Source organism: Equus asinus, chromosome 8, assembly GCF_041296235.1.
Source record: "Equus asinus isolate D_3611 breed Donkey chromosome 8, EquAss-T2T_v2, whole genome shotgun sequence".
Classification (NCBI taxonomy): domain Eukaryota; kingdom Metazoa; phylum Chordata; class Mammalia; order Perissodactyla; family Equidae; genus Equus; species Equus asinus.
Window position 1 is genome coordinate 60,819,019 of NC_091797.1, and position 61,620 is coordinate 60,880,638.

At 39.9% G+C, this 61,620-nt stretch overlaps 1 protein-coding gene across 1 annotated transcript; it reads left to right on the forward strand.

The window, feature by feature from the left end:
* Positions 1-38,191: 38,191 nt before the first annotated feature.
* On the forward strand, positions 38,192-58,127 carry EEF1E1 (eukaryotic translation elongation factor 1 epsilon 1). The gene is made up of 4 exons (XM_014842669.3): positions 38,192-38,419; positions 42,013-42,213; positions 48,362-48,457; positions 56,879-58,127. Exons 1-4 carry the CDS (start codon positions 38,333-38,335, stop codon positions 57,017-57,019), a joined length of 525 nt encoding a protein of 174 aa, XP_014698155.1. The 5' UTR covers positions 38,192-38,332; the 3' UTR covers positions 57,020-58,127.
* The last annotated feature ends 3,493 nt before the right edge of the window (positions 58,128-61,620 follow it).

A 61,620-nucleotide genomic window follows, 5' to 3' on the forward strand; every position in this document is an offset into this window, starting at 1 on the left:
AAGAAAAGTGTTACCTGTAAAGGAAACATTTCAATTATTTTTGCAACCCAAGCTCTTGTTTATTCTTTACTCAAAATGTAATATTTTATTGTTAGCGTGTGTTAGAATCTTAGTTTCCTTAAATTGCAAGCTTAGAGAGGCAGGGCTGTGTATATTTAATTCCATTTTCATGGCATTCCTAGTGCTGCTTCACACACACAGCACCTAATGGTAGAGAAAACAAGGATAATGAGGGTAAAGATGATGTCGATTAACATGATGATGATGATGCTGACGACAATGATGATGACAAGGCTCACAGTGATTAGTGATAAATTCATCCTCTTCAATAATTCCTGCATCAGATATAAGCCACTTTTCTATGGCTTTCAAATTTATTTCCTCCTCAGTGACATCGTCTCACCAAAAGGCTTTTACCCACTCTTCAGGATGGTTTGGTGGGATGAAAGAAAATGAGAAGCTTTCCATAACGAAGAACTTTTGCTTTATCACAGGGAAATCAGCAGTAAAACATGTCAAGTGGGGACAAAGGAGAAATCGCAGGAGAAAAATAAATCATAACAAGCTTCAGATGACCTCCTCTGAGTAGGAGGACTATTAAAATAGAACAGAAAAATAAATGCAAGAAAGTTAAGTTTTGCCAATAAATGTTTGAAACGAGCATATCTAAGGAGATGCTGGAGGCAAAGATGCCATCTGATAACAGTACTTGCTCTGAGAATGGAGGGCTGGGCCACCTCTTCCCATCAGGCGGGCCAGAGCTGATGAGCCGTGACAGGTAACTCTGAACAATTGCTCTAATCACCCCAGTGAGCCCTCTACCTTGTCCTATCAAAGGAGTGATGCCTTAGCCAGCTTCAGAGGCCAGACACCCCTAAACCTGACATCTCTAACAAAGATGCACTTATTGTAATGGAAGCATTATTTGATGTTGTTCATCGGAAGAAGAGATGGGAGAGAGTTCAATAGAGACTTCAAAGTTGGCTGAAGATAAGGGCCTCATTAAATGGCTCTGGAGTTTGTATCTGCAGGTTGACTTGATGTGATGACCGGTCAGCGGAGACTGATAATAGCGAGGAAGGCAAAAATATGTCACCCAGAATTGGGTTGTGGATTCAGCTCTTCCGGAGAGTAAGGGATAATTAGGGTACTGTGTCATCAAAACTTTTCTTGTCAACTAAGGAACACACTCTCTCTGAATAAGAAACTGTCAAATCTACTTAAAGCAACAGCGACTTCTTTCCAGCCCGTACCTTCTCACTGGAGATGCCGACTCACTTTAGAGGGCTAACGGGTGAGATGCTTCACCTGAGTCTTGGTTTCTCATGCATTTGTTTGTTTTGCTACAAAATAAAACATAAATGATAAAACTTCTGAACCCTTGAGGAAATTGAGTGACTAAGACTCTCCCTAATACTCAAGCATTTTTGCCTCACTTGCTCAGATAATTTTTACAGAAGCCAAAATAACTTATTCTGAGTCTGAGCAACAAATAACCCTAACTGTCCACCCAATGGCAAGACATTCTCATGGGAGAAAAGCATTGCATAAAAATCTCTGTAATGTGCTAGAGACTATTGGAGCTCATGGAGCTTAATCTAAGTAATCCTTTCAGTGTAAAACATCACCCAGCCAGTCACCAATGTGCAGACCTTTCTGTATTACAGAACTTAGCACATTTTATTAGAGAGAATTATTTTTGTCTGTTTCCCCACATGAGCTGGAGCTCCCAGAGGGCTGAACCAGTACGCTCGCCTTTTAATCCCGAGTGCTATCCTAGCACCTGGCAGCTAGTAGGTGCTGAATAAATGTGGCACAATTCTTCTTTAAAGCCTGAATTAATTACTTTGGTTAGCACAAGACCACATGGTCATTTTAAGTAAAGTTGTGTTTCTGAACTAATTTTCATGTTATGTTGATATCATTCCTTTCCTCGTTTTTCCTCTGTTTCTTCTCCTTTCCATTTTCCATCCTTCATTCTATCTCATTCACTACAAAACTAATGTAAGACTTTCCTTAAAGAAAGAGTATGTCAGTGAAAAAAGTGAAAGGCAATGGATATTTATTGAGTGACTACTATGTGTTTGATAGGATGGTAATTTTTTTTGTACAGTATCTCATTCAACCCTCACAAAAATACTGAGAGGCAATCAATATTATCTCAATTGAGGAACTGGGGCTCAAAAAAGTAGGGAATTTGCCCTTTTTCTATTCTAACTCCAAATTGCATAAGTTTTTCCCTGTACCAAACTGCAAGGAAAAAAAAATAGGAAATTTGCTGCCTGGAGTAAGATAGACATATTCTAAAAGAGGCTCAAGTCTCAGTGGATTCTTTTACTGTTCAAGTAGTAGAATTGGCCAAACTTTCTGTACCTCTCTTCTAAGGAAACTAAACTTTGAATTAACCAAAGCTCTTTATATCTGCCTTAAGCCTTATGGCCTATATAAATGTGGAAGCTCAAGGAGACTGCTAGATAAAAGAATGTTCTGGAAAATATATATATACACACACACAGGGGCTCTGTCCTTCTCTACAGGAAACTTATAAAGATTTTATTTGGTTTTATAGAGGGAAGAAGGGAAAAATGATGAAGGAAAGGGGGCCGTCCATCTGCAAATTAGTTAACATAGCACTTTTAATTGTAGAAATGAATTGTATTAGTGCATAATCCTAAAATTTTGTTAAAGCTGCTTTGACAAGTGTAACACAGTACAAAAGTGGGTACTGTTTCAATAATGGAGAAAAACAAGTCATTTTCAAAAGGAAACATGATGGAACATTTGGAGCTTGCGTGGGAGAATTCGGAGACCTCTAACATCACGCCACCTCTCGCAGGCACTCTGCGCTCACTGAGGCCAGCGGGACAAGACTGCTCCCCAGATGAATGCAGCCAGGCCTCAAATCCCATTGGAGCATTTGTTTGACAATCTGACAGTTATGTCAAGAAAAAGTTGTTAAAAAACGTAAACTTGAGCGCAGTAATTGCATTTTCTCTTCAGCACAGAAAGACTTCCTGAAGGCTCCCGACAGCGGAAGACACAAATTGTCACACATCTTTGTGCTTCTACATAAAGCAAAGCCTCTTCCTGGGGATTTTACTCCAATTAGAGCCGAGCATCTCTGACTCTGATGCTACAGAACAAGAAGTCATAAAGTCGTTAGTCGCTCCAACCAGGATTCCAATGAATTGATTGCAAGACACTTGCCTTTCGAAGATAGCAGTTGGCTTTACTGATCTATGGATGAGAACTCTAGACAAATTCCATCAATATTAAAAAGATATTAATGTGTCTTCTGTACACACATTGAACGGCTAAAGCAGAGCGAGGTAGGCAAGGATCTGGAAAGTTAGAACCTTCACTTATAATTCTTATGCCATGACCACATAGGTATTTTTTTTTACTCTATAAGTCAAATATTCATGAACTGCCTCGAATAGTTTGGGGATGAAAAATAAATAGATATATAAACAAATAATCTAAAAATTTGAAAAATGAAAACCAAGATCTCTAGGAGAAAACACACTTCTTTGTGATCTGGAAAAGATGATTCCTTCTGGACCGTGTTTCCATTTCATAAACTTAAGTGTCGACTTTCCTCTAAAAAACCTAAGGAAACCATCCAATCTCCCTTATAAATCTACATAACTATGTGTGACGTGCGGCAGTAAACTTCATTCCTCTAATTTCCTATTTTACTTTTAGCGACTAGTGACATTTGCTGAAAAGACGACTAAGCTTCCTCCTCAGCTTAAGACTCATCTCAAAAGAGATCCCAAATCCTCTTTTCTGATTCTATCAGCAACAAAAGTTTTGCCCTTTTTTATGCTGCCTTTACTATTTCTCTGATCCAAGCGCCCGTTGTGCAGACTTTGCTTTATAAACTTAGAAACTGCTGCTTACCTAGGAACTAGACCACGCCAGAGGATCCGAGCCCTGCCTTCAGCTGCTGCTTCCTTCAAAAACTATCCCATTAGCCTTCCTGAGACGTCCATTCACAACACATGGACACATGGGAAGGAATGAAAGAGCACAGAATAAGGATGAAGCATCTTATAATCACTACCGAGAACCTACTCATGTAAGATAGTAAAGAATAACATGCAGAAAATTTTAACAGGCATCCAAGGCACACTGATACAATTAGATACCAGAATCTAAATGTGACACCTCCTTAAATAGGACAAAATATCGACACGTACTATCCAAAAAGAAAAGGATGCATTTCGTTTGCTTGAGTTTTGCACTTGCACTGAAATCTCTGTTTACGATTGTTGTTATCTGAGCAAGCATAAACTGGATTCAGATGTCCCGCCTGCATATTGCAGAGAACTTGTACACAGATCAGCTCAAGCTGATAAGCTGATAAGCACCTGCCCAGGTGCTAAATTCACGTCAATCCATTTATTACAAAGTAACAAGTTAATGCATCTTTATGGAGAATTCTTCCAACATGGAAGTGGGAGAAGAGAGATGGATGGGGTGCCAGGGGCCAAATGCAAGAAGAGATCTGAGAGGGAAGTTCCCTGGACCAGATCTCAGTCTGGAGAAAGTCATCTCTCCTTTTTCTCCTTGGCTTCCTCATCATCCTTGGTTTTCTTATCACAGCATACCTAAAAACCTGGGGAGCATTGATTTTCACCCAGAAGTCACCAGTGCCAGCAAAACCAAATTAATTATTGCCTTCAGGTTTTCCATTCCTGTAGGAAATTGAGATATTTTAAAATCCCATGTTTGGTATGGTACTATTTTATGATGGCATCAAAGAGAATGGGGGCTCAAGAGCAATACATGTTCAAGTTAAAAACAATAAGGAAAACTATAATTGTTTTTATTATAATTGTTTTCATTGTTGTTACATTACCGTGTATTAAATTTGACCCTGCTTTATCAATGGGCAACTTATCAACTGAACATCTCTGACCAAATTATTATGTGTGGACATTATCAATGTGTGAATATTAATTAAACAACACTTTTAAGAAATACTTATCATCCTTAACAGAAAATTCCTTCATTGTGATCAATTCATGTGATATATTTAGAATTATACAAAGGATGACATTTACCTAGTACCCGCTATTTCTCAGAACAAGCAATTTCAAGTTATAAATGAAGAACTTGAGGTCAGGGGAGAGATAAGTACATTGCACAAGATCACACCAAAGCATGTGGAATTGTTATGTTCAACTACAAAGTCTATGCATGTTCCACGTTTTTCCAAAAGTTTGTAACAGCAGTTTCTGTCTTCAAGGCATGGAGGAAGAAAAAAAAAAGGTTTTCTAAAAACAAAGTTTTGATTTTAGGAATCAAAAGCTTAGCTCTTCTGTTGATAGCTGTGTGACACCTTGGACAAGAGATTTACCCATTTTGAGCCCAGCGTTTCCTTGGTGCTAAGGTGAAGGAATGATACTGACGTCAAAGGAAGTGCTGAAGGTCTGGGAAACATTAAAAGCATCTGCCATTTAACTCTTCCTTTCCCTACAGGAGTCGAGAGGAAAGAGAGACTTCCTCAGATAGAACGGAGGTGGACCATGAGCTATCTGGTAATGGCTTCTTCCATCCCACTGTGCCGCTTGCTCAGCCTGTTGGAAACGGTTGGTGTTTCCACAGGAAGAGCAGTTCTTGGTTCCCTGCTCCCCTCTCTCCTCCCTCTTCAGCTGCAAGATCAACAAAGATGGGCTATTTCTCCCCACCACTGATCTTCACTGAAGTAGAGCAACGGCAGAACTCGCTGCACGTCCCTAGAATTAGAACTACAAAAGAAGCCCTTGTCCAGGCGTCGCTAAGTCTTCCAGAGCCAGAGCTGCTGTGGGTCACAGCGGACTTCTGTTCCATGAGTAACAGAATGCAGGACCAGAGAGAGAACACATGCACGAGGGCACAGGAGAGCACAGCAAATTTAATACTGATGTCTTGATTGATTAAACTTCAGTTGACAATAAGTGATTTTATTTGGTCATTATTCTCTGTTGAGAACATACTTTCCCAAATTAGGCTGACCTAGTGACAAAAACATGGTTGCCCAGCTGTTATTAACCAAGCCTGAGCTGCAACAAATATATGTCATTGTTCTTCAGGACAGCAGGCACTGCCCGTTGGCTAGAATCCTGTCTGCTGATGTTAATAGCAAAGAAAGAGAGAGAGATTCTTTTAAACTTAAAAAGAAAGTCATACTTATGTTTAAATCAAGAAATCACAATTTTGTTCTCTAAACAAAATGAATCCTCAGACATGAGAATAAGAAGGAATATAAATGAAATTTGATTTTTATATCTTTTGTTTTCAGAGTTTTTGTTTGTTTGTTTTTGGTTAGGAAGAGTCACCCTGAGCTAACATCTGTTGTCAATCTTCCTTGTTCTTTGCTTGAGAAGGATTAGCCCTGAGCTAACATCTGTGAAATTCTTCCTCTACTTTATATGTGGGTCACCAGCACAGCATGGCTGATGAATGGTATAGGTCCAAGCCCAGGATCCCAACCCGTGAACCTGGGCCACCAAAGTGGAGCATACCAAACTTTAGCCGCTAAGCCATGGGGCTGGCCCTCAGGGGTTTTTTGGTTTTGTTTTGGGGGGGGGGGGTTTAATGAGGAAGATTGTCCCTGAGCTAACATCTGTGCCAATCTTCCTCTATTTTGCATGTGGGTCACCACCACAGCATGTCATGATAAGCGGTGCATGAGTCCACGCCCAGCACCCGAACCCACCAACCCTGGGCCGCCAAAGTGGAGCATGCGAATTTAACCACTATGCCACAGGGCTGGCTCCTCAGGGGTTTTGTTTTAATGCAAGTCATAGTCCAACACAGAGACATCACCATGCCATCTAACATAAATAAAAACTAGAAGCAACACAAAGAAATTCAGTATAAAATATAACTCTCTGGAGTTAGCATCAGGGCCTTTTTTATTAAGAATTAAGGAGCAGATTTTCCCTGAAAATGTATTTGAGTTTGAGAGATGTTTGATAAATAATGTATTTATTTGTAAAAGAAAATAAACAGAACAATGACAACAAGAAAATGTCCTCATAAATAGAACCAACCTTCCTGAAAAGCAAAGTGAGTGATTGTCACCGTGATGATTTAAGTTTTCCTACAAGGCCTCTGGGAGAGGAGGAGGGTGGGAGTGGTGGAGACCAAGTTTTTAATTTAATGATTATGACCTGAAATCCATTGTGTAAAAACTACTTATTTACCTCAAAGCACTGATCCCACTTAAAAGCAAAGTATTTAGGAAGGATTATGCTTTTTAAACTTTTGTCAGTCATTTACCACTTAATATAAGTTATCTCCAAAACACAACTTTTGAAAGCACAAACGTGTTGTAAAAACAAGGCAGGTAGAAAGATGGAGTAGGGACTCAGTGGCACTAGGTCCTTCGAAGGTGATGTCTGGAACTCTAACAAAGAGAGAAATTTACCCAAAATGATGTCTGACCTCCTGAAGGCCACCTTCTATTGTGTCACATTTTTACCAAGGCCCAACCCAAAAGTTGAAAGAACTAAATAAGTTCCAAGTAATGTTAGTGAGAGGTGTCTAAAGTCCACTTAATGGTGTCCAGTTATTTCTCTTAAATATGGCTTAAACAAATGATGAAAATACTCACACCTTTCCCGACACACTGCACAGTACTTTTTATTAGTTGGCCAGAGGAAGCAGAAGGAACCGAGAAAGGTCCCCCTGGATAGGTGGGGAGAAACTGGATCAGTACTCCATCAAATGTTACCTTCTGAAGGAGGGTATCATCTCTGTCTTCTTCAATACTACATTGCCAGCACAAAGCCCAGCCTTGGGGACAAGGTCTTTGGTGACCGTTGTTAAATGACTGACCGTATGAATAAATATCATATGACCATCATTACATTCCTGTGACATCTGCAGGGAAGGTATCATTTGGCCAGTGAGGAAACTGAGGCTGAGAGAAGTTATGGGATTTCCCTGAAGTCACACACGACAAAAATACAGGTGCTCCTGGTGCCTCTTAGAAACCAGTTCTGTCCAACTGGGTGCCTCTCTCAACAGACTGAATGTTTGTATTCTCCCAAAATTCGTATGTTGCAGCTCTAACCCCCAGGGTAATGTATTCAGAGGTGAGGCCTTTAGGATATAATTAGGTTTAGATGAGGTCGTGAGGGTGGAGCTCCCATGGCGGATGGAATTAACGACCAAAACACTCTCTCTCTCTCTGTCTCTCTCTCTCTCTCTCTCTCTCTGCCATGTGAGGATACAGCAAGTAGGCAGCCTTTTGCAAGCCAAGAAGAGGGCCCTCCTTACCAGGAATCAAATCTGCAGGCATCTTGATCTAGACTTCCCAGCCTCCAGATCTGTCTGGAATGTCTGAACTGAACAGAAGTGTCTGTTGTTCATGCCACCCACTCTGTGCTGCCTCATTGTGGCAGCCTGAGCTGACTACGACAGCCTCCAGGCTGATCTGGAATTTGCTTGAGTCGCGTATCGCCACCTGATATAGCACCATATTTCACAGAATCCAAAACACTATCTCTGGTGACATGCACCAGCATTTTATGTGTACCACTGAGAGAAAAACTACCTCCAATTCCGCTAGGACAAGGCTTCCTTATCACATAGAAAATCATTTTATGCTCATTACAATAGCTTTTTTAGACCTAATTAGGCACAAATTTTATCAGTTATCCCCCTTGCACATACATTTTTTAAAAGTGAAATAAATCGGTTAAGATATTCCTAAAACTTTTTCACAGAGTCCAACTCTTTTGAATCATTCTTGACCAGAGCCATCTTGTGTTTATGTTTTGCCATGCAATGTCATATTCAGTACCTTGAAATCACTGGCCACACAGCATTTCTTAAAATAAACCCATAAGAGACCTGAAACCCACCAGAGAGGGTTCCTGCCCAGCTTTGCATCATGTGGAGTGGGCCTATTCAGACACCATCTTCCAGGAGGCTGCTACTCTGCACTGATTTGTCCCTGCCCCACCTCCCACCCCATGACCGTTTGTTCACAGAGGTTGAAAGAGTGATACACATTGTCCCAAGAATTTTCTTCCAAGCTCTTGACACCCATTGTGAGGTCTTTGATGTCACACATTTCAGACAATGACCACTACAGATCAACAGTGACTATAAGATGCATATAAGATGTTAAAAAAAGCTAGATGCATTTGGAATCAATGAAATGCAGTTTTATGGATTTGCTATTTGCTCCGCTGGAACATGAGAGCAGAGATTTTGCCTATTTGTTTACGCCTCTCTCCAGCCCTAGGACAGTCCTGGCATGCTCAGTGTTCAATAAACATTTATGGAAGTCGTGATTGAACTAATTCATTCATAAATTCCATTAAGTTACCAGTTTAGGAGATGTTTTCTTCTTTTCAGTTAAAATTTGTTCTTTTTGTTGAAAAGCAGTATTTATCGAGTCATCTTTTAAGAGAGAAATAAAGAAAAGATAAATAACCCATTGTTAAGAGTTGTACCTAACTGATTTTTCTTCCTTTTATTCATCTATACTATCTAAATTTTCCAACATGACATTATTATGTTATTAATTTTGCAATAAAAGTGTAATATCTGCACATTATTTTAATCCATGTTGCTTTAGTTTTATGTAGCAAAGGGCTAAAGAAATCTGTACTGCATGGTAAAAGCACCATCTCAATTCAATTATTTTTGTGTTAACTCTATTTTCAATAATTTAACTTTTAGAGCATCTGGGTATAGAGCTTCTTAAAAGTGCGTATCTGCAGCCTGAGGATAAACAGAAGGAGGCCAAGTGAAGGTACTTTTGGATCAGTCAGAATCTCTGCATGAACCCAGGCGTGGGGCCGCCTCCTGTGGGCTTCAGGGAGGCGCCCTGGGGAAGTCCTCTCTGATCTCATGGTTCTGAAGAGGAGAACTGCAGTCTATCTGTGAGTCAATACCAGGCTACTAAAAGGCATAGAGCAGCTCAGGAAACTGGGGGACATATATCAGTCAAATAATCAGCATCCCAGACTGGTCCACTTCAACCTAGATCCAAGACTGGGGTGGAAGGGGTGTTATCAACTGAATTGCCCGCCCCCTTCAGTTCATATGTTGAAGCCCTAACCCCAGCACCTCAGAATGTGACTGCATTTGGAGATAGGGCTTTTAAAGAGGTGATTGGATTAAAACACAGCCCCTAGGGTGGGTCCTGTCCAATCGGACTAGCGTCCTTATAAGAAGAGGAAATTTGGACATAACAAGAGAGACACCAGGGATGCACACTGCACAGAGGGAGGGCCATGTGAGGACACAGGGAGAAGAGAACCATCTACCAGCTGAAGAGAAAAGCATCAGAAGGAACCAACCCTGCCAACATCTTGATCTTGGACTTCTAGCCTCCAGAACTGTGAGAAAATACATTTCTGTTGCTTAAGCTGCCCAGTCTGTGGTATTTTCTTATGGCAGCCCTAGCAGACTAATGCAGGTTTTGCTAATGCAGTTAGTGACTCTGAGTTAGCATAACTCTTCTTTTAACACACCTTTAACTCAGAAATGTTTATCTATCCCCTGTGGCCTCTGAGAGCTTGTACATGATTTATGGTGAGGATAGGAAGTGGGGGCATAAATGCCTTCCACCTACAGAGAATTCCAAAACTCTTATTCACTCTACTCTCAACCTTCCCCCACAGCAAACCTCCATGATTAGCTAAAACTTTGTGACCAAGAGACTGATTTGAAATCCCAAGTCCAGCTCTGTGATGGCCCAAATAGACCAAAGACAGAAACAGAAAAGGATACAGGAAATAAGAAGTCTAGAAAATACACCACCCGGTTGATCAGCCCCTTTATAGATAGATCTAAACTAGTTGTACCTAACAGGATGGAAACGAAAGCTTACAGGGTGGGAAAAAGAAACCGATGGACTATTAGCCTGACACTCTCATTATCTCGGCCCCCCTCTCCTTAATAGTATGGGTTTGATTGCCCTCTTGCCTACAGGTAATTCTCCATCAAAATTGCAGGTTCTCAATTTTATAAACTACACAGGCAGGGGAGAAAGGAGGTCGGGCAGAGGCTGGCACGCTGTGGAAGGGAGGTGATGTTTCCCAGGGCTGTGAGGAAGCCAATCTAGTCTCTGTCAACCAAGGGCCTTGGAGGATGCCTTCATTCACGGTCCCATAGTGACATCAGCTGGTCGGTTCCCAAACAACAGCCTAGCTAGGTAGGAAACGGCTCAGGAAAATGTTTAAAAGTCAACTATAGCCAAAAATCACTGGGTGAATGCGATTTTTCCAACACCTGCACATAAGCTAGATTTTCAAAGTGTCTTTTATAATGATTCTTCCAAATATGTAAATTTCATAGCTGGTAGTAAGTACAAATTTAGAGGTAAGCTTTTACAAGTGGGAATTTAAAACCTTCCAGCGGCAACAATTACAATAATAAGGCCAGATAAAGTACATGAATTTTATAGATCATGAATGGATTCAATTTTAAAATAGAGGGTGGAAACCGAGCACAGTGTGAGATGGATTCTCAGACAATATTAAGACATAAAGTGCCTCCTTTTAGAGAGTAACACGGACGAGCCAGTTAGCCCAGACCCAGTGTGAAATGCAAAAAAAGGGACAATTCAGGGATGTGGTGATGGGAAAATACAGCCGTCTGTCTTAGTTAGACCTCTATTGTTGGGTTCCCAGATGAAGGCCTTCTGGAGGGAATTTTGGCATGGTCCTGAGTTTCTTAACCCTATGGTTTGCACTTTTTTTTAATAGTGCGGGAGATTCTGTGGTTGAAGCAGAACAAGAATGCAGCAGTAGAGGGTTGAAAGGAGGATGGAAGAAAAATCTAGAGCCTGTAATTCACAGCGGGGAGAAGATGGGAGATTAAGAAATATCCTTGGGATCCACAGAGTACAGTTTGAAAATAACTATCTAAAACCTAATAGTGTTCTGAGGGGAAGAAATCAGATGACTAAGTATTAGATGAGATAATCTAAGTGCTCAGGAAATGATTTATTTTTTAATTCAAGGTAAACTCATTTAAGGTAAAGAAAATATATTGGTAAAGAAAAAATAAGGAGATTGATTAAAACTGAAAAAGCCCTAAAAATTTAGACATTGGGATGTTGCAGTATCGTAAAAACACAACCAATTATTCAATTGTTTGAGTTGATTTTCTCACGTACTGAGTAGCTAAGCTCTTATTTGTAACTACTGCCTACAATCACGGAGATTTCTTGCTTAATATCCATATCAGCCACAGGGTCAGGAGTTGTTCTGTTCTATGTGCCATCTTCATTCAGATTCAGGCCGAGGTGCCCCCTGTCTGGGGCACAGCAATCTTGTAGCAGAGAAAAGAGATAAAGTCAAGCCACTGAATGGCTCTTCAAGCTTCTGTTCACATTTCATTGACCAAAATAGGTCAAATGTCCGCCCCTAACATCAGTGGGACAGAGAAGTATAATCCTCACATAGGGAGACACTGCAGGCCACATGGCTACAGACAGGGACGTATAACGCTCTTACAGAGAGGGCAGAAAACAACTAGCAACAATAATACAACCTACCATTCCACTAAATGCCCAATGTCTATCACAATACCTTGTACAAAGTAGATGCTCAAGAAATGCTTTGACTTAGTAGGTGAATGACTTAATGTTGACCAGGACCTCACACTAAATGTGGATCGATTCATCTTTTCTAGTGCAGAGTTTTATCCCTTGGAGTGTTACATAGTAACTTCCCCTTTTCTACCATAATTGTCCTATTAGGAATGATCTCTCAAACATAATGTTGAGCAAAAGAAACCAGATGTCAAAAAGCACTTACTAACAGATGAATGGATAAAGAAATTGTGGTGCATCCATACAATGGAATACCACTCAGCAGTAAAAACGAATGACCTATTGATATCCACAACAACATGGATGAGTCTCAAAATAATTATGGGGGCGGGGGTGAGAGACTAAAAAAAGAGTACGTTCTGTATAATTCCATTTATATAAAATTCCAGAAAATGCAAACTAATCTGTGGTGACAGAAAGTGCTGGCCTGGGGAGAGGCAGGGTAGAAGTGGGAGAGGGTGGATAGGAAACTTGGGGGATGATAGATATGTTCATTATCTTGATTGTGGTGATGGTTTCATGGGTGTATTCATATGTCAAAATCCATCAAATTGTATACTGCAAATATATGCCACTTATTGTAAGTCAAATATGCCTCAGTAAAGCTTTAAACATGCTCTTAAGAGAGTACTGACCATATGATTATATTTATATGACATTAGACAACAGGCGAAACTAATCCATGGCGGTCACTCTCGGGACACGTCGTGACGGGAAGGATCGCAGAGGGGTGCAGAAGATGCTGCTACTCCATCTGGATGCAAGTTAGAGCGACACAGGTGTGTTCTATTGGGGAAAGTTCACTGAGCTGGATGTTTTGGACTGGTGCACTTTTCTGGAGTCAAGTTATGCTGCAATAAAAAGTTTATAAATGTGTTATTTTTAAAAACAAATACAACCATCTTAAAAATATCAAAGAAAGGCATCCTGATCGATAATTTATTTATTTATGACAGAAAAATGATAGTTGTGTGATTGCAGTCCTTTATCATCTACTTTTGGAATTCGAGGGTGGTGAGTGGATTTTTCCTGCAAGTCTCCATGATTGAGGACACACCACAGGGACAAGTAGGCTGTAGACATGGGAATAAGGAGTCACCAGGACTGGTGGAAGGATGCATCAACATGCTGACCATGGCGCCAGCATCTCTCCCCCAACATGTGCAAATGCTGACGCCTCTGCTCTCTTGTGTGTCCCTAATTTTAGTTACTGTTACCTGCACTCTCTCCTTAGGCAGTGGCACAGGGAGAAGCCACATATATACACAAATGGTGCGCACACACACACAAAACAACTCAAAAAGCAAGCGAGCTGTGTCACACTCCCACAGAGTGAATAATACCGTTGCAGACAGCTGAGCTAAGATAGGAAATGAAAATTCCTAGACATTTTTATGAACTCATCATTTTCACTATTTAATATATTTAAAAAAGGAAACCTTATTCCCACCAATTGATTACTTTAATGAATAAATATAATGTACAGTCAATGGTTTGATGTTCGAGGTGGATTAGGTTTCCCTTGCTGGCAAGAATGGTCTTAAATAAAAGTGAATTGCAGATTTATTATTTTCAGTAAGCCCCATACCCCCCAAAAAAGACAGAAAGTCAGTCTGAATTTCAAATGACTTTGATCTTTGTGTCTACTTTCTTTACCTGGTCTCCTCTCACGCGTAAAACTTTAAGATTCCCCACTAGGCTCCATCTAATAAAAGAAAAATGAAAATAACCATAACCACATGATTATCATTTAAAATATGAAAAAGGCAAAAATAAAGAACTGAAAATCCAATTTCGCATCAAATATCCACTCCTTCCCAGGTGCTGTGCGATAGACTACATAGATCAATAAAAACTAGAGCTTGGTACCTGGAAGTGAGTGCTGCCCTAGCAAAGCCCTAGACCATAGGCTAGTTTTCAGGACCAAGTGGCTGCTAGAAGTCCTGAGGGCCTTCAAGAGACTGTTAGCAGGGCTGGCCTGGTGGCGCAGCAGTGAAATTTGCACGTTCCACTTCTCCGCGGCCCGGGGTTCGCCGATTCAGATCCCGGGTGAGGACATGGCACCACTTGGCACGCCATGCTGTAGTAGGCGTCCCACGTATAAAGTAGAGGAAGATGGGCACGGATGTTAGCTCAGGGCCAGTCTTCCTCACCAAAAAAAGAGGAGGATTGGCAGCAGATGCCAGTTCAGAGCTAATCTTCCTCTTCAAAAAAAAGAAGAGACTGTTAGCAGAATCTTGATGACGGCCCCAAGGAGGCTTTTAGTGAGAGCTCAAAAGAAAAGGAAGAAGATGTTACAGGAAGCTAGAGGAAAGGGGACCCTTGTGATGTTGAGGCAGAAACTTCAATAACTGTTGCTGGGGGAACACGGAAATAGAAAATATACTTCTGAAAGGATAATCCATCTAAGATTTCCAGACGGAGTACTGAGGTGTCGCCTCCTCTCTGTTACTTACAGTATAATGTGAGTAGAGAAATAAAGGAACCTAAAGAAACTAAAGAACTGCTCAATATAAAGGAACCAGGACTTGCAAGTTTCAAAAACAAAACTCTCTCTCCTTCCCAGCCTTTCCAGATAGGAAACAATGCTAAGATTAAGAAATACCTTCTGGACAAGATCAAATCCAAGGCCTGATCAGGAAAACATGATCTAAAGACAAAGCCACGGGTGTCACTAAAAAACCTTTGTAAGATCTCAGAAGGCAATACCTCTTTCAAATAGAAAAAGTCTCTCTAAGGGTCTTAGAGTCACTGTCCCTCAGTTGTCTTACAGGGAATCTAAGCCGAAGAAGGGTTTCTTCAAGAGATTACAGGTGTTGCCTTTGTCTAATAGAATGGATTACAAATCAGTTCACAAAAAAAACTACGGATTTTTTAAGAGAATTATATTAAGTTGAATTGAGAGGGATATACAGTACAAAATAAAATGATGTCTTTGAATGCTAAATTTTCTATGGTTAAAAAGTAGACTGAGAAATTACTCAGCTTCAAACAAGAGCCACATTGTATGGAAAAAGAAGGCTATTTCAGAGGATGAAGCCAAGAGCCGCAGTGACTCATTCCCAGGCATTAGGACTGACCCTAATCATGGAACTGTCACCACGTGCCCAGTTGGATCTCAGTGTTGTTATGAACCTGTATCTGCTGTGTGCCCTCACTGTTTTTGAACAGGAGTGTCTATAACGGTTATTCCATCCTTGTATGTTGGGCCAGTGAGGTCCAGATGACTCATCTCTGTAGTTCACAGGTCTTTCAGTCAAAAGGAACAGTTCTCAAGGGGTTCTTCCAGAGGAATAGTGTTCAAAAAGTCTCATCCTCACCTGGACCAGATTTAAATGATGAGATACTGGACGTTGAGTTGGAGCCTGGCTTCACAGCGGGATGAGGCTTTGGGGCAGGACAGTTTCCGTGTGGGAGGGACTTGCATTATTGTGGGAAGGGAGACTCTAGCAGATTGCATTTTCCAAAAATCGCTGCAATAATAGTTTTAGTCCCACATGCTCTTCCAGAACCTTGCAACTACTCTTCAGGAGGTAGAGTCCATTTTCTCTGCCCTTGAATCAGGGGATCCTTGATCAATAAAATGTGATGGAAGTGATACGATGAGGCTTCTGAGGCTTGGTAATTTTAGAAGTAAATTTTTCAAAACGTCATTGATCTGTAGGAAAGCTGCAACTCTCTTCTCATCCATAAAGCTTTGAGATTCCCCACTAGTCTCCACCGGAAAAGAGAATAAATTAAAACACCCATAGTAACTTATGACTGTCACTTGAAATGTGAGAAAGACAAAAAAAGAAATAAAGTGCAATTCAGAACTGGATATACACCATTTATCTGGCACTGTCATAAGACTGAGTGTGCACAGAAAAATAAGAAGCAATCTCTATTCTCATGTAGTTCACTGACAGAGGGGACAGAATACAATGTAACAATATATTATATTATAATATAAAATATATTATATTATAACACAATGTAAGAAGCCAATAATATAATATATATAATATAATAAGCCAATAATATAACACAATGTAAGAAGAGCTATAAAAGATGGCTGCATACAATGCTCCAGGTATGAAATGGGACAGCAAATAATACTTTTTTGGAGGAGACAAAAATAGTTTCGTAAACATTGTATTTGCGTTAAGTGTTGAAGGATGAATAGGAATATTCCAGGCAGGCAAAAGTCATTCAAATAAAGGCCCTGAAATAATTAGGTCTAGGTTTCACTATGTGTATGACAGAAAAACACACACACAAACAAAGATAACCGGCTTAACAAAACAAAATTTTCTTTCTCTGTCACAGAGAGGCATCTGGAGCTGGTACGGCAACTCTATAATCATCAGTGAGTCAGGCTGCTTCTATCTTGTTTATCTACCATCTTCCATATATGGCTTCCTTCTCATGGTCCAAGCTGGCTGTCCCAACACAAGCCATCATATGTGCATTCCAGCTGGCAGAAGAAGGGAGTTCAGAGAAAGGAAAGCTCTTTCATATGACACTTTAGCTTACATCCTGCTAACACAACTTGGCCTCACCTAGACACACAAGAGACTGGGAATGCAGACTTTATTCTGGACAATCATGAGTCCATGTGAGAATCAAAGGTTCTATTACTAAGAAAGAAGTGGAGAACAAATATTGGAAGAGAATAAGAGTCTCTGCCACGATCGTGGAGAAATTAAAGGATGTGGCCCATGGAAGGAGCTGGGAGAAAATCAGCATCTTAAGAACTAGAGAGTATAGTGGTGGGAAAGTGAAAAAGGAAGTTGAAGATAGGTGAGCACCACTCGATGCTGAGCCCCTGGCCAAGCTAGGGAATTTTAGAATGGTTCTGTAAACATTGAGTCACGTGGAAATGTTTAAGCAGACAAATGACATGATTACAGCATTGTTTTAAGAAGGTAACCCTGGCGTCCATGAGGTGATGGCTCTCAAAGTGAAAGAGAAAGAATACAGGTAGTCCAGCTTTGGTAGATATTCATCACATGTGGCCAACTACCATCTCTGAACACCTTCCTCACATTTTGGTAATTTCTTTACTTATGAGTTCTACCTTCTCAAGGTAGAAGCCGGAAACTCTCAACCCTAGACTCCCTTGGAGCCATATGACCTGGATTCCACTTGTCAGCTACATAAGACTTGGGTTCAGAAGCAAGCATCATGAGGAGGCAGCTGTGCTGGGCACTCAGTCTTCTGGCAAGTACAGCAGTAGAGTCTGGATCTTCCGGGAGCAGAGGTGATGGAGCTTCAGCATCTGGTCCTGAGCATCATAGAAGCCAAGTGGCATGCAGTGGAATTGCCAAACTGAATTCAGCTTTGACAAATAATCCTGGCCGATAGAATAGTTTCCTGATAAAAAGGATAGACTCAGCTGGCATGTGCTTTTTCTTTTTGCCCTTCTTCTTAGCTGGATTGCAGATGCAATGGAGATACAGCAGCCATCTTTCAACCATGAAGACAAGAGCAACATGTCGGAACGGCAGAGCAGGGAAACAGAGAGAGCCTGGGCTTTTGAAGGCATAGTGGAGTGGCCGTGGACTTCTGTGGACTGCCCACCGACAGACTTCTCCTTACGTGAGAAACTGAAACCCCTTAGCGAAGCCAGCGTGCTCAGATTTCTAATGTAATCGCGGAACATAATCCTCAATGACAGACCAAGCTGCCGTAATCCATGCCTGAACCACAAGGGTGGCTTTCAAATTCACTTCCCCACTGCCACTCATTCTGCCCTACTATAGTTTCTTCACATGGCTGCCAAAGTGATCCTTAAAAGTGTGGATTGGGGGCCGGTCCCGTGGCTGAGTGGTTAAAGCTCTGCATGCTCCACTTCAGCGGCTGGATTCGCAGGTTCAGATACCAGGCATGGACCTGCTCCGCTTGTAAGATGTGCTGTGGAGGCATCCCACGTACAAAATAGAGGAAGACTGGCACGAACGTTAGCTCAGGGCTAATCTTCCTCAAGCAAAAAAAAAAAAAATGGAAGATTGGCACGAACGTTAGCTCAGGGCTAATCTTCCTCACCAAAAAGAAAAAATTGTGGATCAAACCACATCACTCTGCTTAAATCTTCTAAAGCTCCCCAGTGTATATGAGATAAAACCCAGAGGCCCTGTCATGGCCTGTAGCACCCTGGTCCTTATGTCCCACTCCGACGTCATCTCCTATCTCTCTCCTCTCTATTCACTAACTTCAGTTCAACCTCCATGCAATCCAGACCTATTACACTTCACGATATTACACTTGCTGTGCCCTAGAAACCTTCTCAGAGCTGGCTCTTTCATGTCATTCAGATCCCATTGTGAATGTCACCTTAGAGAGGCCTTTCCTGAGCCCGCTTCCTAAGACAAATCCCTATTTTAGTTTCTTAACAGCACTTATCACTATTGAAATCATTTAAACTATTTATTGTTTGCTCGTTTTTGCCTCCATCCAGAGGATGCTCCACATGGACCAGCTCACTCTTTCAAGAGCGAAATTGAATGAAAACATTAGTTTGCTTGATTTCAGAGACCCAATTCATGGATAAAGCAGTATAATGGATAATCAAGGTGTAGAGTTATATGTTACTGAAGAATGAAATCACTCTTTTTTAACTACTCCTTCCCCCCGACAGTGTAGGGCTGAGAATACACTTTACCTCAGAAACACAAGTCATTTCAAAGCTTGTCATTCATTTGGGGCTGTACAGAAGTGGATCATAAAGAGATGTTTGCTGGGTAGTGAGCCTTTTGAAAAAGTTTCTGCAGGACTGGGGGAGCTACAATTCGGATGCAGGGGGAGGGGTGTAAAAAATGGGCCAACACTTCTCTACATAATAAACAGAACTACACTGGGGTGTTAACAAGGCAGTCAGGAAAATATTGGTCTTCTTTATGGGTTTAAATCAGGTGTCACAAATTCAATTGCCTACGAGGGCCGGGTGAGAAAGAGAAATGGGCAGGGAACAAGGTGATAAACAGTAACTACTTCACTGCCTTAGTTTTCAGGGATACTGAGAGAGGATGAGGTCTGTGTGGGACCGCAGAGAGCACGCCGTCCCTTCAGAGGGAACGGGAGCCGCTCAACCCTAGACACTTGTCCCTAAGCCGGAGAGAAGGCTGAGTGCTGCCAGATTTTCCTCTTCTTCAAGGAAAGCCAAAAATCTGGGTTTTTATGTAAAATCTCCTGGTTTCAAGTATTGTCAACTAATTCAAAATTTTTTGACTCTATGGGTCAACATCCTGCTGGATAAACAAAACACATCTGTAGACTGAGGCAGATGTGCTGGCGGCAAGTTTGTGACCCTTTACTTTCAGGTATACAACTTAAACCAAGAATTAAAGTTTTACCCTAAAAATGGGTAAGTGTATTTGCCTTAATAATGACTCATTGAACAGAATGGAGAATAAAGAGGTACAGAGACCACACTGGTGTGTATTGGACTTGCATGTCCGTATCTTCCTTGAACTACTGCGTGGAATTAGCAATGCAAGGCCCAGATTTACTGTCCTCCCGGAGCTCTTCCCCCTGGAACAGAGTTCCGGATGAAAGAGCTCAGACGTGGGGACACACAGTGGTTGGAAGAGAGGGACAATCTCAGTGAGTATAGGATAGGATTTTCTGGAAGATCTACGGACAGCAACATCATGGAAATTAGAAAAAAAGGGGCACCTTTGCAAAATTGTAAAAATCTGTGGACAGAAGTAATGAGGTCAGAATCTGGGAATGCCCACGAGTGTATCCTGGGTATCCTCCTCCAGAAGTGTGCAGAGTAACTTCTGTATAGGGACCAGCCTTGAACCAGAGGGACAGGCACATTTGGAACATAACTTTAGACTTCTTCCCTTTGTTGTAACTCCCTGCAGATGCTTTGAGCGTTCAGCAAAATCAGGTGGTATTTGAGAAAACAAGGGATGAGAGCAGAAAAGGATGGAGCCCGCCCCTCTTCACCCCTCCACAGGCACGTCGAGAGGGAGCAATATTTATCAAGGAATTGTATCCAGCAGAGAAATGAGCAGTTGTCCACAGCAAAGCTGGGAGCGGAGATGAAGAGGACCGTGGCCAAGAGGACAGCTCAGGAGGGACACAAATCAAAATCTGCTCTTTCAATTTATAGGAAGAAAATGGACCTTCAACACAGAAAAGCTTATGCTGCCTATAAAACGGAATTGTGGGGACTTCAGAGATCATGCAATCCAGCAGTTTCTAAATTCATTTTTAGCAGTAGCACCTCTCTTCAAAAGAAATTTTATAATTGTTGAAACTGGGTGATCGGTAATGGAGATTCATTATATTAGTCTCTCCACTTGTGTCTATGTTTGAAGTTTTCCATAATAAATATGTTTTTTCTTTTCTTTCTTTCTTTCTTTTTTTTTTTTTGTTGAGGAAGATTTGCCCTGAGCTAACATCTGTGGCAATCTTCGTCTATTTCGCATGTGGGATGCTGCCACAGCATGACTTGATGAGCACTATGTAGGTCCATGCCCAGGATCTGAACTCACAAACCCTGGGCCTCTGAAGTGGAGTGCATGAACTTAACGACTATGCCACCGGGCCTGCTCCCATAACAAATACTTTTAAAGAAATATTGCACTGAAATTTAACATATGAAATAATTTGAATGCATGCAGTTTAAATACTGCCAAATTATTCTTCCAATATTCTGCATACTTGCTTAGAATCACTTCCAAGGAATTCTTGGCAGGTGATCTGCCATTGCTTAAATACTTATAATGACAAGGAGCACACTAATTTTGAGTCGGAGTTGGATGGCTCTGCTTGGGAGAAGATAATGTTGATAGCAATCCAAAACATGACTTCTTATAACTTCAAAGGAGAATCAGACAATTTTTCCACCAAGAAATTATATTTATTGTTTTTATTTTATTCAGTGCATTTTCAAATAATCCCAAATAACTGGCAAAGTTTGGTATTCAGTATCACACTAACATATGCTACAAAGTCTGCTAGAAAGATGCTAAGAGCTATGTTTCCGTCCTCTGGGTTAAAAAGATGTGAGCCAAGTATTTAAGTAAAATTAAGATACCTACAGGCAAAACCTGACAAAGTGTTGCACTTGGTGCTACATAATAGATTGAGGTTTTTTTTTAATATCATGGCACTCTCCATCTTCACCCACCTGTCAGCTCCACATCATTTGTTATTAATTTAACACCAGAGAGCCCGGACAGCTGCAGGCGAGCAAGAACACACAAACCAGGAGCAAAGACAGCAGAACCTCCTGGGAGATTCTTGTTCACAAACTTTAAGGAAATTTGAAAAATGCCCCTCAATGTAGAGGATGCTTGATATGAAATCAAATAAAATATAGAAACACAAGATTCAGTTGCCTAATTTAAATGCAGAAACCGAGAATAAGTTATGGACAGCAGGTCATCTGTGGAATTCCAAGCAGCACTGTGGGAACACATACCTCTCTTCCTGATTTTCTTCAGCATCTCCTCCCTTCATTCCCTGGGCCCATTCCCAGCATCAACTGATTCTAAGACAGGACAGCTATGTGCACCTCAGCAGGACGAGTTGGAGGAAAAATTGTGTCAAGTTTGCACACGGATTTTTACAGTAGCGCTCCCTCCCAAAGAATCCCGTATGACCTTCCACTGAAGAATGATGTAAGACATGCCTGTCTTGTATTAGCCAAAGTCCAGTCTCGGGGGAGTGGTCTTCACCCCAATACATGTCCAAATGCCACCCTGCTCTCAAAAATGTTTTAAAGCAAAGTGACACTTTAGTGTCGACTACACGAAAAAATATCCCCCCCCCATTAAATTTCCTAATCAAATCCCATCTACGTAGGTCAGTATGCATATAGATCCATTTCTGTTGAAAGCCAGGGATAAAATCTAAAGGTTGGCACTGACCATATTGTGACAGCAACTGACTAAATGCTCACCAAACCTCTTTCCTTTCCTTCCAGTATCAATCAGGATTCTTGCAGGAAACAGAAACCAACTCTGATGATTCAAAACACTCTAATGAAAGGACTATTTACAGAGGCATGGAAAGAATTAAGAAAATCAATGAAAGATATTGCTGTACCCAGGGACTAGCAAGAAGAGAAAGCTACTACTACCCCTCACTTACCAACTGCTCTCAGATAACACAGCCTGTCTTGTGGTCACCCCACGTATACGAGATGGACTCCTTCTCAACTATCAGGTTGGATGTCTCCACTGATGACACTTCATGCACCAGGAGAGTTTTAAAAAAAGTGTATCACTCACAAACAAAGGACTTCAAGGAAGAGAAGGGTAGATGCAAGCCTGTCTGTAAAGGCAAGAGCAAAGGGCGCAGAGTGGGTTTGGCCTTCATCATGCCTGGGGGCTGAGGCTGGAGAAGGGTTCCCATGCCCAGGCTAGGGCTGCAAGGTTCAAACTTCCCACTGGTGTCAAGAACTCAAAAGGTGGATGGGTCTTCCTGACATGAAGTACCAGATGTGTGGTGGTGGGGTGGGGGACTGAGAGCCTAAATGCTGTCAATCATCAAACATCAGAAACACAGTCAGACTCTATTACGAAGCCAAATGCAAGAAGGGAGAAGGGTATAAAAACTCCAGACTCTAGCCCTACAATCTCCTGCCTGTGCCTCCCACACTGATCCTATTTGGAAACCAGAGGGTAGGAGATTCTGGGTGATGTCATCCACAGGGTGATGTCAGTCTTCTGGGGCTCAGAGCAGGGCCAAAGAGCATGGAGAATGGAAGCCAGGCGCAAGTGCAGAACAACCAGCAGACAGACAGATGACATTACCCAGCCTCCCTTTGGTCAGGCGGCGTCGCAACTGAGTTCTAGTCAACGGCATGTAGACAGAAGTGATGTGCCACATTTTGAGACCTAGCCCAAAATATTTGGCATAGCCCTCAACGCTCTCCCTTCTTCCATCTACAGTTCAGACTAGAAGGGTCCAGAGGAGGACTTTGAGGCCTTTAAGGATATTGGAGCCACTAGACAACATGAGCCTGGGTCCCCAAATGACTGTGTCTATCAGAGACCCACAAGGAACAGCGACCTGAGTGAGAAATCAGTCTTCATGTGCTAAGCTTCTGAGGCTGTAGAATTACTTGCTATGTAGACCACTGCAACCAATGCACGCATGAATGTTGTTGGGAAAGAAAAAGTCTAAAATGAGCTGAAGTTTACGAAAGATGCTAAGAATAATTTTTTTAAGCCATTAAAAAGAGTATTAGCAGGGGCCAGCCCTGTGGCTGAGTGGTTAAGTTCACTGCGCTGCTTTGGCTGCCCAGGATTTCGCCAGTTCGGATTCTGGGCGTGGACACGGCACTGCTCATCAGGCCATGCTGAGGTGGCATCCCACAGAGCACAACCAGAGGCACTCGCAACTAAAATGTACAACTATGTACTGGGGGGCTTTGGAGAGAAGAAGAAGGAAAAAAAAAAAAAGATTGGCAACAGGTGTTAGCTCAGGTGCCAATCTTTAAAAAAACAAAAAAAAGAGTATTAGCAGAGAAAGACCATGGAATAATGGGCTACCTACTTTGGACCAAAGTTATCAAAACTTTGCTTCACAAGCTCCGCCCCTATACTCTCTGGCAGCCTTATGGAAGGTGTGCTGTGCTGTATGGAAGAAAAGGGAGGGCAATAGAGTCGGGGTAGGAGCCCAACAGTATCTGCCATAGATGAGACAGGCGGGGCCCTTCGACCCCAGCGTGTAGCTTGCTCATCCTTCTGCGTGTGTACAGCTTGGAACACTCGCTATAAAGCCCATCCTCTTTCTCCAACGCTATTCTGTCTCCCTAATATTTCACTCCTACAATTGCTATTCATTTACTCTTCATTCACTCATTCTAGAAACATTTATCAAACGGCAACTCTGTGCCAGTCACCTCTTAAGTGACTTAGAGTCTACCTGGAAGAATCCTAGATGTGAAGGAATAAGCGCAATGAAGGGTGGCCAGTGCTTTGTTGGAAGTAGGTATGCGATTCAGTGGGACCCAAAAGGGGAGTGGCCAGGGCTACCTGGGCTGGAGGCAGGGGGAAGAATGGATTAGAAAAGTCTTCAGAGAGAAGGTGCCCCTGGGCAGAGTCTGAAGGAAGCAGTACGTGAGCATGAGTCCCTCCAACAGCCTGTACTCCTCCCGAACAGAAAGGATTCACCTACCCAGGGGTCGGATCTGTAAGCGTGTGCTGGCCACAGGCTAACTCTTCACTGTAAGGGAAGCACGGAGGACCCGCCTCGCCTTTGGGCCTTCCTTCACAGAGGTTGGGGATATAGTCCGCTCCTAAAACTCCTGTGATTATCTGCCATCCATAACCCTCAGACTGTGGTTACAGCTGTGCCAACAGCATTTCCCTTACACGTCCTCAGCTCAGCAACAGTCTTGGTGCCAGCAGCCGCTGCTGGCGGGCAAGCCACCACTGCGCAGCTGTGACCCCTGGATGGTTCTCAGGCCAAGCTCTACCCAGGCTCTGATGAACTGGTGTCCCCAAGAGGAACCTGGAGCTTCCAACTGAGTTGCCACTGAGTCCTGGGGTTATGAGGCTGCAGGGAGCACAGCAGGTAGGACTGAGTCCAACCTGGGAGAGATGGGACTATTTCATTCTTCTAAGGTATTCACTATCTGGAATGCTCTGAAAACTCAGCTCCTCGCCCTTCTTTGAGCTCCATTTCCTCATCTTTAAAATGGGGTGGTAATAGTATTTGCTTCAAAAGTCAAGAGGATCCATGAGTTAAATCAAGTAAAGAGCTTAGAACAGAGTCCGGCAGAGCAATGATAGACAAATGTTTAATAGTCCAATGATGAGGATGAGGATGAAGGTGACGATGGTGATGAGATGATAAACAGCCACTTCCTGAGCCCAAAGATGGTTCAGGAGATCAATGAATGAGTGATTGGGGGACTAGGGAATGAAATCATTTTTCTTTTAGTCAACTGGCTGCCAACTCCTGATTTGTTGTTTTCCAAATCATTTTCATTTGCACTGGCCTACCCACCAGATATAGGTTTTCTGCTTTCAGATTTTAATATATACTTAAAGGCAGAATTCTACAATATCCTATAATATGCATGTTAGCTATTTTGACCCATTTGCCTGGGTTTCAATATCATTCTGCATCTTTGCATGTTCATTTATTCATTCAAGAAGTGAATTTATCGAGTTCCCACTCTGTTCCAAGCCTCATGCAGGTGCTCATGACTCAGTAATAAACAGGACACAGTGAGCTTGCCAGTGGGGGCCAGAGAGACAAGAAGACAGTTTCAATACAGCGGGGTACTCGTCATGCAGGGAGCATTCCCAAGGCTGCCGTGAGAGCTCAGGGTTTCAGGCCTAAGAGAGAGCTAGGGTGGGAGGGTGGGGGCATTCCTGGTGTGGAGAACCACAGATGCAAAGGTCTGAAGGTCAGAGAGCATCTGGGGATTTCTGGGAGCCTGAGGAGACAGGCAGGACTGGAGCATAGAGCACCAGGCAGGAAGTGTCAGAAAGTGAATTTGAAGAAGTCAACAGAGGTCAGGTTATAACAGACCTTAGTTGTGGGCTGAGGAGTCTGGACTAAATTCTAAGTCCTATGAGAAACCACGGACACACTTTCACCAGGGGAGTGACAAAATAGATGGCAGTTTAAAGAGATCTCTAGAGTAGCAGGGTGCAGGACAGACGGGAACAGGGGAAAGTGGACATCGGGACCAAGGTAGGAGGTGGCTGAAGAATTTCAGACAGCTGACGATGGTGCTCGTGCTAAGGCATGAATCATGAGGACAGGAGAAGTGGACATAAAGGGCAGCTTTCAAGGGGGTGACAGTGGCCAGAAGGCAGTATCGCCCAAAAATTATATCTAGTGTAAAGAGTTTTAGCCAATCTTCCCATGCTGGGGTGGCAGGAGAAGGAAGATTGCTCTGTCGTGGGGCTTGAGTATACCCTCTGCTGTCTGCATGTGGGACACGAAGGAGAGGGAAGAGTCAAGGATGGCACCCGGACTTGTCATTTGGGCAAATGTTTGCATGTCATTCAGTGAGACGGGGACTAGGAGAAAGGGGGCAGATCAGGGGAAAAGGCACAGCAAGTTCAGGTCAGACATGTTGAGTTTGAGGTGCCCAAGAGACTTTGGAGTAAAGACTTCTTAATGCAGCTCACAAGGCCCCTTCTGATCCAGCATCTGCTAACCTGTCCAGCCCCACTGCTCACCTATTCAACCTGAGCAGTTCCTGCAAAGAATCCTGTTCTCCTGACTTTACAGCCTCTGCAAATGTCATTCCTCCCAAGAGGAACTCTCCAACACCATTCCGTCTCACCTCCCACCCACAAACGCCTTTCATCCTTCAAGTCTCTGCTTGGACATCATGACCTCCTGGGAACCATCCCTGACGTCCCCCCCTCCAGATTCAGCGATCCTCTGTGTTTTCTTATTCTACTTCCTGATCATTGCCTGTCACACCATTCTAATTGTCCGTTTTCAAGTCTCTTCCCTCAAGACACCCTGAGCTTGTTGGGACGTTGTTCATCAGTGTGTCCCTGGTGCTTAGTCCAGTTCCGGGAGCATGGTGATGGCTTAACGAACACAAGGGATAAATGCAGGACACACATAGATGTGAGAGGAATCTGGGCAAAGAAATAAGAGCACGTGTCGCACCTGCAACACCTTATTTCCCACGGGGTTGATGTCACTTCGAGATGGGTTTAAACCCGAAACATATTCTCAAACACAAAGTTAAGCTCTCCTAAAACTGAATATTGCCAGATAAGCACTGCTAAGAGCAATCGGATACAGTTAACAGGTTCTGGCATATGCGGCTCATTTTAACAGATGCCAGTATGACATACAGAAAGCTGTCAGGCATGCTCCAGAAAGGAAAGACAGCCAGTTCGTGTTCCCCTTGCCAAATTAATTTCATTTGATGTTTAATTTGTATCCTAAGGTACTGTGGACTTAGAACTTGATTATGATAGCAGCAGACTACAGAAGTGTTCCATTTGACAAAAATCAAATCAAGTTATTTTTATTATGAGTAAGGCTGTCTTGATATGGATATCTCCAAATTAAAATGCAGATCTAAAAAATACATTTATTGATTATTTTAAATAAAATACAATTTTTCTCCTCTTTCATATGCTTCATATTGAGTGAAGTAGAGTATGCGTCAACTCACCATAAAAACAGGGACAGGAGACAGAAGGAAGTTAGAACCGTGTGGGCCCGAGAACCAGACAGCTGAGTTGGAATTCCAGATCTTCCATCCACTAAAGGGGTCTCAACACTGGCTGCTCATTAAGATCACCTGCGGATTTTTTTTTAACACCAATGCCTAGTCCCACCCCAGACAAAATAAATCAGAATCTCTAGGAGTATGGTATGACGTCTGCATTTTTAAAAACCTACAGCTAATTCATGCATAGATCGATTAGCTACGTGAATTTGGGCAAGTAATTTAATATCCCTAGTGTGTAAAATGTACTACAGGAAACACCTGCCACTGTCATTGTTGAACATCAACTTTTTTCTTATTTAACAGTTTTTATTGTTTTTGTTAGAATTAGGCTTGAAAAAAGATCCATACATTGCAACTGATTGATATAGCCCTATAATACTTCAAAGCTGTGGGTTCTACCTCTCTCTGTCTTTTCTTTTTTCTTTGCAAGTTATTTATTGAAACAATCAGATCTTTTGTCCTATAAAGTTTTTTGTGATCCAGAATTTGCTGATTGCCTCTCCATGGTGTCACTTAACGTGTTCCTTTCTCCTGCTATTATTTCCTGTAAATTGGTTGTTAGATCAAAAGCCTTGATCACATTCAGATTCAACTGGCAATTCTAGTTCATATGTGATGATGTGTACCTCTCTCAGAAGCACACCATGTCTGATGGTCTCTGTGTGATCTGAATAGTTATTGATAATCATTGTTCTGGTCTATTATTACATTGGGGGATGCAAAACAAGGATATTCTGTTGTTTTCTCTTCGTTTGTTAGCTGGAGCACTTCTATAAAAAGAAACTTTATCCCCCTCATCAGGATTTGGTTTCCCTGAGATACGGTACTATAGGATAATGTTTTTTCGTTTTGGGGTTTTTTTTTTCCTTTTTTTTATTGAGTTAATGATAGGTTACAATCTTGTGAACTTTCAGTTGTACATTAATGTTTGTCAGTCCTGTTGTAGGTGCACCACTTCACCCTTTGTGCCCACCCCCCACCCCACCTTTCCCCTGGTAGCCACTAATCTGTTCTCTTAGTCCACATTTTTAAATTCCTCATATGAGTGGAGTCATACACAGATTACCCTTCTCTAACTGGCTTATTTCACTTAACATAATTCCCTCAAGGTCCATCCATGTTATAGCAAATGGAATGATTTTGTTCTGTTTTTCAGCTGAGTAGTATTCCATTGTATATATGTACCACATCTTCTTTATCCATTCGTCTGTTGATGGGCACTTAGGTTGCTTCCATGTCTTGGCTATTGTAAATAATGCTGCAATGAACATTGGGGTGCATAGGACTTTTGGAATTGCTGACTTCAAGCTCTTTGGATAGATACCCAGTAGTGTAATGGCTGGATCGTATGGTAGTTCTATTTTTAATTTTTTGAGGAATCTCCATACTGTTTTCCGTAGTGGCTGCACCAATTTGCATTCCCACCAGCAGTGTATGAGGGTTCCTTTTTCTCCACAACCTCTCCCACATTTGTTACTATTAGTTTTAGATATTTTTGTCATTCTAATGGGTGTCAGGTGATATCTTAGTGTAGTTTTGATTTGCATTTCACTGATGATCAGTGATGATGAGCATCTTTTCATGTGCCTATTGGCCATCCGTATATCTTCTTTGGAGAAATGTCTGTTCATGTCTCCAGCAGGATAATGTTTTTTAACTGTGTCTTTATCTGTCCCCATTATTTATCACTTTTCAAAACGATGAATTGGCTCTTTAGAATCCTCCCAAGGTGATCAGTGAGAGTTCTTTTTTATTTTGTTCTTGTTTTCATTTTTTAGTATCATTATGAGCTCATAGATTTAAGCAAAAAGTGTTTTAATCCATTGCAATTATTTTTATTGACACTCAAATGGTCCTATCCTATTCTTTGACACTCCTTATTACTCTTTGATAAATTCTTTGCTTTCTGCTATGACTAGATGATCTAGATTTATCTTGCAAATTTCCTATCTCAGATCTGGAATCAACCAATTCTCCAAGGAGCCCTCATTGCTGGTATTTGTAACCAGAATCTGGATACTAGGAGCTCTCAGTATGATGAAGTAGTCCTTGTTTCTAAGCTGTTTAAGTGAACAGAGCTGGATAGGAAATACTTTTTATTTTCTTTAAGATAAAATGATCATGGGTTCATACTGATATTTCAGTTCAAATTCAGAACTGAGGAGTTTAGATTTAACCTCATCTCTCTTACATCCGCTTTTCTTTTCTGCCATACCCAAACTCCCAAGTTCCAGCAACGCCACATAATTACTCCTTTGCGTTGCCCCACAGTATCCATGCCTTAGCACAGAGTACATAGTACGCATGCCTTACAATAACAATACCAACGGTGACACTGCTGATATGCTAACTGAACCAAAAATATACGCTTTTTCATGAATTTTCATCCTTAGAATAAATCTCACTAAGAATGTACAAAGTATTGTTATAAAGTCACTTAAAAGAGTTCTACACTATGCGATCATGTCACCAACTTGAGGTACAGTGTGTTTTCTTTTAATTTCAGTTTTTTAAGGATTTCTTTTTTAATTTAATTTTTTATAATTATGTCAAAAGATCCATCTGGTTCCAAAGTCAAAGCTATAAGAAAAAGTACAGTTGCAAAAGTCTAGTTTCTCTTTCTGTCCTCTCCACACCATCTCCTCCATCATAGGCAATCTTTTTTTAAAGTTTTTGGTTTATAATTCCGTTCTTAAAATAAAAGCAAAAATGGCATAGATTTGTACCACCCCCAACTTACTAGACGAATGATAACATGCCATAAACATCTTTCCTCCTTGCCTTTTCCCTTAATAATATATCCTGGAGATCACTTTATACCACGATATAGAGATCTTCCTCAGTCCTCTTCAGAGATGCATAGTACTCCATAGAACTTTGGGGATGTACCAAGCTTTCTTCAACCAGTCCCCTTTAAAGACATTTGGGTGTTTACAGTTTTTGCTATCATAAATGGGATAGCATTCAACAGCCTTGTTCGTACATCTTTTTTTTTTTTTGCCAGTATTCTATGGAACCGATTCTCAGAAGTGGGATTTCTGGGCCAAAGGGTAAACATGTATGTAATTTTGCCAGACATCACTCAATTCCCCTCATAGGGATTGTACCCTTTTGCTCTCACTTGAAATGTGTGAGAGCAGCTGATTCTCCACAGCAGCCTACCATAGAGCATCTCGTCGCACCTTGGAAAGTTGCCATCTGATAGATTAAGAAACGGTGTCCATGTGATTCTAATTTGCATTCCTCTTATCGTGAGTACATTTGAGTACCTTTTTGTAGCTTTAAGGGACATTTGTATAAATTTTCTGTGAAATGTCTATCCATGTTTCTAGCTATTTTTCCTTATAGATAGTATGATCTTTTCTCTCTTTTTAGAAGTTTTTATTACATTAAAGATGTTAAACATTTATAATAGTATAAGTTGCAAATGTTTCCCAGTTTTTCATCTGTTATTTTTATGTTGTGTATGACTTTTTTTGCCACTCAAAAGTCCCTTTATTGTTATGGTGTCAAACGTACGGATCATCTCCCTTAGCGCATGTGGATTTGGAGTAATGACTAGGAATGCTGCCTCCTTTCCTAGGGTACAGAGGAACTTACCTAGAGTACTTGTGCTCGTTGTCCTTGTACTTGTAAGCTTTTACTTTTTATATTTAAATCTCTAATGAGTTTGGAATTTATCTGTGTGTACGATGGAAGCTATTGAACACCATTTATTAAAAAGTTCATCTTTTCCCACATTAATTTGAGATGCTGCCTTTATTGTATATTAACAAATACAACCAGGTCTGTATCTGGATTTTCTATTCTGTTTCATTGATCTGTCTATTCACATGTCAACACCACCATGTTTTGATTATAGAGGATTTATTGTGTTTTATTTTCTTAAATGGCTCTCCCAGCCCTCACCCTCCATTCCTCCTTTTTTTTTTTAAGAGGAAGATTGGCCCTGATCTAACATCTGTTACCAATCCTCCTCTTTTTTTTTCTCCCCAAAGCCCCGATACATAGTTGTATATCCTATTTGTAAGTCACTCTAGTTCTTCTATGTGGGATGCCACCACAGCATGGCCTGACGAGCTGTGCCAGGTCTGTGGCCAGGGTCCAAACTGGTGAACCCCAGGCCACTGAAGCGGAGCACATGAACATAACCACCCAGCCACAGGGCCAGCCCCCCATTGCTCTTTTTTTAACCCACAGAGTTTTTAGGGCATTTCTTGCTCATCTGTTCTTCCAAATGAACTTTTTACTGTATCCAGCTCCAGATTTAAAAAAAAAAAAAAACCAACTACCTGTTGTTTTTTTATTGGAATTTACTAATTTATAAATTAGATAAGATTGATATCCATATGGCATGTCTGTTCATTTGTTCAAATATACTTTTCAGCCTTGTGTTTTTATATTGTTATTCACATAACTAACACTTCTTATTATGTTTACATCTAGATTTCTTAATATTTAATACAAAAGATATTTTTAATTATAAGTTCTAATTATTGATTTTTGAATGTTCATATTATAATCTGCTACTTCAATAAATTCTCTTATTGTTTGTAGTTTTTCCACTGATTCTCTTGAGTTTTTAAGAGATAAATCGTATTATCTACAAACAGAAATAGTTGATCTCTTATTTCCATTCATATGCTCTAATTACTTTCTCTTATCTCAGTGCATTGGCTAAAACCCTCTAACACAATGTTATAAAATAGTGGGGATACTGAGCATTCTTGCCTTGTTCCTAACTTTACAAGAAAGCCTCTAATGTCTTCCCAATAAATAAAAAATAAACTGCTACCTTTGGAACTTCAGGGCACACACAACACATGCATATATTAATTGCTATTTTATTGAATGTTATTGATGTGAATGAATATTAAATAATATCAAACTTTTATGAGCCTGTAGAGATGATCATATGATTTTTCTTCTTATCTGTATTAATATGATGGATTATATTCATTGATTTCCTAATGTTGGACCACCCTAGCATTCTTTTTTTTTTGATGAGGAAGAGTGTTCCTGAGCTAACACCTGTGCCAATCTTCCTCTATTTTGTATGTGGGATGCCACCACAGCATGGCTTGATAAGCGGTGTGTAGGTCCACACCCAGCATCCAAACCTGCGAACCCCAAGCCACCGAAGGAGAGCCTGTAAACTTAACCACTGTGCCACTGGACCAGCCCCGACCTAGCATTCTTGGAATAAATACTACTTATTCATGATGCATTATTATTGGTTTTTTGTTTTTTTAGTAAGATTAGCCCTGAGATAACATCTGCCACCAATCCTCCTCTTTTTGCTGAGGAAGACTGGCCCTGAGCTAACATCCGTGCCCATCTTCCTCTACTTTATATGTGGGACGCCTACCACAGCATAGCTTGCCACGCGGTGCCATGTCTGCACCCGGGATCTCAACCAGCGAACCCCAGGCCGACGAAGCAGAACATGCGCACTTAACAGCTGCACCACTGGGCGGCCACATGCAGCATTTTTTAATGTGCTGATGGATTCTATTTGCTAATATTTTATTTTTGACTTTTACCTTTATATTTATAACTGAGATTGTTCTGTAGTTTTCTTGTTTGGAGAAATCTTTGACAGGTTTGGGGACCAATGTTTTACTCCCTTTGTAAAATGAATTGCCAAGTTTTTCTTCTTCGTCTATGCTCTGGGATAGCTTTACCACCATTGGGATGATCTGATCTTTCAGTCTGATAGACTCACCTGTGAACACACGTGGACGTGGTATTTTTACGTGGGGAAGCTCTTTTACTCCTTCCTCTATCTCTTCTGTAGTAATTATCAGTCTATTTAGAATTTCTGTCCCGCTGGTGTCAATTTTACATTGCACTTTTCTAGAAAATGATTCTGAAAATTTTTTCCACAAAATGTCACCTAAGTTTACACATTTATTCTCATAGACTTGTACAAAATAAATCTCAAGATTTTTAAATTTTTCTGTTATGAGGGTTATTTCCCCCTTGTCACTTGAAATTTTGTATTTGTGCTTTCTCCCTTTTCTATTCGCTGTAGTAGCTAGTAGTTTGTTAATTTTGCTGTTTTTCAACTTTTGTAATTTGACTTTATGTATAAGTTCTACTCTTCTGTTGTTGTTGTTTTCTTACACATTTCTTTTATCTTTATTACTTCTTTCCTTCTGCTCTCTTTTGGCTTATTTTTAAATTCTTTATCTAGATTTAAATTTTATTTATTTTTTATTAATATAAATATTTTATAGTGTAGATTTTCCTCTTCTAACTGTATCTCAAAAATTCAAGATATTCTGCGGTTTCACCCTGTTTCCTCTTTCACCTAAGAGTTGTTTATTAGAATGTTTTCTGGTTTTAAAAAAAGCCTTTTAAAATTTTTATTTTATTATTAGTTTCTGATTTTATTGTATTGTGGTCAAAGAATCATGTTTTTGTTATTTTTATTCTTTAGGATGTATTTACGCTTTAAATGTATTTTCTTTGTGACTCAAGATATGATCAGTTTTCATAAATGTTCATGTACACTTGAAACGAAGGCATGGTACGCAGACAGCGGCCCCCAAATATATCAGGTCCTAATCCCCAGAACCTGGAAACATTGCTTTATAAGGAAAAAGGGTCTTGAAAGATATGATTGAGTTAAGGGTTTGTGGATGGGGAGACTACCCTGGGTTATCCAATTGGACCCTAAATGCAATTACAAGTGTCTTTGCAAGAGAGAGGCGGAGGGACATTTGACACACACAAAGGAGAAGTCTGTGAAAAGACGGAACAGAAATAGATTTGAAGATGCTGGCCCTGAAGATCGGAACAACGCCGTCCTGCTGACACCTTGATCTTGGTCCAATGAAACTGATTTTCGACTTGTAGCCTCCAGAATGCAAGAGTATAAATTCTGTTATTTTAAGCCACCAAGATTGCATGAATTTGTCATAGCAGCCGTAGGAAACTAACACAGAAGGTGTTTTCTCTATTTATCAGGTTTGAGAGATTTGTATATGGTATATGTTCTGTATTATTGATTATCTCGTCTCGATTTTTTATATTATTCCTGATTTTTCGTCCCCTTTCTCTGTCTCAGATTGAGAGAGATATATTAAAGGCTCTTATTATTACTGGGTTTCTATTTCTCCTAGCATCTCCTGTTGTATCCGCTTTAGTGAAAATTTTGTCATGTTATTGGATACATAATATTAATCACTATTTTATCTTTATTTCGTACTGTAGCCTTTAGCATTATAAAGTACCCTTCCTATTGTTTTAGGTGTGCTCTTGTAAACAATATAATGTGAATTTTGCTTTATTGGCCAATTCAAAAAAATCCTTTTCTTTTTAAAGGTGAGTTAAGCCTATATATATTTATTAATATAATCTAGATAGTTGTCTCAGTTTTGTAATACTGATTTATGCTATAGAAACTACACACACTCATACAGACAGACACACAGTCATCCACTTACGTGGTCTGTTTTATTTGCTAGCCTTCTCTCTTTCTTTTGGCATTTAGGAAAATTGGTGTTTTTGTTTCAAGGTTTCCTTTAGAATAATACCTTTATATGATAACCTTAATCCCCTCTTCTTTTGGATACTGCCTATCAGTTACCTATTACCAACAATATTGGAATTAGCTAGTAATCTTTTCTTTCTCTTTCCCTCCTGCTCTTTCAGCATCTAATTTGAAATAATAGTTTTTTTCTTCTAATTAATATCTAGGACAATCAGCAAGCTGTTCTCATTTCCATATGCTCTTCATCTTATCTCCACATTTTTTGATAGTTATGTCAATGGTCAGAGTTTTTGATAGTTACACATTTTTGGTAGTTATGTTGTTTCTATAATGCAGAGCAGATAAGCATTGCATAATGAGTGCCTCCTTTATTTGAATCATTTTGTCACGGTACAAGAGATAAATATGTAATCAATGGCCCTTGAATATAGAAGTCAAACTCAATTTCTGGGATTACCTTACAGCCAGGACACAAGCAAGTTCTGCCAGTCACACATTTTGATTCAGAAGTGAGCAACGTTAGGAAGCACACTGTGTATGGAGCCGCCATTTGTGCTGCAATAGCTGGTAGCCCAGGGCATCCAATTTCCAAAGGCAACAGTGGGAGAGGAGCAGTTTCCCAATGATTTTAAGGTCATGCTCCTGATGCAGAAGCGGCATTGGTGCTCATGGCAGTAGCAGCTGCAGTAAAATCTAATTTCTGGTGTTTGTACTTTGTAGCCATCACATCAGTGGGCAATTCTCCAGCTTGGTTTTGGAACCCTAGCTTTGAGATCGTTTCTCCAGCCTTCTTGACGTTATTGTGAACTTCCTAAAAGCGTTTAATATATCTCTCCTCTGCTTAAATTAATCAGAGTAGATATTGTTGTTTGCATCCATAAGCACTGACTAATACCTAAAGGCCACACATCTCCCATTATTGTTGTGAAAATTGAATGATATAATGTATGCTAAACCACCTAACACACAAGAGTGCTTAGCAAGTCTTTGTTTCCTTCTGGCTTCAAGGAGGAGGGAAATAAAGGATACAGAGGCAGCCACGCTAGATCATGCTGAAGTTTCTGAAATAGATTACACTCATTAAAGATACATTCAGTTCCCTTTGTCTAAGTACTGAATGCTAAAACCTCAAATGCTTCTTGGAATCTTTTTAGTCTATTAAACAAAGAGAGCAAAAGTAATAAGCTTTACATGCAGGACTGGCTATGCAAGTCATGAAGCTTGGTATTAAGAGTAGAGAGTATGACAGGGACACCTAGACCCCTTTCTCTGTGGCCACCCCTAAATTCTGTTCAAAACAAGCAAGCCACTATATTTATATGCCACAGTTGGCCACAACAAAAGGTTCTTTCAGCCAACAATACAAAATTGTACAAGTAGTGCAGTTACAATTACAAAATTACATCAATAGTACAAAAATACATGTTCACTTTAAGGCAAAAAGTGAAATATATGTTCACCTTAAATATCGAAAGATGGAATGTCGATGTCAAAAGGAACCAGAGAGAATATCTAATCCGAGCCCATTCGCTTATACTTGGGGAAACTGAGTCCCAATGGGGTTAACTGCCTACCTAGAGTAACACAACTAATTAGTGCTGAACAGAGACTAGAGCCTCTGGCTCCTGAAATCCAGTTTAAATCTGCCTCTTTTTATATGGCATCACCTCCCTTCCTTTTCATCTGAGAAGTGCTGCAGTGGTCAACCAATTTTCTTCCCCAGTCCTGAACATCCACCTCAAAAGTAAGAATATCAGAGAAGAAAAGGAAATTCAAGGTTAAAAACCTTCAGGACTTGAAAGGAAGAAGGAAGCTTATAACTACATTAAAACAAACAAACTTTCTTTTTAACTGCATAATCTATCTGCAATAATTCAAATCAAACTGCATGAATTAAAAAGTGATATTCCACCCATTTATCCAATGGTACTCTCCCAAAGTTATCACTTTCATCATTTGGGTGAATATCCATTCTCAGTTTAGTCATTTATCTCAGGCCTTATTTTAAATCTACCACTCACTGGAATTAGATAAACGTGAATTTTTTTAAAAAATGTTTTATTTCAAGCAAAAAGTGTGCCTAAACACTGAAAATAGACATGTGAATTCTCTCAGAGAACTGGCCTTTTTGGAAGTAGGGAAAGAGTCATTCAGTTCTCTATAAGGAAAATAAACCAATAACTAATGCACAATAATCCACTTATACGGGAATTTCCTTTGTATTTTATTTATGTTGATTTGGATAAATTCTCTTTCCCTTACATTTACTTCTGCTGCCAGTGTTAACTCATTAAGTATTGAGGGGTAGAGAACGCATCAACAGTGACAGCATATCCCACTAAACTTCTATATTTCTGATTTAGTGATTAACTACCTTGCAGAATTTCTTTGCCATTTCTCTCAGACTAATACACGTTTTGGTTATTCATGCTTCAATATGGAGAGAAAATCAGCCATTAATAGTTTTAGTGATCTTTATTTGCAATACGAGAAAGATGAAGTACTGATATGCTCCATGCATAATCTTTAAATCCATAATTCTACTGCTACTATTGAACTGCAGATTGGGAGAAGAAAAATTAGTTTTTCCAATTCACCATTACAACACAATTAAAATCCCCATGAATAATGCTATATGTTAGAAATTCCAATAAATTGTGAACTCTTTGCTACTCAATTCAATTGTTCTAATTCACAGAGTCTTCAGTCAAACGAAAGTAAATTTCGGTTCCATTTATGTATAAAAAGTCTCTTAGCACGTCAAATGAGTTAACTAGTTAACCCTAGCAGCCAGGCCAAGAGCCTGCGGTTTAGAAGTTGGCAGATCCTGTGTACTGCAACAACCAAAGCCCATCTCTGAGGTAGGTCCTCCAGAGCTCCAAAAGGTGAGAATCTCTCACGACCTGTCCCACACCCCTCCGTCGGTCCCGCCCCTTTCCTTAGCCCCGCCTCCTGCGCGCAGACACGCGCCTTCCACGCCCCCCTTCGTTCAGCCAATAGCCGGTGACACTTGTAGGAGGGGGCGTTCCCTCCCCGCCAATGCCGGAGATCCTTGCTGTCCAGGTCCCGCCCCTGCCAGGAGCTCTCCCGGAAGATGGCGGCGGCCGCAGAGTTGACGCTGCTGGAGAAGTCCCTGGGGCTGAGTAAAGGGAACAAATACAGCGCTCAGGGCGAGCGCCAGGTGAGAAACGGAGGTGGAGGTGGACGGGAGTGGGGCCTGCTGAGCCCGGGTGCACCGGGCGGCCGGCACAGGCGGGCGGAGCGAGGATGCGGCTCCCGGGCTTTCCACGTGTCCGCGCCCCGGCTGGGCTGGAGCCTCTCTGTCTGCTCTTGCAGCCCTGGCTCTCGGAGGGAGGAAGGGAACCCGCTCCAGTGGGCTCGGGCTGAGCTTTTCTTCCTGGGAGATTATCATCATCCCATTCTGAGAAAGCGAGGAGGATCCTCAAAGAGCCCTTAGATAGACCAGCCTGGAGGCCCCGCGTTTGCGCTCAGTGACAGCGTTTACTGTGACAGGACCTTTCATTCAGCATGACGCGACTACCGCAGAGCTAACTGGGTGCCAAGTAGAACTGTGCTAGGCCTGGGGTTAAGGCGGACACGCTCCCTCCCCTCACTCAGAAAGTGTGCTTTGCAGCTGGGTGCACAAACATTGCGACTATTTTAATTACAATACTGAAAAGTGCTACATTGAAGTGAAGACGGCTGAGAGAGCCCATCATGGTATTGGCTCAGTCTGGGAGATTCAGGGAAGGCTTTTCTGAGGTCTTGTGATAGCAAGTTCATTGTGCAACGTGCAGAGAATGAGAGGGGAAGTTACACGGTATGAAATTGACTGCTGAGGTATAAGGACACAGATTTCTTAGGGCATTGAAGGACATTTGTGTTTTATAAAGATCAATGTTTGCCTCAGTGGGAATGTATTAGAGGAGAATGATTGTAGGAAGACGACTTGGGATATACACATTTTTTGCCCCTTTGAAGTTTTTTCTGGATGATGTTTTCGTTCTTTCTTTTTCTGTTTTTCATTCTAGTCCGTGTTCAAATCATGTCCCTAAAGCACTATTATTATCATTTTTACAGTAAGTAAAACTGGAATGTAGAAAGGATACATGACGTGCCTGGGATCAGCAGAGTGGGCATTAGTGCCCAATGGGCCTGGTTTTGCTTTTTCCTCTGGCCTCATGCTGCTTCCTTCTCTTCAGCCACTACTCCCTAGTTTGGTTTCTGTTTCTTAAGGCGCATTGCCAAGAGGTGAGTCTTGCCTTCAGGGAGCTTGTTATCTAGTATGAGAAACAGTCCTCTGCAACTAATTTAAAGCAGAACAAAATATTTACAAAATGGGGGGAAAGATTGTGGAGCACTGTGGAGGAGAAAGTTAATTCAGACTGTAAGAATGGGTTTGTACGCTTCATGGAAGAGCTGGTGTTTAATTGTGTAAGACCAACAAATTATGAAAGACTGGGAAGTTTGAGGCAACTAGGAGAGCATATAATGAGTGGTGCAATGCAACATAAACCCAGAATTACAAATTGAGGCCCAATTTTGAGGGCTTTGGAGTTCAGAGTGTCATTTCTTATTTTATTTTAATTACAATTTTTTTTTTTTAGTGGAGGACAGCTATTGAAATTTTCTGTTTGTGTATTTGCGGAAAGGGATGAGGATGTGTGATAAGATTCAGTCATTTTTTGGAAGACAGCTGACAGCAGTAGTCCAGCAATAAGGCATCCTCTAATGTTACCAATAATAATTAAAAATGGAAAAAAATCCAGAGATTCAGCTCTAGGAGAATGGTTCATTAAATTATGGTACATCAGCACATTGGAATATTGCTTAAACAGCCATTGAAAGTGATCACTTTGAAGGCATGGAAGCTTAAGATGAGTATGAAAATAGTATATGTCCCATGATTTCAACTGCATAAGACTCGTATACTTTAGGTTGTGTAGAGGAAAGAGAATGGACTTTGGGCAAGTTACACTTTATTCAAACCCTGACTGTGCCATTACAAACTTGGTGACCTTGGTTCTTTATCTGTAATATGAGGGTGAGATTACTAACCTATCTTAACAGATACAATGATTAGATGAGAAAGTAACTGGGAATTTTTTGAGTAACTGTGGTGGGGTGGATAATTTATCTTCATAAATAATTCTCTTTAGAATTGTCATTTTCCCCTCACACTCAGCAACTGCGAGTTTTCTTTCCTTCTTTCTTCTTTTTTTTTTTTTTTAATATAACATGCATTCAGAAAAGCACACAGAGCTCAATGAGTTACCATGAAGTGAACACACTCAGGTAACCACACAGCTGAGGACAGAACATCACCAGCACCCTCAGAGTTCCATATTCTTTTCTTTTCATGCGTTTTTCTAAAGGAAATTATTGGTGATCTTGGAGGTAGTGGTTTCATTTGAGTGTGAAGGCAGAAGTGAGACTCCGAGGAGCTCTGTAGTGAATGGGAAGCAGCAGGTGCGGTGGAAAGCCCAGACTACCTGTCGGTACTTCCTTCAGCTTCTGGAGGGAACGTTTCAGTCCTCATGGGTAAAATGTTATCTCTCCATATACCTCACAGAGCGCTGTTGACCTCAATGTGCTTGTGAAAGTGCGCTGCGAAGTGTAAATCATTATACCAGATACTGTTTATGGCTGAAAGAGCGGCAGCTCCAGAAAGTGCTCTCTTCTGGTTTGCTTAGGTTGTTTAGATTGTACGCCTGTTATTTATAATTGGTCTGCCCTTTGGATGATACTTTCCATTTTCTTTTGAATGTCTCATAATGCTTCGCTTAGTTGTACATCAAGAACATTTCAGTTAATTAGCAATTTCTTATAACCTCACCCTTTGTATTGCTGTTACAATAGGGGCTATAGGATTAAAAAGTAGGATTAGGGGCCAGGCCGGTGGCACAGCAGTTGGGTTCGCATGTTCTGCTTTGGCAGCCCAGGATTTGCCGGTTGGGATCCCCGGGTGTGGGTCTGGCACCGCTTGTTGGGCCATGCTGTAGTAGGCGTCCCACATGTGTGGTGGAGGAGGATGGGCGCGGATGTTAGCTCTGAGCCGGTCTTCCTCAGTGGCAGATGTTAGCTCAGGGCTGATCTTCCTCAAAAAAGTAGGATTAGTTTTCAGATGATTACCTGAAGCCTAGACTTTATTATCGGTAGTCTCTATTACATTTTGGAACGTTTTCAAAATATGAATTATTGGCCGACATTTAGAGTGACCTCACTGTAAATGACTCCAAAACTGATGAATATGCAATCCATGGCAACCAAGCCACTGTCACAGTCAGCACTAGTTAATGAGATAGCTAATTATGTTAGACCACATATTGCTAAAGCCAGCCTAGATCCCATTTGGTGGTTCTGACTATATCACCATGAACCCAGTGTTACTATAATTGTTTCTTTTTTTTGTTATTACAGAAGTCAGGTTTATTTAAGTATGTTCACCTTACTAAAACAGGATATGGATAATCCTGATTGAAATTAATGCAGTATTATTAGGATTTCCATTTTCTCTTTTTGTACATACATAGTTATAAATTATATAGGAACATTATACTGATTTTTGCAATGTTGTTACCAGTTTCATCATCAAGCATCTGTTAGCAAATGTAAATTATATAACTGCTATTTTTCTGATTTCCATTTGTACGTAATTTAGTATCGTGAGAGTATTTGAAAAAACACTTGAGGGGTTTCACAGTTTCTTAAAACTTACAGTCGTGATGGTATGTTTTTAAAATTTATCTGAAGCACTTTTTTTTTCTTTTTAAGATTCCCGTTCTTCAAACAAACAATGGCCCAAGTCTCACAGGACTGACTACCATAGCGGCTCATCTAGTCAAGCAAGCCAACAAAGAATATTTGCTTGGGAGCACGGCAGAAGAAAAGGCAATAGTTCAACAGTGGTTAGAGTACAGGGTCACTCGAGTAGACGGGCACTCCAGCAAGGATGACATCCACGCTCTGTTGAAGGTATCCGGACTTCACTTTATAGGCTGAAATGCGTGAATATTAACAGCAGGAATCTCTCTCCCCTGAGATTGAATAGCTGAAGCTATTGGCCGTCTTTCCTTGTTTCCTTCTGCCTCGGGGTAGTTTGTACCTGTTACTACCTTTGCCTGGAATAGACTCTGCCAGCCCTCTCCCTTCAGATCTCAGCTCAGGTACCCCTTCCTCAGAAACGTGCTTGACTGTCTCTCTCTCAAACAGATGCTGTTCCTGGTGCTATATTCTTTTCCTTCATAACACAGCACCCTATGCTTTCCTTTATAACGCTCATCATTGTCAATAATTATAGCTTTGTATGATTTTTTTTTTATGTGATGGCTTAATATTTTTCCCCCCACTCTGCACCCTGATTCCCTAAGCAATAAAGTACTTCCTCAAAGGCAAGGGGAAGTCAGAATCTTTGGAGGTTGTAGTTTGAAAAAAACTAGTTGATCTGACTTACTGCTTTAGGATTTGTATTTTCTTTCCAAAGAAGTCCAATTAGAATAAAAGAATCTACTGATATAAAATACAAACCAGATATGGCTCCAGAGTCACCAAGAATGAAAAACATTCCAAATGAAATTATTTCTGTTAATTATTTATATAAAAATAAAACGGGTTTTTTTGTTTTTGTTTTTTAGGCTTAGAATTTGAAGGAACCTTAGAGATCATCCAGACAACCACTTATCATTGCAGGAATCCCTCTGTTTCCTAATTTTATTCCCATTATCATATAAATTGGTAATATAAGTTGTTCAAGAAGATCTTATAGTACGGAAAGTTTTTCATTTGTCCCTGGGGGGAGAATGGTTTAAACTGTATTCCTGGTGATACCATCAAGAGAACTGGTAGAGAATAGATTTCAGGCCTTGTTGCTTTATAGGTCTGTCATGATCAACTATTCATCCTTAATGTTCATGTTCACCCTTCCCTCTGCCCCCTGCCGTGCTCGGCAGCATTACCAGAGGGAGCAAGCATGTCTTCCCTCTAAGGGAATGTGAGATTTCAGGCAAATAAAAAGTAAATATAACTATCTCTTATCATTTTCCAAAAGAAAGGATAGTAATAAAGTACTTAATTCTGAAATATATGGACAGAATTTCATAGAATTGGGTTTCGAGGTTCGAAAGTTGTATTCACAGATATGGTATTAGGAGCATAGAAGGAATTCCACCAGACCGTTGCATTTGGGATATGTAAATATTACCTGAAATTTCAATCAGGAGAATCTGACTGGAGATAGTGACATTTTTGAAATGTACAGGGCACTGGGTGATTGGGATTGTGGTCCTTGCTGTGTTGCCACAGTTTGCTCATCTGTGCCTACAACGATGTGCCAGGTACATGTAGTTCCAGGGGGTGAATCAGTGGCCGTCAGACACAGTCGCTGCCCTGAGAGAACTCGGACTGTGGGGGAGACAAACGTGTGGGTAATGGCCTGTAGAGGGATTGTTGGCTACGTAAGCCCACAGGAGAAAGGGCGCTTTGCTGTTTTGCTTTACTTATTGCTATTTCATGGTAGTGTTTTTATTTCAAAGGCATAAATATTTATTATGGAAATTTAGCAAATAGAAATAAGCAAATAAGAGAATTTCAAACAGTGGTCCCACTATCAAGAGAGAACCGTTAGTAACACTTATGTTCAATCATCAAATATTTATTGAACTCCTTTTGTATTTTTTCCATGCTTTTTCTTTTCATATACACGTGTTTGTGTTTTATTTTAAAAAGGAGCAGCTATTGGACACTGTAACTTGTTTTTTTGTTCACTGACAATGTGTTGTGAACATCTTTCCATGTCCATAGATAGTTATTTACACTGTCTTTCTGATAACCTGCTAGTACTCCATCATATAGTTATATCAGAATTGAAATAGTCTATCCTCATATAGTTACTAGCTTGTTGCTAAATATTTTAACACATTCCCATTTGTTTTCTTGGGCTAAATTCCTACAGGGGAAATTGCTGGGCCAAAGCTGTATACATTTTTACGGCTGTTTTGCTCATTTGCCCTCCAGAAAAGTATATTGTTATAGTTCGGTGGTATATAAGAGTGGCTTCTTCCACTAAACCCCTGTTCACATGTATATGACCCTTTTTCTCCCTCACTACCCCAATTTCATTACCAAAAGAAACCAACAGGTGATTTCTTTGTTCACTTGGTGTTTTTTTCCTTAAAATTATTAATGCTGTGGCATTTTTTTCATAATGCTTATGAGCATTTTTATTATTTAAAAAAATTTGCTTATATTTATTCTTTGCCCATTTTTATACTGGGCTATTTCTCTTTTTATTGGTTATTTTTAAAATTCCTGCTGTTAGGATATTATGAAAGAGTTTAATTCCTATTGTCTAAGGGTCCATTTCAGTGCTAAAAACCACGATTCTAAGTTCAAATGGCTCATAATTAAGGTAATATGTAATTTCAAAAAGCAGGCATTGCGAAACACTAACATTTATTGAGTCTAGATGGAGTATATATAGTTGTTTATTATCCTACTTTTTCAATATTATTAGAAAGTTTAATAATAGACAAGAGGAAAAAGAAAAATCAGGTGGAACTCTATAAGCAAAAATATTTTTAAAAGTTTGGCAATGGCATCAGAAAGACTTGTGGGAAAAAAAGAGGAAATGAGCATCAGACATCAGGTTTGTTCTGTGAATATTTTGAACGTGTGAAATTCTGTTTTGGTAGGAAAAATGTGATTTATATCACTAATCAGAAACATATTACATAATCAATTTTTTTAAACTCCATTTTCTTAGAGTCTTTATAACTAAAGACTATAACCTTAAAAAGTCTTTATGACTAAGACATAGATATGGATTCTATTTTAAGAACATTGTTAAATGTTAAGCAGTGTTAAATTATTGTTTCAGACCTTTTTTAAAAATGCTTCTTAAAATTAATGAAGATATATTTATTGTATTCTTATGCTTTGTCAGAGTTGTTTCATTTGAAGACATTTGGAGAGAAACCATCTCTAATTTAACAGATTACTATAGAATTTAAGCGGTAGCCCATACAGACCAACATATTTTATCCTCTCTACCCAAATTTTACTTTGGTTCTTCTGCATTTTTCTCCTCATTTGTGTCCACATTCCTTTATGTCCTCATCTGTACCACTCCAGCAATTTCATATTCATATACTGTTTTGAAAATTACTATCTTTAAACGAAGACATGGGCAAACTCCAAGAGATTAAATACAATTTAGCAAGTATTTACTAATTACTGAACCACTATGTACCAGGCATTTGAGATGTGATTTGAGAATTAAAACAAAATGCTTTCTCTACAGCTTGACTTTTTCTAGAATAAATGCTATTGACCAGTGGCCAATAACTAGTCTTTAGACTAGTTTAGTCTAAATAATAATAATAACTAGTCTTTAGAGCAGCCTGTGAGAAAATCTGATATTAGTTCATGTAACCTATTTATAAACTTTTTTCTGAAGGTTATATGACTCTTTTGTCTCATTTAATTTGAATGTAATTTAACATAAATTCCTGTGCTGTTAAATTACATGTTAATTTTGAGAGAGACCAAAAGTATTCATATAATACTTTTAACCTAGATTTTTTTGTTTTCTCCAGAAACTAATTGACTTATTCATGCTGATCTGTCAAACAATACTTCTAATTTAGATTAAGACCTTTTAAGATTTTTATTTCATTTTTTAACATGTACTTTAACATTTTTTTTCCTTCAAGAGTGCCTTTTGGCTAGTTATGGAGCTCAGTGCTTACTGGTGTTTTTTTGGTAATGATTTTAAATGAATTCTTTTTTGCATATACTTAAATTAACATGCCTTTTAAAAATTGATGCTCATTGTCTGGAGAACAAATGACAGAGAACTTTCTGCAGCTTTTTTTTTCTTCTTCTCCCCAAAGCCCTCCAGTACATAGTTGTATATTCTAGTTGTAGGTCCTTCTGGCTATGTTATGTGGGATGCCGCCTCAGCATGGCTTGATGAGCAGTGCCATGTCTGCGCCCAGGATCCAAACTGGTGAAACCCTGGCGACTTAACCACTTGACCAAAGGGTGGCCCCTTTCTGTAGCTGTTTTCTTTTTTTTTTTTAAATGGCAGTAATGGGATTTTTTTGTTTCTTTTTCTTTCTTTTTTTTAAGATTGGTACCTGAGGTAACATCTGTTGCCAATCTTCTTTTCTTTTCTTCTTCTTCTCCCCAGAGCCCCCCAGTACGTAGTTGTAGGTTCTAGTTGTGAGTGCGTCTGGTTGTGCTATGTGGGACACCTGCCTCAGCATGGCCTGATGAGCAGTGCTAAGTCTGCGCCCAGGATCCAAACCAGCAAAACACTGGGCTGCCAAAGCAGAGCACCCGAACTTAACCACTCAGCCACAGAGCCGGCCCCTTTCTGTAGCTTTTAATGGTACTCTATTTAAAACTGGAGTCTTTAAGGTGTTAGAAAAACTAGATGTCCAGTTGTAAAAGAATGAAGTTGGACCCTTACCTTATACAATATACGAAAAATAACTCAAAATGTATCAAAGTCCTAAACATAAGACCTAAAACTATAAAACTCTTAGAAGAAAACATAGGGGAAAAGCTTCATGTCATTTGATTTGACAGTGATTTTTTGGATATGATACCAAAAGCACAGGCAACCAAAATAAAAATAGATATATTGGACTACATCAAAATTTAAAACTTCCATGCATCAACAGATAATCAACTGAGTGAAAAGGCAACCCATGGAATGGGAAAAAATATTTGCACATCATATATCTGATAAGGCGTTAATATCCAGAATCTATAAAGAACTACAACTCAACAAAAAAAATTAAGAACACAGTTAAAAAATGGACAAAAGACTTGAGCAGGTACTTCTCCAAAGAAGATAGACAAAGCTAACAAGCATATGAAAAGATGCTCAACAGCACTAATCATTGGGGAAATGTAAATCAAAATCACAAGGCGATATCACCTCACATTAGGTTAGCTGCTAGGTTGGCTACTACCTAAAAAACGAGATAGAACAAATGTTGGCAGAGATGTGCACTGGAAACCTTATGTACCATTGGTGGGAATGTAAAATGGTGTAACTGCTAGGAAAAACAATATGGCGATTCTGCAAAAGATTAAAAATAGAATTACCATATGATCCAATAAGATCCAGTAATTCCACTTGTGGATATATACCCAAAAGAATTCAAACTGAGTCTCAAAGAGATATGTGTACACTCATGTTCATAGCAGTATTGTTCACAATAGCTGAGAGGTGGAAACAACCCAAATGTCTATAATGTCATTGATAGATGAATGGATAAACCAAATGTAGTATATATATACAATGGAGTATTACTCAGCCTTAGAAAAGAAAGAAACTCCAATGCCAGCTACAGCATGGATGAACTTTGACAATATGCTGAGTGAAATGAACCAGTCACAAAAAAATACATACTCTATGATTCCACTTATATGTAGTATCTAAAGTAGTGAAATTCATAGAAAACAGAAAGTAGAATGGTGGTTGCCGGGGCCTGAGGGGAGGGGGAAATGGACAAATTGTTTAATAGGAATAGAGTTTTAGTTTTGCAAGATGAAGAAATTCTGAAGATTGGTTGCACAACGATGTGAATACACTTAACACTTACTGAATTGTACACTTAAAAATAGTTAAGATGGTAAATTTTTGTTACATGTGTTCTACCACAATGAAAAATTTTAAAATATACGTATACAAAAAGTGCAATAAACCAATAAATTATGATTCTCTTAAGAGAAATTATTGAGGAACTTTTTATATTTTAATGTAAAAAATAAATGTAACATGAGCATGGTTTACAAAATGTTTCCCTCCAAAAAGATAAAAATTACAGTCTTTGAGATGATCATAGATGACACTTTGAATATCATTTTCTAATGTTTTCTTATTTCTTTAAAATAAAATAAGACTAATAGTATCTACTCTTTTTAAAAATGAAGTGATTTGGTATATGATTGGTGATTTTGAATGAATCTGAACCTATTAATGTCAAAGATTAAATTTATTAAATGTCTGTATTTTGTTTTCTATAGCCTTCTAAATGTTTTCAGTCAAATGATATTGTAGTTAACTTCATTATCTTTTTTATATTAATATTTTGTTATTTGTCTTTTCTAGGATCTTAATTCGTATCTTGAAGATAAAGTCTACCTTACAGGATATAACTTTACCTTAGCAGACATCCTATTATACTATGGCCTTCATCGCTTTATAGTGAGTATTTGAAGAGTTGCTGGCTTTTTTTCTGTAATGTTCAGAATGATTTTCATTTGTCTTGAATTTAAATCAAATTTGCACTTTCAACTCATCAAATAAAAAGGAAAGCAATTATTTTTATACAAGATAGCTTATGCAAACATTCCTTCCATGTATCCATTGAACACAGTAGCTTCCTGTTCCCTGACCTGCTTGATTCCTGTTCTTGCTTCTGCTCTTCTTCAAGACGACTTCTCTTGCCACCCTTTGGGCTTGGTCATCGTCACCTGGACCCCATCGTCATCATTCTGCTCCACCTCTATATCTTAATTCCGGTAACCCATCTTCTGGGCAGCTTCTTATCCTACCTCTTAATCTCTTACTCCCTAATCCCATAATTTTCTGAAGTAACTTGATTCCTTCTCTTTTTCCAAATCTGTACACTTTCTTCCCCATCCAGCTTAGATCTCTTGCATAACTTCGACTACATTCCCTGATTAGGGTCTTCAGCTTCTTTGCTCTACTGTACGTTTACCACCCTCTCCCTGTATGTCCCCAACTCTTGTTCAGTCCAAATAAATGCCTTCAGTCCTCTCTCCAGACTGAGCTCTGTTGGAGAAATCACAAAGCTATAGAGTGGAGCCACTGTAGATTGATGCTGTCCAGTTTCAGCTGGGCTCTCATACTGATCAACTCTTTCATGCCTCCCAGGCACACTTCTAGAACTTTAGCACTTTCCTCAAGCCCCACCCCTCATCCTCCCTCTATCTTCCATCATTATTACAGAGCCTCCCTCCCTCATTCAACTAGAAAATGGAGGCCATGGTTTGAGTCCCCTCATCTTCCAGCCCACCTACATGCACATCCCCATCCGTCTTGTCTCCTTTTTCTGGCCTCAGAAAGGGTCTTGCTTTTTTCCTGGGCTAATGCATTCATCTAGCCTCTTACCTCAACTCCCTCTCCACCTCCTGTCCCCTGTCTGGATCTTCTCCCAAATTTTGTTTCCTTTCTTTCTCATATCTTCAATTTTTTCCCTCTATCTGGTCAATCTCTTTAATTTATATTGTTTCCCATCTTAAATTTATTTACAAACAATTATGTAGCACTCACTATGTTCTACGCACTGTTCTTTATGCTTTATAAATGATATTCATTTAATCCTTATAACAGCCCTAGGAGGTGGATGCTATTATTATCATCCCCTTTTTACAGATGAAGTACTGAGGGCTGGAGAGGTCAGATGTCTTCTTTGAGGTCACCCAAGTAGATGACAAAACCAAGTCTGGAAACCAGGCAGTTTGGCTTCAGAGTTTCTTTCATCTCTCTCTCCATTTAAAACCTCTCAACCCCCAACACGCCGACACCTATATTCTCCCTGTGGAACAAGAGAACCCATACATTTTTCTGCATTCTGCACCTCATACATCCAGTCAGTCAGGTCCTGTTGTTTCCACCTCCCGGGTGCCTCACGTGTGTCTCTTCCTGTGATGCCGCGTGACGTTGCCCTAGTTCCAGAGTTCATTATCTTTGGTCTGGGCTGTGGAAATGGCCTTCGGCCACCAGTCTCATCTCTTTTACAGTCCATCTTTATTGCCACTGGAGTGATTTTTCTCATGAATGTGTCTTTTTCTTTCTCAAAATAATTAAGTAGCTCGTCACTCCCTAGGATAGGAGACCCCTCTTCATGTGACCCTGCCTTCCTCATCGCCCTCATTCTCCCCTCATGTCTCTCTCTCACCATAACATTCTCCCTGGAGTCTCCTCAACCTGTGCTCTCTGCTCAGTGTCCTTGTGCTGCTCTTCTCTTTTGCTCCTTGGTCCCAGCCCTTATCTTCCTCCCAAATTCGTTGGTATTTCTTCAGGTGTCCCTTAGTCCCAGCACTAATTTCCTGGCAAAGTCTTCTCATGCTCCTGAAGCATTCTGAAGTGCTCTTTCCTCTGTTTGTTTTTGTACCTCACAGACTGCCTCAGCTCCGGCTCGTTTCACTTTGTACTGAAATTATTCTTCTTGGAAAATTTCTGTCTCTCTTAAATGATGAACTGCTTGAGTCAGAGATTGTAGCAATTCATTTTTGTAACACCACTGTTGGACATCATTCCTGGCACGGGGATATAGTCTATCTTCCCCTCCATAAACATTGAAGAACATATTTAACATATTTCTTTATCTCTTTGAAAGAGTTTAATACTTATTTTCTCATTGTACCTCATTACTATGAAGAAGATAGTGTAGTGTTCTCCTTCCATTACAGAGAAGGAAACTAATGCTTAGGAACATGAAGGGCTTTATGCAAAGACACAGAGCTCAGGTTTTGGAAGGGCCAAGACAAACTAGGTCTTCTGGCTCAAGTGTCATAATGTGCGAGGAAGCTCTTTGTGAATGAAAATACGATGATAATGAAGGATACTTACTCTTCGGCCCCCCTCAAGCTATAATTCTTCAATTTGGATTTGCTTGACTTATAAGCATTATTTCTCTAAGAGCCCTAAGTGATTGTGTTAAGTTCAAAAACGTTATTATTGTAATGGCCTAGTATGATCCTTAATTCAGCATAATATTCTCTATTATTACACGTTTACTTATTGAGAGCTTATTATATGTGCCCATTATACTACGCTTGAGGGGCATAAAAGAAATATAAAACTCTATTTGTAAGCAACTATTGATCTCACCAAAGAGATAAGACTGTTTTATGTGAAAACAATTGGCGAGTAAGAGAAGATGGAGTCCAGTGCTGATTTCTGATCAGAATATATGTGATCAATTAAAGAGGCAGATAGAGAAAAATAGGATGGAGAATCATGAAATTGTCAGAAAAATATCTGCAGGATTTGGGTGGCTTTGGCTGTCTGAGGGAGTTGCCATCGTCTTAGAAAGCTGATGATAGTTTGACTATAAATATTGTTCGTAAGTGGATGACCATACGATTTCTCATCCAAAACAACACTTTTGACAGTGAAAGGAGGGCTATTAATAATTATGCTGGGACAACAGAAATAAAGTGGGCTGAATGTTCCTTTTCTTAGGAGGAATATGATTCAATTTTAAGCAGAGTAAGGACATTGAGGAGGATCATGTCATGTTTCTCTTTGTACCCCTCCCAGCTCTTGGCACAACGCCTTGTGCAGCTAAATGTTTATTGAGATTAGCAATATTTAGCAATGTCTACCTCTTTATATTTCCTATTTTAAGTTGCATATCTTTATAGTGAAAGTGTAATCCTTAGTTATATACTTCAGTATAATTAAATCTAAAGTACTCTTATTAAAATGTGAAGGCAGTTTAAATAGAGCTGAAGTACTTTCATCACACCAGCCTCTTTTTATTCCATTTTAGATTTAGTATATTTTATTAGCTTTTTGAACTTCAGATGGTGACCTGGCGCAGCTTACCTCATCTCAAAATGCAGAAAGCCTCCACGGTACAGAGGCTTTGTTGTTAATAAGGTAGCTAAGGATCCTTCTGGTGGTGGCAAACCTACATCGTACAGTCTCACAACTTGGAGGAGCCCAAACTTGATTTGAGTGAGGCTGTGCTGCCAAGAGTATACCTACTTTACAGAGGGGAGCAAAAACAATTTGTTCTAAAAACAACAGCAGCACTCTTGTTGACGTTTTAAAAATATATTTAAATATGACCTTACTTAATTTTAAAGCTTAATATTAAGGGAAATGTCATCTCTAATCCTATGTGTGATGCCTGTCAGCAGACTAGTGAAGGCCCATCAGGACCATCGCAAGGTCTGCCTTCGTGTAGTGTCAAGCTGTCATTTAGAAGGAGAGCATTTCTCCCATCTAATTAAAAGAAAAAAGATGATAATGAGGTGTAACTCTTGCAAACCAAGTGTATACTCTATTTTCATTTTTCTCTCCCTGGCTCATGCAGGTCGTGCGGTAGGGAAAGGAGTACTCTGAGGATGAGGGGGCTTTCATGGAGTCTTTTTGCCAGCAGAGAGAGCAAGGCCGTAATTTTATAGGGCAACGTACTCATAGCACCAGCCGCCAAGTAATGTAATTGTGAGTCTAGGTGCCCTCGAGGGTGTTCGGTTTTCAAGCACGTTGGAAGTGTTTTCTTCAGTGCTGTACCTTAAAACTAGAGTTACATTAACAATATTTAATGATCTGCACCTATTTCTATTTCCTATTTTGTAATGTATATCCTCTTTACATGTAGCGGCTAGGATATTATGATTAAGAATATTATGCTTATCTTTTTCAAAAAAAAATTGAGTGGAATATTATGTAAATCACTCTGTTAACGATCTCTTTGGGTTCATAAAATGAGCCCATAACCAAAGCATCTTTCCCACCCTGGTCCAAGTGCAGCCAGAGTGCATGGGAGAAGTACCACCTTCTCAAGAAACGGCCTCACTGACCGAAACCCCTGCTGCGACAGAATTGCACCGTGGTGTTACATGACATCCCTTTGAGTTAGGTGTAAATAGACCCAGGTGAGAAAACAGTGATTCCTAGGTATTCTGTTGAGGCAGGGTGGATGTGCAGTGCAGACTGGCATCTGCTCAGGTTCGTCAGACAGTTTCTCATGCTGTGTTTACTTTAGCAGTGTATTTATTTTTGCCCTCTTGCATTCCTTCAATTATTTGTTCATGTTATTAAAACTTAATATGTAGTCAGCACACTGTACAAAACAGCAGTCAGGGAACCTGCCAGTCATCAGATAATCCCACTGTATTTTGTTTCAGTTTGAGCCCAGTGTTAGTTGTGGCTGAGTTACTCTATTTATAAGATCTGGTCTATCTTCATTCCCTTTGAGGAATATTACGTTGTTCTTCTTTTGTTAAATTGCCAGTTAGTGTGGCTGTTTATTATCATGCCAGTGACTCATTGCTTTCTTAAAGTGATTTCACTAGTAGATAGCAGTCCCTATGAACAGACTGTTACTCAAGATTATTAAAATCCTTTGTAACGTTGTGTGCTGCTTGACTGTAAGATTGTTATCAACCGAAATGCATTTGTTTTGAAGTTCAGAGCCATTGGAGGTATGCTGTTCTTTTAGAAAGAAAGGAAAACTAAAAGACATAGCTGCAGAGCTGTCCAGGGACGCTGACCGTAAAGAATGTCCCAAGGCAGCGTGGTGCCAGTTAGAAAGGTAGCAGCGTGCATTTCACCCTGATCTGGAATGAGGCCCGTGGAGTGCTTCTCACATGTCTTCATGGAAACTTAGTGACTAAGAATATTATCTGTTTGGCTTTAAAGTTCAAACTAGTTATCTGGTGCCAGTGTAAATAAAAGAAATGATTAAGTAGAGAGAGCCAAGCACCCCCATAGACACACTGGCGTGTAGACCAATAAGAAGCAGGAAATTGTAACTGGAACAGTTGTGTTGTGTTTCCTGTGGTAAAAAAGGAAAAATAAAAACCTAATTGACTAGAAAGGGATGATGGAAAACCATTGTTATCAGTGAAATGGTTGATGGGGATCTCATCCAAAAAGTCCTAAGAAAGCTAAGTTTGGTGGTGGTGGGGAATCTGGTTTTTTGTTTGTTTGTCTGTTTACAGTAAGTTCAGGAATAGAACGTCCACCAAAAGAGTAGCCGAGGTAACAAATCAAGGTCAGTCGTCATTTTCTCAGACTCAAAGGACGAGCTCCAGACTTTAAACTAAAGGTTAAGTGGTAACCTGATCCTTTTGGAAAAGCTCTGTGTATTTCTGGCAAAATTGTCTCAGGGAAAGTGAACAGATTTACATTCTCTAAAATAGATCATCTACTTAAAAAATATAGGAACAAAAATTAGTTTGTCCTGTTGGTCTCTTCATAATCCTTACACTGGAGACTCTGAAATTTTTAAGTTGGAAAATATTGATTTTTGCTGTGTGTTGTATTTTGTTGTTGTTGTTGTTACTTAAGTCATAGGCCTGGTGGCAGCATATGCTAGTCCTGTGTGAAAGCAGATGCTGTTCTGAAATGTCGACAGTAAACATGCCCTTCGTCCCCTGTTTCAGAAGCTGAGTGACCAGCTAGAATGTAGATCAGACAAACATCAGTACTTTATCATTTGCAGATGCTTTCCTCTCAGTGTGTTTTAATTCATTCCAAAAAATGGCATCTCACAGAAGTGCTGAGTGGAGATGTTTTATAGTGAAAGAATTCTGAAAACACTAAATTGTTTAGAAAAGTGGTCAGATTTGAATCGTCATATCTCAGCAGCTGTCATGAAATCAAGTTGGAGTAAAGCTTGTTCCTTCTGTTTGCTTTAACTATCAGTAAAGAGGTTCACTGAAGTTGATTTTGAAATTTATTTGTTTATTTATGAAAACTCACTCCCATTGCCTGGTAGGTTTGCAGCTGTTTACTAGTGGTTGAGCTTTTTAAAAGTCTTTTCCTTTGAAAAACTATGCATGTGACTAAGGTCACATACAGTAAAGATTTAGAAAAAGAACAAAAAGTGAGCTCTTTTACAAAATGTATTTTACCTTTTGAAATATAAACTGATATTCAGTTTATTCCTCAGTGGTTAAGTGCCTTCTATATACAGCACACCAGACCGTTAGGAGTAATGTAGTTCTTTATATGTGAAATCAAGAATTCTCATTTAATAAAAAGTAACTTCTGCATAAAAAAAGACATTCTTGACCAATTTTCTTGACTAATGTGTTAGTTTTTTATCTCCATGCCATGGACTAACTATATTGTAGGTGAAACAGTTATAGTAATGTATTTCTGAGAGCCACCTGACAGCCCCTTAAACAAGATGAGTCTGTTGTTATAATTTGCTATATATGTATATATAGCAGCTTGTGTAGGACTTAAATTTTTATGTAACAGAAACAGTAAGACTTTCACTGCTAATAATTTAGGTAAACTAGGCCAACAGAAATAAACATTTAGACCACCCAAGAGAATGTTAAAAGATCAGATATTGATACAATAGTATCCTAATGTCATAAAGGCAAAAAGGAAGGTAGGATGACTTGTCAATTTTTCTCTTTTTTTTGGCCTCTTCTCCCCAAAGTCCCACAGTACACAGTGTACATTCTAGTTGTAGGTCCTTCTAGTTGTGGCATGTGGGATGCTGCCTCAGAGTGACCTGATGAGCGGTGCTGGGTCCACGCCCAGGATCCAAACCGGTGAAACCTTGGGCTACCAAAGCAGAGCGCAGGAACTTAACGACTCGGCCACGGGGCCGGCCCCTCAACTTTTCTTTTTAAGTTGCCTTATAGTAAATATAAAATGAAAATATGAGCTCAGTTAAACATTTATTGAGAAAGTACTGTGTCTACCTTTTAATTGTATTGTTAATACTATTTTATATTCTGTAAAACTATTGCATACTAGAGTGATTTGTTCTTAGTTTTGTTGACCTGGTAATTTAGCAGAATATTTGCCTGTAGGCACGAGGATATGCTAAATTCTGAAGCCACAGGACACCCATCTCACTAAAAGTGCCTTCCAACAAGCCGACTGCTAACGGGTTTGAACCACATGCGGGTGACTGAGGTTTTTTTCTATGTAAACATTCCTGTCAGTTTTACAGAGACTTGCAATATCTGCTAAATAAATAGCGAGTTAACAGCATGCTGAGGATCTGCACCACTCTCACATGGCCATGGCTGAGTTACTGCCCTGCTGGCTTTCGTTTTACCTGACAACCCTTCATGGTTCCAATCCAAGCTTGGTCTTAGACAAAAGTCTGAGTCACCTTCTTTGGAGCCTGAGCCCAGAGAAATGATAGGCACCAACTGTTTGTATTGCATTTTTCTCTGACCAAATCTCTGGGCATTCTGAAGCTTGATAGTAAATTCTCTGAACTGCTACATCCACTAAAGATAGAGTTCAGCTTTATTGCAAACAGTTTAGAAGGTCTGTTGTTCATCTGAGGCATATGCCGCTAGAAATAGCCCTTCCTTCTTGTATTAAGGAATAATCACTTAAAATTAAGTAGGTCATTCTCTTCTTGCGTAAAGTTTTCCCCAGAGTTTAACAGAAAGGAAGTAGTAGTCTATATATAGAGAGCAGCCATCCATGAATGTATAATATTTGAGTTTACATAATATTTTCGCGTTTGGTATGTTAGATAGCAGTAAACCATTCTTTTTTAGGTTTGCTAAAGATATTGGAGAAAGGAGCATATCTTAGTCTTTTGGAAGCTATTCTCTTCTTTTCTCCTGTTTTCCTTTCCAGTAAAGTAAAAAACAAACTCTTTGGGCTTCTAGATCCTGGTTTAATGTAAATTTTTCGTTTGTTGAAAACCTGAGATTTCCCTAGAAAGCACATCTGGTTTTGAACTGTACATAAAAGCATTAAACAAATGGATAGCTCGTCCAAGTGGCTAAAATTTTTGACTGCTATCTGAATATGGTGGCTTTGAGAACTGTTTTCTTTTTCTCCAATTTCTATCTCCTACTCAAATGATATTAATAGTTTTGCTTATGTAATGTCTGTGTTGTGTGTGTGTGTGTTTTTTTAATCTCTACCTAGGTTGACCTGACAGTTCAAGAAAAGGAGAAGTATCTTAATGTGTCTCGCTGGTTTTGTCACATTCAGCATTATCCAGGCATCAGGCAACATCTGTCTAGTGTTGTCTTCATCAAGAACAGACTATATACGAATTCCCACTAGAAGCCCTCCATGCTGTACAGAAGAGTGATTAAAATATTTAAATGGAAAGTGTATTCGGGACCAGAGGACTAACATAAATTGATATGCAGTCATTCTTTATTTGTTGAAGTTGATAGAATTTTTAAAGTATAAAATTGTGTCCCAATGTTTGATTTGCTCTTTAGTTGAAATTTTTTGCAATTTTTTTCTGTAAAAATTCAACTGCTGTCAAAATTTGAGTTGAGAACAAGTAATAAATTACCTTGTTTTTATAGATGAAATTTATTTTAGTAAAAGTTGCAAATCAGTGTTTAATCTTTAAAAAAATAGTCCTTTCAATGTTTGACATATTTGGCTATTTATTGACCTCTTTTTTCGTATTTTACAATTCATTTTCCCCTTATGGATATTTACAGTAGTTTGTTTATTAAGAACTGTAATAAACTGTGCCAAGGATACCGAAAGGGAAGACAGATGGATTTGTTTTCATATATTTATGTGAGCCAGTAAACGTGGTTGAAAAAACCTTTTTGTTTCTTTCTTTCCTTTAGTCAGTATTCATTGAGGTGAAACTAACTACTGAACTGCCCTAGAGGGGCCTGGAATAAGATGGAGTCCCTGTGTTGATGGTTCTTCTCTTATTGTTGGTTTACTGGAATATGCAGTAGCTAAAAAGAGATGGGAAATTCCCACTGTCCCACTAATCTTGCACTTGATAACTACTAGATTTTTCTAAACTAAAAGCCACCTCTCATAGAAGGGCTGCTGTTGAAGCACTATGTAAAAAGAGACACTTTATTAACAAATATATACACTTTATAACTCTTATGGGCTGAGTGAATAAGTAATTAATTATTGAGAACTAAAGAGCTTATATACTTACAAATAATAAGAAAAATAGTTGTTGAGCACTTTACTGTTTAATACTATTTAATATTTTGGTGCTGATGCTGAATCTAAGTAGTATACAATTCAAAATTCAAGTGGAAAGAGCAGAAACTTGGGAAATATACAGCCCTCTGGTTGAGTCCTGCTTTTATCACTTACTAGCTGTATGACCCTAAGCAAATCAGTTAACCATATTTTCTTAATCTGTAAAAATAAAAATGAAATGTAAAAGTAAAGATAACTGTCTGTTCTGAGAATTAAAGGATAACATCTAGCTCATGGCTCTCAGTAAAAGTTTCTCCTTTTGTTTGTAAGAGCCCCCATTTTTGTCCTTCATGTTAGTCAAGAGATTTCATTAGCCATATATGTGAGTATACGGTAATAGAACAAAACAGTTTTTACAGGATGAGATTTCACAATTCATTGCCCTTGGGAGCATTTTTAATTTTATAAAATGGCCTGTAAATTAGAAACTGTAAACTTGTATTTGCATATGCAGAGACTAGAGGACTCCAGCTAATCTCGGGAGTCGGGATGTGTGCGACAGAAGTAGGCCCAGTCTGTGACTGTTCATGCACATCGCCACCCCAGCAGGGTCTGCTGTAAGCGTTCCACATTTTGTTTCACTACTGCAAATTACTCCTTCCCCTGAACACGTTTCTCGTCTGCCCCTGCACTCCAGGAGGAGGTGAGCGGGACAGACATGGTCGACAACAGATGGGCTACCCAGCCTTCCCATCCCAACCATTTCATTCTTTTCCTTCAGGTTAGGTCAGCTGTGAGGAAAGGGCAAAAAGACACCTCTCTGCCTCTTTGCCAAATGTCCCCTCTTCCCCCTTCTACCGTCTGAGGCTTAACCCTCTGAATCCTTACATCTGCTAGTCAGTTCTTTAATGAAGTGCATAACATTTCTTCAGCAGACATTACCTGGAGCTACGACCCGCCACCAAGTAGGTTTAGAGGATGAGGGGATGGCAAAAAGATAAAGACCTGGCTCCTGTAGGCAAAGGTGAGATAATGTTCTCAGTATCTCAATTGAAACAATTATTTCCTCAGAGAAATGCCACTGGGCATCACGGGTCATTTCTGTCAGGTGCTTCTCTGCCTGAAATGCCCTTTCCTTCTCCGTTGATAACCTCTTCAATCTTCAACTTTGTCATGTCCTCCCGAAAGTCAAGTTTATCCTGACCAACCTGTCCCCTCCCACGCCCGATTCTGGCACGAACATCAGTGTACTATGTTTGATTTTCTGTCTCTTCCACCATACTGTTAGTTCCTTGAGAGGAGAAACTGTCTTTTTCCCTTGCATATCCAGCCCTCAGAACAATGACTGGCACACGACAGTAGATGCTTGAAAAGTGTTTGTTGAAAGACTGTAGTCCATTTTGAGCTGACCAAGGAAAGTTTAACTGTGAACTGCAATTAGATACAGCTGTAAATAGCAGAAGAGTTAAGTAACATTAAAGTGGGTTGTTTTTCTCTCATGTAAAAGAAGATAGACAGTCCACGGTTGATATTAAGCATGCAGCATGCACCTCCCATCTTTCTGCTTCGCCATACTGAACAAGTAGTTTCTTTCTCAAGTTCAGCTTATGGTCTAAGATGGCTATTGGAGCTCCAGACAACAAGTCCATGATCAAGACCTAGAGAAGGAGGAAAAGAAGAAGGCAGAAAGACACCTCTCCCACCGAAGTCAGTCCTCTTGAAGGACCTTTCTTGGAAGCCTTAATCAGCAATATCTATTTACATATCTTTGGTCATCTCAACTGGGAGGGAGGGCAAAAATATAGTTCCCTTAGCTCACACATGCCATACAGATCAAAACCTGTGCTCTGTCAATGAGAAAGAAGGATAAAAGGGAGATTAGGTAGGCAGCTAGCTGTCTGTGTCACAATAGGTAGTATTTAAATGGGAAGATACCTTCTGAATGCCAAATAATCAAGTTGTAAAAGAAATTTCATTAGTAAATTGTTGACATTCCATGGGTCATCAATTGGCAGAGAATTAGCATACAATAAATACTTTTCAGTGACCACAATTTTCATGATTGAGAAGCTATTTCAGGATCCTGAAATATTCAGAGTTATGTGGATCTGTTACTACACTTTTAACAACAACAATAATAGCTAACATTTATTGAGCAGTTAGTAGGCATCAGGCATCATTGTAAGTGCTTTAAGTGAATTCCCTCCTTGACTTACTATCCCCTTTTTGCAGATAGTGAACCTAAAGCACAGATTGGTTAAGGAACTTGCCCAGGGTCACACAACCAGTCTCAGGGGGCTGGGATTCGGACGAGCGTCTGGCTAAAACTGAACCTGTGAGCCATTTTACCAGTGTGCCAGTAAAGTTCTGCTTAATCACCTTGGGAAATTAGTTATCACCAACCTTAGAAAAAGCTGTCCTGGGCACTGGATAAAGCAAATATGTACATAATTTCAAGAATAAATGAGATGATTGTACACTTCTGAATATGCTAAAAACCCCTGACTTGTACACTTTAAATAGGTAATTTCGTGATGTATGAATTACAGCTCACTAAAGCAGTTTTTTAAAAAGTGGGATAAAATACATCGCCTCACCATATATTGTGAGACCTTAGATAAGTCACTGCACATGAAATTCCTCTTATGAAATAGAGGAAAACGTAACTGACCTCATTACTGATTTGCAGTGAGAATGTATAAAAATTACCTAGCACAGTGCCTAGCACACACAAAGTGATCAGAAAAGACAAACCGCCACAGAAGACTAAAATCAAACCCTACAATTTTATAAAGTAGGATTCTTATGTCTTTTCCCACCTGCCATCCGTGAGGCAGCTGTTCAACATGAGTCCATCTGAGATAAGACAACCTGGCGGAGCATCTTGTGATTTTGATAAAACACGAATTCATCGTATGACTTCCCAGTTTAAAAATCTCTGGTCCTCACGTCTCTCAAGCTGTTGGAGAAAGGGACCATACTATTTTTTTTTTCTAAAGACAATGAAACTCCTGTAAAACAAAGTGGGGCCATCTTTGTGCATGCTGTTCCTTCTGAAAAGCGAATGCCCCTTTCCAACCATTTTCTTTCTGTAATTCCCAGAAGCCTGCAGGGCTGATCATTCAATAATCCCTCAAATATTTATTTAGTATCTCCAGTGTAGCAGACTCTCTGCTGGGCTCTGGGGATAGCACAATTACATCCTCGCCCTCATAGAGTTTGCAATCCAATGGTCTGTGAACAAATTCCTCAAACGGCAAACTTCTTTGGACGGCTGCCAGCCACTCAGCATTCTTGGAAAGTAAATAAAAATAATCAGATACCATATACTGAGCGTCTACTATGTTCTGGGCTCTGTCCCAGACACTTTACAACATTCGCATCATCTCATGTTAATCTAGGAGTTGAAGTGGAGACAGAGACTAACCCAAACGCTGACCAACACCTCAGTTAGACCGTACCTGGAGCCAGTCAATAAGGGTTGTACAGTTTCAGAGTTAGAGAACATAATCGGTCACCATACTATGTACTGGGGTTGACCTGACTGCCCTGACAGGATCCACGGCCCTGTCTCCTTATTCCACATGCAACTTTCAAGAACAGATAAAAAGTTCCAAGTAGGGAAGGCTCATTCTTCAGTCGACGATCTATGAATTTTTCATTAATTAAAATAAATACTGGTTACGGGGCTGGCCCCATGGCTGAGTGGTTAAGTTCCCGCGCTCCACTGCAGGCGGCCCAGTGTTTCG

What these genes read in the sequence shown, in the direction of transcription:
- EEF1E1 (XM_014842669.3), top strand. Translation starts at nt 38,333, where the DNA reads ATGGCGGCGGCCGCAGAGTTGACGCTGCTGGAGAAGTCCCTGGGGCTG. An exon ending in ACATCCACGCTCTGTTGAAG is followed by an intron (nt 42,214 to 48,361) that starts GTATCCGGACTT and finishes TGTCTTTTCTAG; the next exon opens with GATCTTAATTCGTATCTTGA. An exon ending in ATGGCCTTCATCGCTTTATA is followed by an intron (nt 48,458 to 56,878) that starts GTGAGTATTTGA and finishes ATCTCTACCTAG; the next exon opens with GTTGACCTGACAGTTCAAGA.